The following is a 69,632-nucleotide window of genomic DNA, read 5'->3' on the forward strand; positions in this document are numbered from 1 at the left end:
CACGTCAGCCACAGCTGATCTAATTTGACAACAAAGCTTACAGTGTGAACTTGTTTGTTATAGTGGTACTTGTACCATTCTCTGGCAGCCGGCTCAAGCTTTACTCCGTACAGCATTGCCTGTGTCGTGACGCACTTTTGTGAAAGTAGCTTTTCTGCTACTTCCTCCGGAGGTCTCCTCGCTCGAAGTATTTTGTGCGCAGTCATTGAGGTTATATACGACAAGACCTGCGAAAGAAAGCCAGTAGCTGAATTATGCATCTTACAAAGGTAAAACAATATCTTGTTTCTAGCTGTGACAACTAAAGAAAGTGCTTTGACTAATAGATGAGATAAAAGGTGCCTACCTTGCAGCATGCCACTCTTTCGTTCTTTGTGCTGTGCACTGAACCGGGCTGCATACATTACTCTTGTAAAAATAGTCAACTGGGCCGCTAAGGTGGCTGCTGTGGCTGAATTCACAATAGAGCAGAGAATCTTTGGCCCAAGTGTATTCTTTGGAGGGAGTCTGAGAAAAGAATAAAAAGGTATTTTTGTCCCGCCAAGCTGCACTTGACTTTCTCGCCAAAACCTACCTCCTGTGTCTCAACACTTGTTTCGCCCCTCTCCTCTCGCCTTCTTTTTGCAGCAAGCATGGTCACCATTGGGCAGTTTATGAAGCCATACTTATCTAGCACATATATGGGATCAACACTACCCTGGGCTGAAGCATCTGAAAAATATTTAAATTTGTATTAAAACAGCATTTAATGGCAGGTGAAGTTCAACGTTCTTTTTTTTTCTCATGCACTGGGACAGGCATCATACATTTTGCGATACATTTTTCCATTTTAGAGCCACATTTTGCAAATATATTTAAATACCATATATCGCATTTACTTGGGAAGTGCTGACTGAATAAAATACAAGGTCTTTTTTTTCTGCAATAAAAATGGTAGGAACGTGCACGTAGCCCCTCAAAGCTCATGTTCTCGAAGAAGTAATATGAGCAGCAAAAATTTCAAAATTTTGCATCAAAATCGCGACGCGACTGCATCATTTCGGGTGTTGTGTTGATGGACGCTCGAGGCTGCGTACGGATACCGCGCAGCCTCTCTCTCGCCACGATATCTGAACGAGTACAAGGGGCTTTGCGACGCTCTCAAAATTAAGCGAGAAGTGCCTACACATCCGATCAAAGATAGTGTACAGTGTTGAGTGAACTCTCTGTCAAGACAGAAGAAATTAAAAAAAATGCGCCGTGTAAACGTATAGCTGAATGTAAACAACAAAATAAACTTGAATTTTTAAACTCTTCGCAAGCAAGCAAATAATCTTTTCACATTATTAAGTTTGACGCCGCGTTCTTCTAATTCAGCCATAAAGTATTGCCTGTGCGCATGAGGCAATTGTTTACTGTCGAGTGGTTCTCATTCTGGAAGTCCGTTCCAGTAGTTGTGCTCACTTAGTGTTACCGTATCGTAAGTAATGAGGTTACGTACCATCGTCCCGCGGACTCAGCCTTTTTCCTTTGGGATAAATCTTCTTTGAAGGCACCCCCCAACTTCGACTGCCGCTTGTGCATGATGCTGTTACCTCCGCGTCCACAGTGAATGCGAGCGCCGCAGAATGCTCTCAGCGGCCGTCCACGCCGGCTTTGCAGGAACATTTTGCCCCAATGATGTTCCTTGACAAGTCCAACTGAATGCAGGCGACAATACGGCATGTAAAATTGGTTTTATGTACTACGACGGTTACCCAAAGAAATGAAGTCGCACTTACTTCTGTGTCCACATCGTAGCTCGGCGCACTGAGCTTCGTCTGAGGGATACATTAGCAGAATATGTGTGTACCCTCTGCTTGGCACTCCCGTATGTCGTATACGTGGCTAGCCTCGTAAAGGCGCTGCCCTTTGTCCAGGTTACCAGATCTGAAAAACTTTGTGCGGTTTTTTAGGCTTTAAAACCCACACCGGAGGACAACGAGTAGCGCCATTCCGCAAGCGCCAAACGCGACCCGCTCCGCAGACTCGGCGACTCGGCATTCCGCTGTTTTGCATTTTGCCACGGGCGGCGCTGTTCGCTGAGGAAACGGTGGCGCTATACAACGGGAGCCCGGTCCCTATGGCAGCCGTATATTCGAGCCAATGGTTTTTCCGCACCGTTTGTTCAGGATGACGTAAACATTTTGCCGTGATATTGCCGGCTCCTCAAAATATACCGAAGAATTGATTGCCTGAAAGTTTTACACTGTAGGTATTCTACGCCGTGGTACTAAGGGTCACCAATTCGCAACACTGAACACTATGACTTCCCTAATACGCAAGAAGGAAAATGGGAATGTAGAGAAGCGCATTTTGCATTCAGTTGAGTTCAGTTGTAAGCTAGAGGTGGGATTAGCCTTGCTTATTCTGCCAGCAATTGCTCCACTTATGTTTTTAAAAAAGCCTTAATATCTGTGAAATCTGTCCTACTACGGCGCACAGTCATACTCCAGTGTGCTACATTTAAAATTCAAAACTGTGTTGTTTTTTTTTCACTAGCTTTACACCACGGTAGTATTTCTCTTCATTATAATGTAGCCCGCTAAGGTGACGTCTGATATTCTTTTTTTTAGCTGAGTAGGGCCCTTAACAATTCCGGGTTAAATACTTTAGCTCGTATAAGATCTACTTTAAATCGGCTTACACTTGCTGTAAAAGCCTATAGCTAAAAAATTGTTTCCAGGCGGACCAATTAAACAAGTACAAGAAAATATGAATGACCTTTGCGACATGTTTGTTATTTCTGTTTTCGGCTTCACAGGCAACACACTGGCAGTACCCCACACGGAGGAGGAAACAGCTTACACTTATTTTTTTTTGCCTTTGATCGCTTATTACAGTGAGTCACGTAGAGGAATTCGTTTTGTTGGATTGCTCTGAGAAGCCGTTTTTCTACATTATACATCATATTTGCCAAAAACATGTGCGAAGACTTGACGGTGAGAAATATATTTGATGCATTCAAAAGATACTTGCTATTATGCTATGCTCGTATTCTCTGTTTCAGGATAATAAAGGGTGAGCGTTACTTGTACATATACTGCAGACGTGGATGTATTACCCGTTCCTGTGCTCTTCCGCAAAATTGCAAAAAATCTTTAAGTGCACACTAAGAGTAATGCAGCAGTGGAAAGAGGAAAGGTCATAATTTGAATGTCTTAAGTGATATTGTCACGTAGTGGTGACGAGGTCGACGACACAAATAAAGGGGTCGATGATTGCACTAAAGAAACTCTTTATTTTGGCTTACTTGCGCCCGCAAGAGAACTAAGCAACTCGGCGGCGGCGATAGAAACAAACGTACTCGTCGAGCGCGAACAAAGAATGCCCATCACACTCGTCAACGCCTAATTTAAAGGCTGCACAGAACAATCTAGATAACGCCGCGAACAGCTACCAGCATGGGCTGGAACGTTGTGGAAAGACATCCGAGTGGCCGGAACCTTCGGGACAAATCTCGGTGCATCTTGCGGTACAACGAAACTTATAAAGGTGTGACTCGCGACATCGAGCATTAAAAACAAAGATTACGGAACTGATGCGAGGTCCAGAATCAGAGTGAAAAGACTGTATGTCGGCGTCTGTTAAAAACAATAAATACAATTTTGAAGGTTTCGCGGCATTATGTATTTCATCTTCACTTTGATGCCGTTGGTAGTTTGCGCGGAATCATTATTGCGTTTTTGGGCCATTGCCTGGATTACTGATCGATGTGTGTTAACCGGAGATTTTAAGGTTGAGTGCTCAAACAAATGCTAGTGCTCGTTTTCTTGAAGGAGGAATTTCGAAATGATTCCTTTTATTTTTCTGCTGTCTTCACGCCAGAATAAAATAGGCGCAGAAATGAAGGATAAATCCGAGTGTTGTCTCTTGAGCTGGTCCCGCCAGAAAAATTGGCACAATGAGAACCCCAGCCACTTTTCTGAAAATATACTAATTAATACTAATTACAAGACGAAGTATTATTATTGTCATTACTATTATCAAAATGATAAATGGAGTAACAAGCGACAGTGCGCTATAAAGCATTATTTGCCAATAAGATGAAATTTCGAAGATCATTTTAGGCATTCACCGAAGAGCATACGTTGTTAGGCGAGGTGCTTTTGTTTTTGTAATTATTTATATTTACCAGAAAGAGCAGTGATGCACATCAAAACAGATGTAAATGTACCGTTTTTGCCAAAAGTAACAAGGCTGCATTTTTTGCAAGTTATGGTTGTCTGGGAATCCATGTTGGCTTTAGAATATAAGTGAGAAGCAAGCCATGCAGCCTGATTAGTTTTGGAAAAGGTGGTATGTTGTTTGTAAATCAAATAAATTAGTGTTGCCGAGACTGACTCTTTCCCTGCAACTAAAACAGAACGCTGAAAGCACTACAAATTGCAGCTTGGTTTTTCTGTCAACTGTGGCAGCAGTTCTCTTTGTGTGACCTAAATAATATGACACGGAGCAACATTGGGACATTTTATGAGAGATGCAAAATAATAGCCGCAATGTTTAGAAATATGAGACAGATGTTGCTCTATCACAGTACTGATAATATAAAATCTCCTTTATTGGGGCGTTCAGATCTCTGGTAATTGCCGTATGGACTGCGGGATGTCGGTTCCATTGATTTCAAAACTTTTGCAACAAATGCCGAGAAAGCACGTGTTCGGGGACACCTTTCCTCCATAGTTCGAAAAAGATGCTCATGACAGGCCTGCGCGCGCTCATCCTATTTGGTTTACCGCACCGACCTGTACCAAATCCAAAGAGCACGCACATTCATACAACCTGACAAGTATTAAGCGGTACAATATATCATGAATAGTAACAGGGTAGAAGTTGCCTTGTTAACGTACCCATAAATCATTCAAACTTCCGATCGATGTATATAATTTTTATGGAAGCAGGAAGCAAATATATACAGTACATATCCTGTTTTCCTAGTAAATATTTACGCGTATCAAACGTGCTCACAATTATGAAGAAACTAATAACCCTACGAAAAAAAACTGTAAAGGCTTATTCCGAAGTGTACCAATATTCAGTGTTTTGAATTCTGCGCAGCAGATATGTTGTTGCAGTAAGACAGCATGGGAGCTCAGCAGTTTGTTTTCATAAGTAATAAGCGGCAAATAGATTTTCTTCAACTAATGCTTCTCGTAGTATGGCGGAGCTTACAGCAATAACCACTTTAGAATTCGTGGTTATTTCGACGCCTTGTTTGCTTTTTTCTTGAGGCTACCAGCCGTTAAACAGAAAATAAGCCAGTTAAAATGTTATACATAGTTGACGGGCATTCTAGTAAAAATTCGAAATGCTTGTCATTGTGGTTTTAGGAAATTAGGCCCTCCTCATGTCGCGAAGGTCAGTAAGATGTCTGCTGATTGGTCTATGTTTATTTACTTTCAGAAAACGTAGTTACAAGAAAATGTCAACCCCTGCAAAATAATATTTACTGTTAAATATTTTTGTTTGGCACAAAATGCTTTAGTTCATATATTACAATAATAGTATTGTCCACGGTTGAAATTCTATCTTTATTTATGAGACAACTGTTGCGAGTAAGTTGAGCGTGAAAACGAAGGAAATTAAATTTGTTAAAATAATTTTAGTGACCTTCCAGCCCTATTGGTTAAAGAAGACTAAATAACTTTCCAAAAATTAAATTCTAAATCCCGGCGCCAATTTCATGAATGGCTCTGTCATTGTAATGAAAGCAGATTTAGGGCGACGACAACGCCAGCCTAAACATGCAGAAACATTATAGTATCCTAAATATACCTACGTATCAATCTGTCTAAAAAAACCAAATAAATTATGTAATTAGTACCATTAAGGAGGGGTGTGCATCAAGAAATTATGCTTTGTCCATTTCTTACAAGTTGCTATAATTCAAATGTTATCGTCGATGTAGCTGTAAAAACCATTATGTCTGCTAATTATTTATTCCACCTTGTTTCACAAGGCAATGCAAATAGCTAAATAATATCACAGTTTAAATACTTCATATTATGCATCAATAAAGACGTCCTGGCCCTGTAAAACCATGCTGTGTTGGAGCGAAGAAGTTATTTTTCCGTAAGAGATTACTTAGTCTAGGTTAAATGTCATGCTCAAATGTTTTCACGATTACCTTTACAATGAAATGGGCCAGTGCTTAGGTGCTTTTGTTTCATCACAGCTTTTATAGAGTGGAGTTATATTTGCATTTTTCCAGTCGGTGGGTAAGACTTCAAGTTAAACGAAAGTTTCACATAGCAGTACTAAAATCTAGCAATACCCAAAGCACACTATGTAGGGATGAAATTCCATATCATGTTTGCGCTAGACGTGGAGTTGACATTATGTTTGTTTAGTAAGCATATGTCAATAATCGACAAACTATACATGCTTCATATTTCAGAGGAGGAAAGAGCGTCGTGAAGGGTTGAAAGCGTTTACAGATTGTGATAAAGCGGACTATAAATACGCATGAAATTTTAAATGTAGCTTTCTCTCGGCATTATGGTTACCCGTTCGGCAGTAACCTAACCTGAATAGTTGATTTGGTATTTCTTTTCTTCCCGTATATTCTTATGAAGAATAAACAAAAAGGGGTGTTTATTTACAGTTGTGATGGAAACGGGACAAGGTGAGGCCTACGGTCATCAAAACAACACTGTCATTATCTTTCCTTCTGCCACCTAATACGTCGTCGTCAGTAGAGTCACGCTTTCTCCCTACTAAGCCGACGCCCTCTGATTGTATTCATGAGTAGCGCGAGGCTGATATTGCTTCAAACATGCAACTTGACACGATTCGGTCTCCGCAGACCGACATCCGGATGCGGTTAGGGTAAATTTTTCATAGGGTAAATCTCTGATTCGTTTTACCACCACATATGGGTCGTCATAGCCCTCATAGTGAGCTATGCATTTTGATGTACGCCGCGGCGCCTCATTTGATGACACAGCCGGACTAAATCATCTATAGGCTCACAAGCGTTGCTCGGCGGCCCTGCTGCTCCTGACGGGAAGCGCCATATACGGCAGAAAAATAGAGACTGGGAATTAGGGGCCGCGCGTTCTGCTTTCATTGCCACATTCCCGCTTCCTTGCGCGCATGTGCAGAGCTCTCGCGCTGCATCTGCAGCGCGTCGCAGTGTACCGTCAGAGGCGCGGATTCAAAAAACTCTGCTCGCCTGACTTTCATTGTCGGTAAATCGAACTTGAATAAGGTTTAAAAGTTTGTTGTAATCATGTTCTCCTTGATGCATACGGTGAACAATTTACGATACAAGAACAGATGCCATGCTCGCGCTTCGGAAGTCCGCGATCACATTTCATACACCGAATTCTTAGTATTAGTTAGACATTTTAAGCTATAGCTTATACAGCTCGCTAGCTCGAAAAGCCGCCGACGTAGTAACAGTAGCAGCGCTACCGACCTGTGTGTTGGAATTAACCGTGTGTTGCGTAAAGAAACGAATAACTTTGGGGGGCTGTAGCGATTGATTGATTGGGGTGTGAAACGGCAATGCTTGGTTATTCTAATTAACACAATTACAAGCTTGTAATTCATCAAGTCATTGCATCGAATGACAGGGAAAATGAAATATACTCGCAGAAGTGTCCTGCTGGCCACGTTGGAAAGCGCGGGATTATAAGCATATGTCTACACACACACACACACACACACACACATATATATATATATATATATATATATATATATATATATATATATATATATATATATATATATATATATATATATAAGCCGATCAATTAAGGGGAAATGAGGGTGCTCGTTATAATACATGAAGGAAAGAAGCCAACAGTCGGAGAGGCCAAGGAAAGTGTTGGGGATGGTCCTTTTATGTCTTTTTTTTTAATGTTTGCTTAGATAATCACAGAAATTACTAACGAATCTGTTAGGGGAAGATAATTAAACGCAAAGTAGAAGAAAAAACAACGTGCCGATGGTGGGAACCGAACCCACGACCTCCGAATATCGCGTCCGGTGCTCTTCCAACTGAGCTACATCGGCCGCTGTCCCCCCTGCTACTTGCTTGGGTATTTGTGTTGTCTGTATACGAACCTTGATAGTGTTCACCAGCGCCACCCCTAGCCATAGCGGCGGACGTAGAACGTCCTTTGTTACCGCCAGCGTCGGCGAGGCCAAGAAAAGCGTTGGGGATGGTCCTTTTATGTCTGGTGAACACTATCAAGGTTCGTATACAGACAACACAAATACCCAAGCAAGTAGCAGGGGGGACAGCGGCCGATGTAGCTCAGTTGGAAGAGCACCGGACGCGATATTCGGAGGTCGTTGGTTCGGTTCCCACCATCGGCACGTTGTTTTTTCTTCTACTTTGCGTTTAATTATCTTCCCCTAACAGATTCGTTAGTAATTTGTGTGATCATCTAAGCAAACATTAAAAAAAAGACATAAAAGGACCATCCCCAACGCTTTCCTTGGCCTCGCCGACTGTTGGCTTCTTTCCTTCATGTATTATAACGAGCACCCTCATTTCCCCTTAATTGATCGGCTTGTAGCTTACGGGGGTCTCGGTTCTGGCAGTCTTGAAGCCATAGGTAGCGTAAGAGGGGTCTAGCACAGCGTTCGCCCTCGCTCTTGATCACGTTCTACGTGACGCTGGCGGTAACAAAGGACGTTCTACGTCCGCCGCTATGGCTAGGGGTGGCGCTGGTGAACACTATCAAGGTTCGTATACAGACAACACAAATACCCAAGCAAGTAGCAGGGGGGACAGCGGCCGATGTAGCTCAGTTGGAAGAGCACCGGACGCGATATTCGGAGGTCCCGGGTTCGGTTCCCACCATCGGCACGTTGTTTTTTCTTCTACTTTGCGTATAATTATCTTCCCCTAACAGATTCGTTAGTAATTTCTGTGATTATCAAAGCAAACATTAAAAAAAAGACATAAAAGGACCATCCCCAACGCTTTCCTTGGCCTCGCCGACTGTTGGCTTCTTTCCTTCATGTATTATAACGAGCACCCTCATTTCCCCTTAATTGATCGGCTTGTAGCTTACGGGGGTCTCGGTTCTGGCAGTCTTGAAGCCATAGGTAGCGTAAGAGGGGTCTAGCACAGCGTTCGCCCTCGCTCTTGATCACGTTCTACGTGACGCTGGCAGTAACAAAGGACGTTCTACGTCCGCCGCTATGGCTAGGGGTGGCGCTGGTGAACACTATCAAGGTTCGTATACAGACAACACAAATACCCAAGCAAGTAGCAGGGGGGACAGCGGCCGATGTAGCTCAATTGGAAGAGCACCGGACGCGATATTCGGAGGTCGTGGGTTCGGTTCCCACCATCGGCACGTTGTTTTTTCTTCTACTTTGCGTTTAATTATCTTCCCCTAACAGATTCGTTAGTAATTTCTGTGATTATCTAAGCAAACATTAAAAAAAAGACATAAAAGGACCATCCCCAACGCTTTCCTTGGCCTCGCCGACTGTTGGCTTCTTTCCTTCATGTATTATAACGAGCACCCTCATTTCCCCTTAATTGATCGGCTTGTAGCTTACGGGGGTCTCGGTTCTGGCAGTCTTGAAGCCATAGGTAGCGTAAGAGGGGTCTAGCACAGCGTTCGCCCTCGCTCTTGATCACGTTCTACGTGACGCTGGCGGTAACAAAGGACGTTCTACGTCCGCCGCTATGGCTAGGGGTGGCGCTGGTGAACACTATCAAGGTTCGTATACAGACAACACAAATACCCAAGCAAGTAGCAGGGGGGACAGCGGCCGATGTAGCTCAGTTGGAAGAGCACCGGACGCGATATTCGGATGTCGTGGGTTCGGTTCCCACCATCGGCACGTTGTTTCTTCTTCTACTTTGCGTTTAATTATCTTCCCCTAACAGATTCATTAGTAATTTCTGTGATTATCTAAGCAAACATTAAAAAAAGACATAAAAGGACCATCCCCATCGCTTTCCTTGGCCTCGCCGACTGTTGGCTTCTTTCCTTCATGTATTATAACGAGCACCCTCATTTCCCCTTAATTGATCGGCTTGTAGCTTACGGGGGTCTCGGTTCTGGCAGTCTTGAAGCCATAGGTAGCGTAAGAGGGGTCTAGCATAGCGTTCGCCCTCGCTCTTGATCACGTTCTACGTGACGCTGGCGGTAACAAAGGACGTTCTACGTCCGCCGCTATGGCTAGGGGTGGCGCTGGTGAACACTATCAAGGTTCGTATACAGACAACACAAATACCCAAGCAAGTAGCAGGGGGGACAGCGGCCGATGTAGCTCAGTTGGAAGAGCACCGGACGCGATATTCGGAGGTGTGGGTTCGGTTCCCACCATCGGCACGTTGTTTTTTCTTCTACTTTGCGTTTAATTATCTTCCCCTAACAGATTCGTTAGTAATTTCTGTGATTATCTAAGCAAACATTAAAAAAAAGACATAAAAGGACCATCCCCAACGCTTTCCTTGGCCTCGCCGACTGTTGGCTTCTTTCCTTCATGTATTATAACGAGCACCCTCATTTCCCCTTAATTGATCGGCTTGTAGCTTACGGGGGTCTCGGTTCTGGCAGTCTTGAAGCCATAGGTAGCGTAAGAGGGGTCTAGCACAGCGTTCGCCCTCGCTCTTGATCACGTTCTACGTGACGCTGGCGGTAACAAAGGACGTTCTACGTCCGCCGCTATGGCTAGGGGTGGCGCTGGTGAACACTATCAAGGTTCGTATACAGACAACACAAATACCCAAGCAAGTAGCAGGGGGGACAGCGGCCGATGTAGCTCAGTTGGAAGAGCACCGGACGCGATATTCGGAGGTCGTGGGTTCGGTTCCCACCATCGGCACGTTGTTTTTTCTTCTACTTTGCGTTTAATTATCTGCCCCTAACAGATTCGTTAGTAATTTCTGTGATTATCTAAGCAAACATTAAAAAAAAGACGTAAAAGGACCATCCCCAACGCTTTCCTTGGCCTCGCCGACTGTTGGCTTCTTTCCTTCATGTATTATAACGAGCACACTCATTTCCCCTTAATTGATCGGCTTTTAGCTTACGGGGGTCTCGGTTCTGGCAGTCTTGAAGCCATAGGTAGCGTAAGAGGGGTCTAGCACAGCGTTCGCCCTCGCTCTTGATCACGTTCTACGTGACGCTGGCGGTAACAAAGGACTTTCTACGTCCGCCGCTATGGCTAGGGGTGGCGCTGGTGAACACTATCAAGGTTCGTATACAGACAACACAAATACCCAAGCAAGTAGCAGGGGGGACAGCGGCCGATGTAGCTCAGTTGGAAGAGCACCGGACGCGATATTCGGAGGTCGTGGGTTCGGTTCCCACCATCGGCACGTTGTTTTTCTTCTACTTTGCGTTTAATTATCTTCCCCTAACAGATTCGTTAGTAATTTATGTGATTATCTAAGCAAACATTTAAAAAAAAGACATAAAAGGACCATCCCCAACGCTTTCCTTGGCCTCGCCGACTGTTGGCTTCTTTCCTTCATATATATATATATATATATATATATATATGTGTGTCGCGGACAACAGGGCAAGACGTGAATGAGAGGGCTAAGCTGTAGAAGCAGGCAGCGTTCCGAGCACAGCGCGCGAGCCGACTTCAATGTCCTCTTCTTCCAGGCGCAACAAGAACATAGCAACACCAGGTGGAATTGTATCCCTCTTAAAGAAGAAATCAGAGACGGAGTGCGAGCGATGGGCAATGGAAGCGAAAACAAAGATCAGCACATGGACAGAATAGATAACGGAGGCGGGGTAAGGTGTCCTACGCGACAACAAAACAAGCGCATAGCACATTACCGCGTCAAATATGGCTGCATGCGGACAACGTGCACGATCTCGGAGCGTGGTTGCCGACGCGTGGGCTGCACAGTACCCGCTGGAAGAACTTCGTATGTCACTTCCGTGACATGGCGCAGAACTTCGTCAGATCCGAGTAACGGGAAATCAGTTTGTCACACAAGCCGGGCCGACGCACCGGGGTCCACACCCAAACTTTCTCTCCAGGATGGTATTTGACGCGTCGATGAGGGAGGCTGTAGCGGCGTGCATCCGTGCCCTGCTGTTGCTGAATGTGAAGGCGGGCAAGTTGACGCGCTTCCTGAGCGCGCTGAGCAAACTGCTCGGCGTTGCGTGAGTGGATGATCATCTGTCCAGCTCAGAAGCATGGGATCCAACATCATCTGAACGTCACGTCCGTAGACTAAACGAAATGGGGTAAAACGCATCGTCTCTTGGGTGGCCGTGTTGTCGGCATATGTGATGTAGGGAAGAATCCGATCCCTAGGTTTTGTGCTGCGAGTCTATGTACATTGCGATCATGTCGGCGATGGTTTTGTTGAGTCTCTCCGTGAGGCCATTCGTCTGCGGGTGATATGCAGTAGTTTTTCGGCAGCTGGTGTGAGTAAGCTCGAACACGTCGTGCATGAGCTGCGCCGTAAACGCGGTGCCTCGATCGGTTAGGTGATGACTAGGGATGGTGCGCCATGACGCAATACGATTTGGTGCATAAAGAACTGAGTGATCTCAATTGATGTGCGACGCTGCACTGTCTTGGTTTCCGCATACCGTGTGAGTTAGTCGGTCGCGACTATATACCATTTGTTATTTGTCGATGACAGCGGAAATGGGCCCTGAAGGTCCATGCCGACTTGGTCAAACGGCGTCCGAGGTGGATTAATAGGTCGGAGCAAAGTCGCGGGCAATGAAGGAGGCACCTTTTTACGTTGACACTCGCGGCAGCCTCTTAACTATCGATGGACGGCTTCAGAAAGTTTAGGCCAAAAATAGGCTTCACGAACTCGAGCGAGTGTACGTGCAAAGCCCAAGTGGCCGGAGGTGGGCTCATCGTGGCAAGCGAAAAGGATATCGGCGCTAAGGTCGGCCGGAACGACGAGGAAGCGTGCTCGGTCAACAGTGCTGGAGTTTTGCTTGAATAAAACGACATTCCGAAGACAGAATTCAGACAGGTTCCTTCCAAACTGGCGGAGGACGTCAGCAGCATGACCCTCCAGGTGGTCAATGACAGATCGAAGGCCTGGGTTTGCTCGTTGTCGGGTCATTGTGTCTAAGGAATTCACTAGTTCAAGAAAACCTCGGTTATTCGTGACGTTATCGACAAATCCGACGGGTGCCCGCGAGATTGCGTCAGCATCTTCGTGTTTCTTACCAGATTTGTACACAATGGAGTAATCAAATTCTTGGAGGTGAAGGCTCCACCATGCTTAGCGCCCCGATGGGTAGCGAAGATTGGCCGGCCAGCAAAAAAAAATTGTGGTCAGTAACGACTTTAAACGCGCGGCCATAGAGGTAAGGTCAAGATTTTATACTTGCCTACACAACCACGAGGCATTCCTTTTCCGTAGCGGAATAATTTGTTTCAGCGCGGGAGAGCGTGCGACTGCCATGCGCAATGACCCTTTCCATGTCAGCTTGGTGTTGAACGAGTACAGCGCCAAAGCCGATGTTGCTAGCGTCGGTGTGTATATTTGTGGCAGCGTCTTCATAAAAGTGCGCAAGAAGAGGGGTAGTTTGCAATTGTTTGCGCAGCTCCGCAAAAGCCTCCTGTTGCACGGCGGCCCACACGAACTGTGTATCATCTCGCGTGATGCGGGCCAGGGGTGCGGCTATCTTGGAAAAGTCGGCGATGAAGCGGTTTAGTACGCACACAAAACCAGGAAACAATCAAACTCTTCTTCGTGGCAGGAACGGGAAATTTGGCGACAGCAGCAAATTTGTCGGGGTCTGGCCTAACGCCTGCGGCACTCACAACATGACCGAGAAGCTTTAAATTTTTGTAGCCAAAGTGGCAATTCTCGGGCTTGAGCGTCACGTCAGAAAACAATACAACGTCTTCGAGGAAAACTACATAGATTTGCCATTTGAGGCCGGCAAGAATGGTATCCATGATGGGCTGAAAAGTAGCTGGCGCTGAACATAGGCCGAATGGCAGCGCTTTAAACTCGTACAGTCTGCCAGTACCCGCTCTTCAAGCCAATGGAGGAGAAGTACTGGGCGCGAGGAAGCTTGTCGAGCCAATCGTCGATACGGGGCAGCGGGCAGACGTCTTTTTTAGTGATGTCGGTGAACTTTCGATAATCAACATGGAAGTGTGCCATCCTTTTTCTTTACCAGTATGACATGGGACGACCACGGACTGTTGGAGGGTTGGATGACACCATCACAAAGCATCTCCTGAACCTGTGTCTGAATCGCTTCACGTTCCGTCGTTGAGATCAGGTACGGCTGGTGGCGTAGAGGGCGGGCAGCGTCGGGAGTAAATATGCGGTGCTTCACAAGAGACGTTTGCCGAATTTTCGACGAGGTCGCGAAACAAGCACTGCGTTCTAGGAGGAGAGAATGCAGTTCGCGCTGCTGTGTTTCCCAGATATCTGTACTAATATCAAGATTATCCAGGGATAGACGCTCATTTTAAACTTCTCCGAACGTAAAACATTCAGAAACGTCCGCTAAGTAGTCGGAGAATGCGATTGCGGTATGGCGGAAAAGATGACGGGGTTCGTTCGTAAAGTTAGGTCAGCCAATACGGAGGTGGATGAGGCTCCGCGCCGAGGTGATGCCGTAGGTGAGGGGTTTACCCAGTACCTACACCAAAATATGTCGTTGCAAAAGGGCAAGACGTGAACGACAGGGCTAAGCTGTAGCAGCAGGCAGCGTCCCGAATACGGCGCGCGAGGCGACTTCAGTGTCCTCTTCCGGGCACAGCAAGAACATAGTCACCAAGTGGCAGTATATATACTGCCTAGAAACCTTCAAAACTTTATTTGTTGTTTTTTAGCAGCCGCCGGCATAAGGCTTATCAATCTCATTCTGGATCGCGTATCAGTTCGTAATCTTTGTTTGTTAATGCTCGATGTCGCTAGTCACATCTTTATCAGTTTCGTTGTAGAGCAGGACGCAGCGATATCTATCTCGAAGATTCTGACCACTCATGTGTCTTTCCACAATGTTCCAGCCCATGCCAGTAGCTGTTTGCGACGTCGTCCAGATTGTTCTAAGCAGCCTTTAAATTGAGCATTGACGAGTGCGACGGGCATTCTTTGTTCGACGATCGACCAGCACCTTGGTTGCTATCGCAGCCGCCGAGTTGCTTAGTTCTTTTGCGGGCGCAAGGCAGCCCAATAAAGAGTCAATTTCAGTACCATGAAGCCTGTGACTTCTTTTGGTGTAAACGGCCTCGCCACCACTACGTGACATCTGGTGGAGGTGCTGCCTTTGATTCTTCAAGCGAAGATCGCAGCCTTGTTATCGTTACCCTCGAGGAACAGCCAACAGGCCACCCAACCAGACGCCGGCTTCAAGGGCTCCAACCTGAACACGGTTGCTGCCGGACCCCATTCGACCTCAGAAGGCATCGACGCTGACAATGGCCCAGCCTATATCACCGGTTGTATTCGTTCAACCCCGTGAGCCCCCCTGCTTCCATGTATGACCGGACGAAGATGCAGAAGACTGGATGGACCTTTTCGACCGTGTGGCAGAATTCAACGGCTTGAACGACGGCGCGAAACACAGGCAAGTCTACTTTGTTCTTCAAGCACATTCTCGAGTTTTGTTCGAAAATCATGAGGCAGCTATGAAGGATTGGGAGTTTTTCAAGGAAGCGTTTTTGACTGCCTTTTCAAGCGTCGCCCGAAAGAAAAGAGCCCAGGCCCTCCTTCAGTCAAGACTTAAACTTCCTAACGAGCCTGTCCTGGCGTACGTTGAGGAGATGAAGCGCCTCTTTCGCCGCGTCGACCCTAACATGACCGAAAGCGAGAGAGGCAAAGTTCAAAGCGAGGCGTTAAAGAATCGCTTTTTGCAAGTTTTGTCCGAAATCCGCCAAAAATTGTGGCGGAATTTGAAATGGAAGTGTCTGCCATCGAGAAGATGTTGGACACCCGGATGCGCCACTACGAGCGACCACTTCAGCCGGGCTACTCAAGCCACTACACCAGCGCATCTGCGAGCGGAGAGAACCTTCGGGATCTCATACGGGAGATCGTGCGAGAGGAGCTCCGCCGATTGATGCCTTCATCTACAACCCCAGGTGGCGACGCTCGCGGACGTCGTCCGTGAAGAAGTCCAGCAGGCGCTGGGCGTTCCTCAAGCGACGGCTGCGACTGTTCCAGCACAAGAGGCAACAGCGATGAACTACGCTGCTGCAATATGTCGCTCTGCGCCCCGACGTGATGACTTTCCGAGCCCTCGCCACTGCCATCCTGTTCCTGAAAACCGCCCTTTGGCCCCCACCCGCCAAGCCTACCAACTACCCCTAAGCCCCAGGAAGTGCGACGCCTGGAGGACAACCGGCCATTATGCTTCCACTGCGGTGAGGCCGGACACAGTCTGCGCCACTGCCCGTACCGACGAATCGGTCTCCGCGGATTTGCAGTCGACGCTCCACGACCACGCCCAGGTGAACGACCGCAAGAGATCAACAACTATTTGCGTAGCGGGGAGATTGCGCCACCAAGCCGTCGGTTCAGGTCTCCATCGCCGTACAGGGCCCGTTTTGCGTCGTCAGGCCGTAACTACGATGAAAGTGTGCGCGGAAAATCTCTAAGCCCGCGCATGGGAAACTAAATAGAGCAACCTTTGGAGAGGTGAGGTTGCTCAACAGCGAAAAGACGAACATCCTCCGTCGCCGACGACCACTAACGACGACACAGCCATTTCACCGCCGCTCCACACGACAACATCAACGGCAACACGACCAGAGTGCAAGCCGACACCGCCGCCCAGCGAACAACGGCATGCCCCGGCCATGATTTGAAGAAACGACGGAGCCGAGATGGAACACCAAGGCCCACGTGCAATGCGAGGACGCGAACAAGTGACCTTGAATTTGATGTCGACGGTCACAGAGTCACCTCCCTAGTAGACACCGGAGCTGACTATTCAGTCATCAGTGGACCGTTAGCCTATCAGCTTAGGAAAGTTACCAGCACTTGGTACGGCCCGCTGATTCGCACCGCTGGTGGCAACCTGATTACTTTATCGGGACGATGCACTGCAAGAATAACCGTAAATGGGCGTATTTACCCCACCAGCTTTGTGGTCTTGCAGCAGTGCTCCCGCGACGTGATTTTAGGCGTGGACTTCCTAAATAAACATAGGGGTATCATTGACCTGCGATCCAAGCTCATCAAGCTCTCTGCAGACAAAGCCATTCCTGCTACGACAACGACGTCGATGCAACACGTCGCTCTAAACGTCCTCGATGAAGAATTGACCGTCCCGTCCCGATCAACCAGCAAAGTCTGCGTAGGTTGCGCAAACATCGAAACCACTGATGGCATCGTCGAAGGAAATATCCAATCGCTCTTAGAACGAGGTGTCTGCATCGCAAGAGGCATCGCGAAATTCCGGAGAGGTCAAGCTCAGGCGCTGGTAACAAACTTCACCGAAGAATACCGGCACCTCAACAAGGGCACGACGATCGCTTTTCTCGAAGAATTAGCCGACCTCAAAGATGTATTCGCCCTCCACGACCAAACACTGGAAGACGCACCGGACCAATTCCGTCAGCACAAATTCGACATCAACCGGTCATTGACCTACAGCAGCAAAGACCAGATTCTCAGTCTTCTTCGAAGCTACGGGGAGTGCTTCTCGTCATCATCGAAGGTACGACAAACACCACTGGCCAAGCACCGCATTATAACGGACGAACACGCCCGACCTCTGCGACAAAGCCCTTATCGTGTATCGCCGCGAGAACGCCAGGCCATTCGCGATCAAGTTGAGGAAATGCTGCGTGATGACTTAATCCAGCCATCGAACAGCCCCTGGGCGGCACCAGTCGTTTTGGTGAAGAAGGAAGACTACACACTTCGCTTCTGCCTTGACTACCACCGCATGAATAGCATAACGAAGAAGGATGTCTACCCGCTTCCCCGCATCGACGACACTCTCGATCGGCTCTGCAATGCAAGGTACGTCTCATCGATAAACCTGAAGAGCGGATATTGGCAAATTGAGGTCGACGAAAGAGATCGCGAGAAGACCGCATTCATCACACCGAACGGTCTTTTTGAGTTCAAGGTGATGCCATTTGGCCTCTGCTCCGCACCAGCCACATTTCAAAGAGCAATGGACACAGTCCTGGCAGGCTTGAAGTGGCAAATTTGTTTGGTATATTTGGATGACGTTGTTGTCTTCTCGTCAAACTTTGAAGACCACCTAAAACGATTACAGACAGTGCTGGAAGCCATCAAGTCATCGGGACTAACGCTAAAAGCAGAGAAGTGTCACTTCGCCTACGAAGAACTCCGGTTCCTAGGTCACATCATTAGCAAGGACTGTATTCGTTCAGACCCGGAGAAAACAGCTGCAATCGCACAATTCCCACCACCTGCCGACAAAAAAGCTGTGCGCCGATTCTTTGGGCTGTGCGCTTATTATCGAAGATTTGTCAGAAACTTTTCGCGGATCGCCGAACCGTTGACGCAGCTTACAAAGGCTGACTTACCTTTTAAAAGGAAAGCGCCGCAAGGAGAAGCCTTTGACGAACTTGAGCGCTGCCTGCAATTACCGCCTATACTTGGCCACTTTGATGAAACCGCCGAGACCGAAATTCCCACCGACGCGAGCAGTGTGGGCCTAGGAGCCGTTCTTGTCCAGAAGAGGGCCGGAGAGGAGAAAGAAATCGCCTACGCTAGCAGGTCCCTCACAAAAGCCGAAGTCAATTACTCGACGACCGAGAAGGAGTGCCTTGCGATCATCTGGGCCAATTCTAAGTTTCGTCCATGCCTATACGGCCGACCATTCAAGGTGGTAAGCGACCATCACGTGCTCTGCTGGCTGGCTAATTTGAAAACATCCCTTCGGCCGCCTTGCCAGGTGGAGCCTACGACTTCAAGAATTTGACTTGACTGTAGTCTATAAGTCGGGCCAGAAGCATTCCGACGCAGACTGCTTGTCACGCGCTCCCGTCGACGCTCCCCCGAAGGTCGATGACGACGACGCCTTTTTGGGACCGGTAAGCGCAAGCAGTTTCGCAGACCAACTGCGATCAGACCCTGAGCTGAAAGCGCTAGCCGATTAATTAGAAGGAAAGACCACTTCCCCTCCCGGTGTGTTCAGGCGACATTTATCTTCGTTCGCGTTAAGCAATGGCCTCCTCGTGAAGAAGAACTTCGCACCCAACAGGACTGTGCAACTTCTTGTAGTGCCTAAAAACCTCCGGCAGGAAATTCTGCAGGCGTTGTATGATGAACCGTTGCGTCGAATCCAGGCAAAGTACTACTGGCCGCGACTGCCTGCAGAAGTTGCCCACTACGTGAAGACATGTCGTGAGTGCCAACGACGCAAGACGCCGCCTATCAGTCCAGCAGGACAACTAAATCCGATTCCGCCCCCTGACCTGCTCTTTCAACAAATTGGGATAGATCTCCTCGGCCCCTTTTCATCTTCATCTGCAGGTAACAAGTGGATCATCGCGGCCACTGACTACCTTACCCGTTACGCAAAAGCAAAAGCCCTTCCAGAGGGAACCGCGGCAGACGTCGCCATATTTTTTGTCGAACACATTCTCTTGCGACAAGGCGCCCCAGAAGTACTCAGCACGGACAGGGGAATGGCGTTTACGGCAGAGTTGACGCAAGTCCTCCTGGAATACAGTCATACAAGCCATTGACGAACAACCGCGTACCATCCCCAGACCAATGTCCTTACGGAGCGCCTGAACAAAACGATAGCGGTCATGATCGCCATGTACGTCGACGCTGAACACAAGACCTGGGACTCAATCTTGCCGTACGTGATCTTCGCGTATAACACGGCAGTCCAGGAGACGACCAGAGCGACACCGTTTAAGCTTGTGTACGGCAGGGAGCCCACGACGACGCTCGGCGCAATGCTGTCGCACGTAACCAACGAGGACGCCCTTGACGTCGCCGCCTACCTGCAGCGTGCAGAGGAAGCCCGACGACTCGCACAGCTTGGTATTAAAGACGAAAAGCGCACCGACAGCCGACGATACAACTTACGACGACGCGACGCAGAGTACAATCGAGGAGACCAAGTGTGGGTTTGGAGACCGGTTCGCCGGCGCTGATTAAGTGAAAAGTTGTTGCGTCGATACTTTGGGCCGTACAAAATCATTCGCCACGTCGGTCCACTGGACTATGGAGTCATTTCCGACGGAATGTCAGCATCTCAACGGCGAAGCGCACGCCCACAAATTGTACATGTTGTACGACTGAAGCCACATTACGCGCGTTAAATCATCTGTAGTGTTTAAACTTTGCAGTGTTTATGTTTAGGTTGCTTTGTTTTGGAACATCGAGGCGATGTTTTTTTTTTTGGGGGGGGGGGGGAGTAATGCCGCGAAACCTTCAAAACTGTATTTGTTGTTTTTTAACAGCCGCTGGCATAAAGGCTTATCACTCTGATTCTGGATCGCGTATCAGTTCCGTATTCTTTGTTAATGCTCGATATCGCTAGTCGCACCTTTATCAGTTTCGTTGTACACCTAGATCTGTCTCAAAGATTCCGGCCACTCGTGTGTCTTTCCACAATGTTCCATCCCGTGCTGGTAGCTGTTTGCGACGTCATCCAGCTTGTTCTGAGCAGCCTTTAAATTGAGCATTGACGAGTGCGACATGCATTCTTTGTTCGACGATCGACCAGCACGTTTGTTGCTATCGCTGCCGCCGAGTTGCTTAGTTCTTTTGCGGGCGCAAGTCAGCCCAATAGAGTTCATGTCAGTACCATCAAGCCTGTGTCTTCTTTTGGTGTCAACGGCCTTGTCACAACTACGTGGTGACAAGGCCAAGGTGGTGACAAGGGGGTATATATATATATATATATATATATATATATATATATATATATATATATATATATATATATATATATATATATATATATATATATATATATATATATAGCGAAACTTTAAAACTAAAGCGCAAGAATTCGTGAAGTGTGTGTTTCGGTGTGAAACTTTACCGCGTCATACCGTTAACGGCGTAGGTTAATTGTCCATCTTCTTTGGCATATGCTTCAAGTAAAATGCTCTATAAGCACTACGAATCGAAGCATTCAATTGCGGCCCAATCAATGTTCAGCGCAGTGATATAGGAAGAGCGCAACAGGATAGTTAAGCGGGCGAGTTGGTGATACATCATCCAAAAAAAACAGCGCAAACAAACGGGGACGACAGGAAGAAACAACAGGAACAGGCGCTGACTCTCAACTAAAATTTAATCGCAGAAAATTTTGGAGGAAGAGCGCGCTTCATTTGTTTGCAAATATAGCATCCTTGTATAAGCAATCGTGTTCTCTTAGGGATCAAAGTTTATGACGGGCAAGAAACATTGCTCTGTAGCAGGGGGATCTATCCAGTGAAAAGCCTCGGAAGGTGAGAAAGCTTAAAAGAAATTTTATTAATTCATTATTTTTTATCCGCTGCCGGAGATTGGAGCAGGTATGCAAACAAGGTTAGCATTTCATGAGGAAATTTTGAGGAGCTAACAGCTCCTTTAAGACAGTGGTGAAAATCATCGCGAGCTCACATTTGTTTATTAATCCTTAGTAAGTAGTAAACTCATGCACAAATGAGGCAATAGCCAATGTTTCGACCTCTTCGCCCGTGAGTTGGAAAAACATTTATGTTCTATAATGCAGTGCTTCGGTAAAGTCATTGTGTCAGCTGTGAACAACCGTGAAATGCGTTCCGGTGAGCAACTGTTCATGTTTAATTTATTGGGCAGGTTAAACTTCTGGATTTATCATTGAGGTACGCGGCAAAGAGAGCTAGGTGGCCACCAGTGCGATGAAAAGCATAGGTGGTGCTGTCAGTCGCAGGTGCGCATCAGAAGCGCGCGCGCCGCAGAGGAAACATTCGCGGCATCTGCTACTGCGGCTCGTATTCTGTGTTGATTCCGTCGCATCGCGTTGCTTCTCTGTCGTACGGCGATACTTTGTTGACGATTGATCAAGCAGGAAAATATGTGTCTGCAGAGTGCGCTACCACAGTTCAACTCCGTCTCGCTAGGGCTTTCATCCCCCCCCCCCCTTCCTGAACGCTGTCGTTTTCGTTTGTTTTTGCTTATCGTGCTCTCTTTCTGATGTGTTCCCCATTCGAGCCCTTCTCTTCTCGAGATACACTATCTCCGTGAGGTGGGAGAATCACGTTAACCGTATAAGCGAGGAACCCACCCTGCTTCTTTAAGACCAACTGATGAGCTTGACCGCTTGGTTCACAGATTCGAGGACGTCTAAGGTACATTGAATGCCCTTCCTCCAGATGATCATAAGCACGTCACTACACCACAGTTTAGCAGTCGTAGAGCTTGTATTGTGCACTATATGTGGATCGAAAGTTGATGCAGAAATAAAAATGCAGTATTTTGCGCATCTCATTTCGAGTAAATTTGCTCTGCACAAAAATAAGAAAATGAATTCATTTCAAACTTCGACCGTGGGGGTCTTCTTTATCCGTATGCGGTGCTTATGTGGCAAATACGCTGGAAGGGCCTTGAAGAATTTTTTGTCAGTTCAGTGAAAAGTAATACAAGCGGCATATGCGTGAACTTGCGATGTTTTTGCAAAGCGCAAATATGTCCAAGCGTGGATAGTCCTATCCATGACAGGGAATTAGACTTCTCAAAGCGAAGTTCTACGTCCTCATGCGATTCCGTTCCTGTGAGAGGTCACTAAACGGAGAGCAGAGCTCTAAAGCAGAATAGATAAAGCACCGGAAGCTGCGGAGTTGTAAATAATTGTCTTTCAGGGCTCTATTTAATATTTCTGTCTGTGTCTTGTGTGTTTTCAAATTTAGCAGCTTAATTCATTCACGTTCTTCTAGTTCTATGACATTTTCATATTGTTCTGCAGTGTTTTATATGTTGGTAGCATCCTTGATCCTTGATCTATGCTAGGTCGCGAATTGTTTATCTGCTGGTTTTGGAGGTCGTCCGCTATACAGTTTCATACATTTTATGAGCTCTTGCTGATTTATTTAGTTTATAACAGAATCGCCTGTTAATATCTAAACGCCCACACATTTAAATAAAATATTCAAGAGCGCCTGAAATAATTTCTATCTCCAAGCAATCTTCATTAACCCCTATTTATAGGTGGCGCAAGCAAGGTACGCTAGCATAGCCTAAAACAGCCTCCGTTGCGTTTCCAGTCCGAGCGAGCATCGATGAAGGACTTCAACTTAGCCCGCATAAAGTGACGCATCAGTTAATAACTATTTGCGGTCATAAATACACATTAAAAATTCGTTCTTGGTCTGCCGTTAAAGCGGTATTCACACGGGGGAGCCTTTCGGGGAGAGGGTGCGGGGGTAACGTCGGCCAGCTGAACGCCCTCCCTTGCTCCCGCATTCACACCGGCGACGAAGTACAAGAGGAGAGCGGTGTCTGCGCTACCTGCCTCGCTCCTTCGCCGCAGTAGGGTTCAATGTGCATTGCTGAAATTTTGAACTCTGGTAGTGTGGATGAGGCGGAGAATGCATAAGGCAGCCGTAGACAAGTTCATGATGAAATAGCGAGGATATTTTATATAAAATATCACATCAGTTCAAATTCAAAATAAGAGCATAGGGACAATGTAGGCATCAGATCGACGACAGGAATAGATGAGGACCCATACCCTCAGTATTTTTTTCTATTACTACTAGGTCCCTAGATGAGGAGTGCAGTTACTTGCAAAATTAATAGAAAACAAAGTATTGTATTTACTTTGCTCAATAATACAACGCACGACAAAGAATAAAAGGCTGCCAACAACAGCTTGGAAAACCCCCAGTACCTATTCTTCACACGGCGACCAGGCTTGAGCATCCGGGGAGGTAGTATGAGATTTCTAGTTTGTACACAAAAATCAATGTATTAGAACAAAATAATTACATATCGCATATGTTAGCATCATTTTACTAATCATAGGCGCTGAACTTGGCAGGAAAAAAATTGTTACATGAAACTTGTTGCAAAAAAACGTTGAGCGCGAAACAAAAGACGCAAAAGCACCAAGAAAAACGTTACACCAAAAGGTAAGGCATTAGACCAAATTATTTTGCATGCTTTTCTGTGGTCATGCCATGTTTCGAAAGACTGTTCAGTTGCTTCGGGAAGTTACAGCACAATGACAGCGTGTGATTAGTGGTGCGGCAGAGTGGAAAGGACCAAACGTTGCGGTCGTGCACTGGATAAGCAGGCTTGTACCAAATTAAATAGAGCACTTTAAGCATACAGTCAACGTTACCAGACAAGCAGTCATACAAGCGTAAAAGTATGAGAGTGAATAAAGTCACTGACTTGACAATGGTAAGTTATAAAGTACGTATGCATCTATGTGCACATGCGACGGCATGTTAGCAATAATTTGCGCTATGAGTTTTTGTGGTACAGATATTCTGACTATTATGTTTGATTATCGCACTACAGACGCGAAGGTGATAATTGGTTGAAGGGAAACACTGTAGATAAGAATTGTCACTGTTGTTGGAAGACTGCGGGGACTGGCATTGGATGCCAGCCATTTTATTTTATTTACTACGAACACTCTATACTAATTATTCGTCCTTCAAACAGAAAGAGTGGCGTACGACCGTCGACTTCGCTATGATCTTCCACACAAACATACTCGAGATTGCTTTATTGCACTCCGGATCGCGGCCGACATACCGACCGACATAGTGGGTACTCTTCAGCCAGTGAAAATGAAAAAGAATGTTTCTTGGTAGGTCACAATAACCTCTGTCACAGCAAAGGAGCACCCCACCACACCACAACCGGCTACAAAAATGCGCTTCCCGCCGAGCGCAACCCGCGAATTTGCCAGGAGAGCGAAGAAAAGGCCGCGGGCACCCCTCCTCCGGGGGGAGGTTTTGTGCTAGCCAATAAAAAGCCCCCCCATCCCCGAGGGGCCCCCGGGAAACCGGTTCAAGTGCCCAAAGGCGGCTCGCTTTCACAACATCGCCTTCCAGAGGGGTGGGTTTCTCCCCCGTGTGAATACCCCTTAACGTTCGAGAATATAAGTATAACAATACGTTCAGGAAATCGGTATTCTGTGTATAGATTGCATTGGATATGTCTTGCGGCTTATATACTTTTTCCCCGATGACGGCCGCTTTTATATGGAATTAGTTCTTTTATTCATGCACAGCACCGGTTTAATGAACATAGCAAGTGTGTGGGAGCTATAACGACACAATTTATTGTTGCGCGTCTTCGGGGTCCGATGAACTAGAGTTGACGAAGGCGGTTCACCTAGCTGTCTGCTCGGCGCTCATTGCGGTCCTCTTACACACAGCGCCCTTTCATGCCGCACGGAGCGATCATCGCTGAAACGACCAGCTCGCCAGAGGCAGACCGCACTCTTCGCAATTCTAGAACACTCATCCTTCGTAATAAGCAAGGAGACCAGCATTCTTGAGCGAAAACAAATCTTCAAATCTGTTCCTTTCCTTACAAAGGCATCAACTGAGAAAGCGCGTGCGCCGCTCTCTTCGGACTAAAGGCGCTTACGAGCGCGTCGTGCTGCTGATACCGCCGCTGTCAAGCCGGTAGCGCCAGCCGCACGATCCCCTGCCCAGTGGCCTCGACGGTTCGTCTCGAGAGGAGGCGCGGCGCTGGCGTCGCGCGTCGGAACTTGACTGCCATCGTATCATACTTTGAAGCGGTCCTGCGAAGCACCAGACTGTGAGCGGGCAATTCTACTAGCTTCTTCGACGAGACAGAGGATCTCAGCCAGGTAGGGTTCATCACAGTTTGACAAAGGCAGGGTAGTATCCAAGAAGTAACGTGCTGATCTGGTATACAGCAGGAAGAATGGGCCATACCCAGTCGTCTCACACGTGGCGCTATTAAACGAGTACGTTATCAAGGGTAGTATGGTGTCCTAGTTCTTATGCGCTGAATACATACATGGCTAGCATGTTGGTAAGCGTCCTGTTAACGCGCTCAGTCAAGCCATTTGTCTGGAGAGGGTATGGAATTGAGCGTCCGCAAGTTGCAGCGCACAAACGTATGAGCTATTCCACAACATCAGAGGTGAACTCACGGCCCCAATCAGTGATGCCAATTCGGGCCATCCCGTGTCGTCAGATTACTGAGTGCAGCAGGAAAAGCGACCCTTGATGCGCAGTAGCAGATGGAAAGAGGCGGTTTTACTGCAACATGTGCCTCTTTCTTCTGTTCTGCCATCCAATACGTTTCGTCGTCATTGTCGTCACAATATTTCCAGAATTCTCCCACGCTCGATTTAGGCCGATAGTATGAACTTGACACATGGGAGTTTTGTGCTTTTCCGCATCTTTCATTATTCGCGGCGTAGCTCTCACTTCTGAACGCAGCCGCGCATTAAAAAGCAAGCAGAATATTACAAACACCTATTCCTTTTGTATATCAGGAGATCAAGCTCTCGACATCATTGCATTATCACTACTGGGCTTGGCAGATATTCCACATCAAGGAATGAAGATGTGGGTTAACGATAACTTTTTTCCTTCTGGCGATTCCATAATTCACTATTCTCTACTGACGACTAAGGCTAGCATAAGATGCAGGAGGATAGGTCAAGAATGTGGTCATACATTACTTAAAAGGATACCATGCATGGTAGTGTAGTGCGGTGGCTTCAATTGAAAGTTTTTATTAAAACATTCAATAGGAAAGTTTCTTCTGAATAACGTTGTGGTTCCTGATCACGGGCAATGTATTTCTCCAAAAAGATTCCAGAATTTTGGATTTTGTTTGCTGCATGAATGATATCGCCATATTCACATGAAGCATTTCATTACCTTGGTCAGACCCGCCGCAGAGGTGCAGCGGTTAGGACGCTCGACATCTGTGCCCAAGTATTCGGAATCGAACCTCGGCCATAGCGCCCGCTTTTCTATGGTAGCGAAAAGCAAGGCGCCCGTGTGCTGTTCGATGTCAGTGCTCATTAAAGAACCCCAGGTGGTGGAAATTTCCGGAATCTTCCACTATGGCGTCTCTCATAGGCTGAGTTGATTTGGGACGTTAAACCCCACCAACCGAGATCAAAACCTCAGCTTGGTAGGCTAACAGTGCCTGTGATTTTGTTTAATATAGCTTCAAAGCAGAAAGTAAACCGGTGACAGTATTTGAAATGCTTTGCAGTTAAGAGAATGAAAAAAATAACCAGCATTCCGTGTAGGTGTTCTATCTTAAGTTGGGCGTTTAGTGCAGTTTTATATATTGCAGTAGCAATAGGGATAACTGGTCTGATAGCAATGCATTTATATCGAGTGATGAACAGTAGCCTGAGGATTTTGAAGAAAGCGGGCGGGCTTCTTCATGCAAACACACCGGTAACATCGTCGCCCCTAGAGGATGAAGAGCCGCAGACATCTGCACAAGCTGAGGGGAAATTCAGCATTGCAGCCGGGATGGGGCCAGATTCCTGTTATTCATGTCTACGTAAAGAGACTACCTTAATAGACAAATGGCTAGCTTCTGTCCTCAAGGGAGACGCGGAGATGCATCGTAACACATCCCTTGATCCATTATTTGCATTAATAAGCACCCACTAGCACCCAACACACAGCAGCCTTGAATCAGCTGATTTGGACCTAAATACGTTGAGGGCAACGCAGAGGGCTGTGGAACGAAAAATGGCAGGTTAATCATTAAGAGATGGGAAGCGCGCAGATTGGGTCAGAGAAATAACTCAAGTTACTGACATTCTAGCGGAAAGCAAGAAAAAGAAATGAGAATGGGCAGGACATGTAGTGTGAAGAGAGGATAACCGATGTTCGCTTAGGGTAGCAAACTAGATTTTAAGGGAAGGAAAGCATAGCAGGGGGCTGCAGAAAGTTAGGTGGGTGGATGAGGTTAAGAAGTTGGCAGGGGTCAAGTGGATGCACCTAGCACAAAACCGGGTTAATTGGAGAAATATGGGAGAGGCCTTAATTCGCACTGCAGTGGGCATAGTCAGGCTGCTGCTGCTGCTGCTGCTGCTGCTGCTGCTGCTGATGATGATGATGATGATGATGATGATGATGATGATAATGATTCACCTTGATCTACGACGACCCTCATCTTGGATACCATCAAGTGACCTAGGGTGGCCTGCCTGGGTGACCTGAGGACGACTGCATAAGCATTAAAAGGTTTTCGCCCTAAAATAGTGTCCATTACCTGTTCTTGGGATAATTTTGCAGTCGACTTTTTAGTCGACTTTGCCTGACAGATTCAGCACTACAGTATAAAAGAAAACAATGGAGTTGTACTTGATGTTGACAATATTTCCTATTGTGAACATTTAAAATACGCTCTCACTTTATTCAGAGTAACCAACCTCCACTTCTGTCCTTCAGAATCAGACTTTTTGTTTTAGTTATGTCCCTACCGCGCACCAATAACTCGTAACCAAGGCTCTGTAGCACATCCCTGCACTCTTCTTCAATCACGCCAATGGTCTTTCGCGAAAGTTTAGTTTTCCACTGATCAGGGACATTTTGAGCCTTTGTGGCCTTTGTGTGGTTAGCAACATACTGTGCTACGGAGGCCGTGTAATCGAGACCAAGACGGGCGTAGAGACGCTGAGTCTCGTTCATTGCGTCCCAGGCAAGATCTTCGAATCGAAGCCTTTGCATTCGAGTGGCTGGCAGGAATCCCGTGAGCTCTCCGAATGCCTCGATGTCCATACGCATTTGATTGCAGAGGGCGCTAGGTTTGTCACAGTCGATATTTCGTGTGCACCACCCTAAGCCACGGCGAGAACTGTAGATGGCGCGAGGGTCTCGCACGAGATGAAGCACTCGTACCGACCGAGCGATGTCTGGGTTCCGTTTCAGCCAAACCGCCACCTGCATAGTGAGTTATACCTAGCTTACTTGATTACGCGACGTTGGAAGTTCGAGCTTTGACTAGACATCTCAAAAGTTTTCGCATCCTGTACTGAGGTATCAGTATAGAAAACAGGACAGTCGAGCGCATTTGGCTCTAAACTTACAAAATATGTCGCACAAGCAACTTCCAGAATGAGAAGACATTTGGACGACTTCGCACCAATGTTTCTGTGCAGGGTTGAATGGCCTTGTTTATTGCATCGCCCTGCTATTAGTCAATTGAGGAAAATTATAAATATCTTCAGGCATCCTATTCACACTTGGGAAGGGTATAGCTCTGAATATATTGTGAACAGCGTATGGTGTTAAAACAACGCTGCAAATATCTTTTCCTGAGCTGTAATAGGACCTATACACATATTTAGGGGGTATATCCTTTTTTTATATTGCTTTTAAGTATATAAGAGTTCTCGAACCTGTGTTTCAGTCGGTGTTATCCGGTTTTATAGCCACGGGAAAAGTACTGCGTTTACTAAAGGAAAGGATTTTCCAGGTTTCATTAGCTCTTATAGCACAAAGGAGAACATATCTGCAGACATTGAAGCTATGAGGGTGCCTTCCTCGTGTTGGCTGTTTGCGAAAGATGACAAGTTCTGCTATATTGTCAGTTATTATAGGCGGAATTTATATATTTACAGCGAAACAAATTTAAACCGTTTCCAAATAGCATTCTAAACTCTTGAGTTTCTAAGGAATTCCGGTCACTCCGTTATTGTACGAATTTAGGAATCACAGGTAAGCAAAGTATCCACTCAACTATTCAGACAACATGCACAAGGAATGCATGAAACATAATCGTTTTTGGGGCTGAGAGAACCATCACAATTTGCAAAAATTTGGATTTTTTGCTGTAGCGATGAAGATCGCGACATTCAAAAACAGCGATCGTTTAAAATAATTTTTCTGGTAGTCATGAAGGTCAGAAATGTCTTGTACCCACACAAACAGCCACCGCAAATCGGTCATGCCCAAATGCTGGCAAAGTACATGTTCCTGTCGCATTATTGCATTGTTGAGCTCCAAAAGATTTCAGTCTCACAGCATCACCTCATTGACGTTGAAACTGTAAGTTTTCTTGCCGGAAACTAATTTTGAAAACATCTTTCTACAACAGAACACTAGATAGGTGATGCTGTGATTGCTATATGCATTTTTAAACTCATGTTGCTAAATAATCACACGCCATACATAATTTTCAACAGTACTATTGGCATCTATCTATTATATTACAAAATACTGCAATCAGAACGGTTAGAAAAATTGCTGTTTTAAGCACCAAAGCCAAAACTAAATTCATGCAAACTTTTATAGGGAATTTAAAGTTCTTCAATGAAGGCCAGTTTCAGTACATATTTCTGATCACTACCGTTTGAAGAAATTATTTGTATTTCTTAGCGTAGAGGGCCGTCATAAATTTCTAAAAACAATAACAAAACGGCTGCAAACAACAGCCGTTTGCCTTCTATGGGGGTTCTACTAAGGCCAAGAACGGATAAGGCTACCGTTTTTGGTAACTGTCCGCGCGCCACGAAAGTGCGCAGTTGTCTATTTTGTGTCACTGTTACCAGCGCTACTGCACAGGATAGTTGTTCTCACATCAAATCTTGAAAATCCTAGTTGAGATTTTTCTTATATTGATGATAAATTATAAAGCGCTTTTATTAAACACGTCAGAATTCCTAGGCTCAGGAGACACCATCTAATTGTGGTTGTTTCGGCCCTGTTTGTTTTGCTTGACCAGCCTGTGCCAGGGAAAAAGGAACAAGCGCTACTTCCTCGGCCGCTTCTTTTTAGACCGAATGGTAGGCTCACATGTAGCAATGTGATGGACTCACACGCTGATTACGCAGTCTCAATAAGCAAATTCTTAGTAATCAACGAACTGCACATTTGGTAATCAAGCTAAAGAGAGTCATTTGACCTGGCGATACCACTGAGCCCCCGTGTAATGCAGTGTTCCAAATGGTGGCATGGCACCGCAAAATTCGCGTGTAGACTATGAAGCCCACCCACAGCGTCAATCAAACAGCAGGATACGTTGTTGGGCGAGTTGGTTCATGACGACGGGAAGGTATGTGCGCAAAAAAGGACGATCACGAGAGAAGAGGCGACAGGAAGGGACGAGCGCGAACTTCAGATGATGTTTATTCGAAAAGGAGGCAGGCTTACACAGTTTGCCAGTAGAGGCTCCAAAGGGTATAAGAGCCTAGACCGTAATATACGACCATAATAATGGAGGAAGGGGGGGGGGGGGAGGGGAGTGACAAGTGATGGATAGTGGCTTCTAAGAAACGCTTTTCACTACCGTAAAGTTTGATGGACGTATCACTGATTTCCTATATGGATTTAATAGGCTTCAACAAGTTCGTGTGCTTTTTTATCGCTGCACTTCCGCAGAACCATCCTTTCTTTTAGTAACGGCTTGCTTTCCAGGCAATGTTTTATCAGGTGATATTAATCTAGTTCCCGAATTGACCCTTCATGTTCAGCTAAGCGAATTTGATGCAGTGGCCAGTCTGCCCGTATATCTTACAAAAATCTGATACACTACGCCCATTTGGCAGTTCTCATATGGGTTTTTGTGTTCTACGCTGCAACCATTGCGTTTCTTCTTGTTGGAAGTTCGGCCGATTCGGGCACAAAGGCGGCTGAGCCTACAAGGCGGTGAAAACGACAGCTAGACACCGTATTTATTCCCTACTTTCTTCAGGATGTGAGCAGTTTTGTGGACATAGGGAAAATCTGTAGCCAACTATGTAATCCCGCCTCCCTTTCGAATGAACATCAGTTCACGTTTGCGCTCCTCTCGTCCTGTCTACTCTTCTCTCGTGATCGTCCTTTTTTGCGCACATACCTTCAAATGGTGAAGAAGAGAGGTGTTGCCTGAAGCTCACTGCAGGCTTCTGCTTCAGTAAGCGTTTCATGCACGCTAGAAAAATTGACATTTTTAAAATTGCGTACTGTAATCATAAATGTGAATTTAGTTTTTTATCTTCGTTTACCGCACTCAAAACTTGCTCATATTGCAATAAAACATTCGCTCGGACTTAAATATTATAATCTAAAAATCGCATGTAAGCTCCCTTTAGGCATGAATACTCATATACATGCTCTGTTTGTGGTAACATATAATAATTATTTTCTTCAGAAGCCAATACCGAAGTGCTGAGTAAATAAATAGATGGTAATGGAACTCACCTGCCTCATGTATAGCCTGGTGAATTTAAAAACTTGAGTGCTGGCTCGTTTGCACAGTGCTGAAAGGTGACTCGGAGACGAGCACGACTGACCTCCTTCACAGATGTTGGCCAAGAAGTGGTTGAACTTGTAATAGCCATGATTCTCAAGCCACACCGTGTACAGCGGAACTGCCTCCAGCTGGCATCGGAGCAAGTGCTCGATGAGCTGAAAGGCGTGACGCTCCCTGCCACGCCGGATACGGCCGCTCACTGTGAACGGGATAAGCGGCTCGAAGTGAAAGAATGTTCTGGGTACCTGAGACAGCAGTTCGCCGAGGAAAGATGAACCAGCTCGGTAGTAGGTGACTACAAACACTATTTTAACATCGGCTTGAGACACGGTGGAGTAGTCTTTGAGAATGGCGCTGAACGCAGCTGGCAGCTGCCCTTCTAATGTAGAGTCGATGAATTCTGCGTCGGACAACTTGTAGATAGCGACGTTGGAGGCATTGACGAGTTCACCCCTCTCAGCCCTTCCACTGTCTCTTTGCTCTGTTCACGGAGCGGAAAATGAAAAAAAAAAAAATCAGCATATAAGAACCAATCTTAAACACGCCACTTGTCATACGTCCATTTTGTGGCAAAGGGTTCTTTTTATCCGACCCCGCCAAAACCGACTTGTTTCTAAGAAAAGCGGCGCCCCTTATCTCTGTTACGGCCGAGCAAGAAAATGGCCCCTGTAATGCGAGGATGTCAGCCGCCTTCACTTATGCAAATCATAAACCATTTGAGGGGCACCGGTAGGCTAAGCTCAGCAGCCATGTGATATCTTCTACGTGCGGTGCCTTTTACCCCTATCAGGTCCAAGCAAGAAAATGGGCACCTATAATTGGGGCACCAGTGGGCTAAGCCCAGCAGCCATGTGACATCTTCTACGTGCGGTGCCCTTTACCCCTATCAAGTCCAAGCAAGAAAAGGGACACCTATGATTCGAGATCTCTGTAGCTTTCATAATATGCAGCTTAAGGCACTCAAGAGACAGTGATAGACCACTGAAACCAAGCGGCTTCCTTTTATTTTTGTGCCGAACGGGAACAAATACACTAGCTGCGCGAGCCGCCCACACTTTAAAACAATCATTGCCTGGTCGAGGCCGATCCCCCTTGTGGGTATGCGCCATCTTTATGAGGATCACAACGACAAAAATAAGTTGTTTAAAGCTTGAGGAGTGCCAAATGCTTGGCATTTTCGTGACACCTCTGCCCCCCGAAATAGAACTCAAAGTGTTCAAGTATGCACTCTTAATCTGGTTCCACATACGTTCCGCTTATAAGTGGAACTTTTAAAAAAGTTCCACTTATTAGGCGGAACTTTTTTTGAAGTTCCACTTGTAACTGGAACCTATGTAAAACGAGATTAAGAGTGTAGTTTAGGATTTTAGGCTAGATACTTGTTTCGCACAATATCCAACATGTTGACAGTGCACATGCAAGGAAGGCTATGAAGGCCTGTAGTATGTTCGAAAATGCATGGCCGAATACCTCGTGCGACATCAAAATTGTGTTTTGTGGATTGTAGGCACGATCGATGATATAATGTAGGACACAATGATGCAACGCTATAAACTCCTTTCCGCGACTGTGCGCTCTTATGTTCCATCATCACAGGGTTACTCTAACACATAAACGGCCACACAGGAGCACAGGCAAATGCGTTCGCGCTGCTCGTCCATATTTACACGAAGGGCACCTACTCTGTATAGAATGGTTTTGCGCAATATGAAGACCGACATCTAATCTGCGTGCCAATGAAAATATCGAGATCTATCGCATTACAAACGACCTCTTCTAAAGTATATTCTCCGCCTGGTAGTCCCTTCAATATAAGTACATTTTTTACCACTCGCTATGCTATGCGCAGTCGTCAGAGTTCAGAACAACCGGTAAACAAAACGCCATTCAATGATTGCTGTAAAGACTAAGCTATTTCATGCCTTCTGCGCACATGCCGACGTTATAAACTCACCGGTCAATCGTTATTTGAACTAAAATTGCTTGCAGCGAAAGCTACACTAGGTTAGTCAGTGATGCATATCGGGTACGTGTTGCTAGTTGCTAGTTGCATTACGTCGCAATATACGAGTGATATGGCAACTGAGAGCACACATCAGATGGGAACGTTCAGTACCCATCACAAAAAGGCAAAAGAAAAACGCCCGCTTAGACCTAAGAAGTTTGCGGGTGGACCTCAAGCAAACTACTGTATATTAGTGTACAGTGTATTTATTTATTTTAATTTTTACTTGCCCTGCCCTTTCTCCCTATCACTCACCTCTTTAATTTACTCTACCCCTTCGTCGCTTTCCCTTTATTTCTGCCGCTAAAGTTCAGGTGCTTCAGATATCAGATAGCAGATACCGGGGCAGACAAACATCTTTTCCTTCCTTCTGTATATATAATAAATAACCACTACTACTACAACTACTACGCTCGCTTCAAGGCGTTAGCAAAGTAAAAATATGTAGTCCTCGAAATTGGGCAAACAATTGAGGTTGACTTGACAAAGGGGAGGAGGGTTAAAAGCAGTTTCTGCGGTAGAATTCATCGTTATAACCTGTAATATGAGCGCTACAAGATTCACCTTGCCAGAGGGACCTGCCTTGCGTTATCCTTTCCTGGGTACCTGCAGGTAATCCATGCTTCTATTCTCCTGTAGCAAGTATATTTTATACCATCTGCCTGCCGTCGGTATAGGCGTGCTGTCTTTAAATGCAGTACATTCTACTGAGAGACCAGTAGTTACTGTTTTGGACGGCAATAAATTACTCTTCCTATGCGTATTTATTCTTATTGGTTTCGATTTACGAATAGTTGGCATGCGATTACGGCACAAAATACCGCACCCCTACTCTCTATATTTAACGTCGCCTTCATCCCTCTCCGTGGCATCGCTGGCTGTAATTCTTTAAGCTTATTCCTGGGTCTTTTGATTTCCCTTAAATTTTGGGTTCCACATGTGAGTAAATTAGGGGTGCAATTTTTCTATATGACATTTATATATCCAACGAGGTAGTGATCACACATTTCTAGTTGCCGCTTTCGATCCTTTGGATAACATCTCTTGTTTACATCGCGGCATCTATTCAGTTAAATTTCATTTATGAGAGACGTGATCATATGATCTGCGCAGAAAGGGTCGACCTTGTGGCACCTGGGAAAAAACAATGTCCATTAGGAATCGAGCCACTATCCTTTCGACCCCCAACCGATCGCGATAACCGTTGCTCCAGGGCGGACTTTATTTATTGCCAGGCTTTATCGCACATCAAAATGCATTGGAGAGAAAAAAAATAAACCAAACCAATGCCTACGAGTATGGTTTTGACATACTAAAATTATCTAGACGCAACTAAGGGCTCTAAGATTAATAACCAGTCCGGGACACATGTTTGAGATTTAATGGCTCCAATAAACTTGTGAATACTTCCACGAAAGTACATGCGTTCCAGCCGGTCATCGCAGTTATACCCGGCCACAGTTATACCCGGCCATATCACAGTTATACCCGGCCATTCCTGGGCGCTGTATACAATGGAGGCCGACGAGCAAACCTAACTCAAAAGAACAACCATATCTTCATTATCTGTAGGCCAATATCTAATTCCATACAAAGGCAGCGGTAATTCTTTATTATTGCTTTCTAGCACGTCCAAGAAATAAACCCCTTTCTTCAGCCTGGACTTGTGGTAAACAAATCCTGTCTCCTTGTCTAGCGTGCCGTCTCCGCGGCAACATATGGGGTGGTACTGGTAGCGCCGCCTTTTAGCTCCTCCGCCGGCAGTTCCAGCAGATGCGTGCCAGCAACTATTTGTTCGCTTCCATCCGAGCACAATTTTAGACCGCTAACCCGTTTAATGAGTGCACCCGCCTCTTCCGAGTTTGAATTGTTTTGCTGGAACAGCTTTTCCCTTGTACAAAATTCAGCCAAAAGAGCCTCCTCACTAATGTAGTACCCGCTGTAATAAATTAGACTAGCTTTTTCTGGGTCAATGTTGTGCTGCCTCAGGCAGCGTCAAGTTCGCACTCTATGTAGTGGAATATGTTTTACAGGATGTTAAGGAAATCTGTTCCCACCTTTTGGGTATTTGATTGACGCCCAATGCAAGCGCTCTAAATTAACTGATACGTTGTAATTTTATTAATTTGTAGTTAGCTTAAAACATTTTAAATAATAATTGTGTTAACTGTATATTTGCCTGTATATGCTGATATTATTTCCGTAAGCAACTTCGGTCTCTCCATAGCAGAGAGTAACAATCAAAATGAGTACGTATAATCTGCCCATTTAAAAGGCGCTTAATGCAACAAAAAAAAAAGAGCGCCAGAGAAATGTCAGAGCCTATTAGAGGAAAATATATTCTTAAATTGCAGTTTTCTTCGTATATATTGTTTTGAAAAATGCAATTGTGTTATCAAAACTGCTCACACAGTTTCCTTCAGTAGATCAACAAATACATCCGCTCACCGTGCTTAGGCTTGTTGTTGAAAACCGTTGTGCAAATGAGATAAAACAGGACCAGGCCGACCACAACTAAAATGAAGCGCCTCCGGGTCAGCGTAGGATGACTGAAAAGCAGAAGACGTGTAACAGGAACAGCTGTGCAATCTGTGCAACCTTGCAAGCTGTGCAAAAGTAGCAACCAACAAACTTTAGGAAGTGATCGGAGTGTTGCTAAATTTCTACGCGAGCAGACGACACTGGCTGAAACGGTCGAACATACAACGCCTTCTTGTTCTTTTTTTCAGGTATACAACGCTGAACGTGGGCACAATAATGCACACAGATTATGCTGACCTGTTTTACAATTTTATTAGTGCTCAAAATGCGATTGATAAGTTGAATTAAAGCTGGACAGTGCCGCCTTTCAAGCACTGCCCCATAGACTTGCTCGTCGCCGAGCGAACCGGACGTCGGAGTACCAAGCATGCTTTGCGCTTCGTTAACTTTGACCACTGCCTGTTATCGGATTCATTTACAATGCACCGTGACTAGTGTCCAAGGACCCACAAAGTGAAGTCGCGGAAGGCGTACTTCGGGCCAGGTACTTGCCCCTCTTTTCATTATCTTAATTATCGTGCCTGCTCACGTGCTACACCGAGCCAAGTTAGTGAAAGCATCATTACTTTGTCTTTACGATCATGTTTTGAACACATTTGACATTTTTCTCTCGCCATGCTACCATTAAGGCCTCGATTTTTTTGCGATTGATGATAGACGAAAAAATGTTGGCTGCTGTAGTGAAGTCTAGAAGTGAACGATGATGCGATCCGTGCGTACAAGTGGCATATGACGACGTATTATGGGGGAGAGGCCAGCTGCCGCCAGGTGCCGGATCCTCATCGGCTTCAGCGCTGGACATTCCCAAGGCAGGTGGCGGATACCGGCTTCTGGATCTCATGTCTTGAAGCCAGGGCAACCAGGGTGGCGATACAAATCTCGAAATTGAGGCCACTCTTGAGTCACTGCAGGTGTCAGGATAACCCCACCTCGAATCTCCTAAAGCACCACCTCCTCTGTATAGGTTAAACCTCCGGGAAGGTTTACCGTACATGGAGGCATGGCAGCACGTGTAATGCGTCGAAGGTGCTCCTTTCTTGTTAAAAGAATGGTAGCATTATCCAATTTTAAGAGGCTTGGCGATGACGAGATTGATGTGTTAAGGCGGGCCGCAGAGTCTGCACGGCTTTGCGAAGTTACAAGATAACTCGGAATATATGTTAGGGTTGTTAATTTTTACCCAGTTTTTGCACAACAAACATTTTTTTTAAATCGAGTTAAGTTCGATTTTTTCATGTTTCTGGAACAAATGTGCCTAAGTAACGCGTTGAAAGCCTGTATGAAAGCACCAAAGCAAAAGCTATTCGAGCGATATATCGCTCTAATAGCTTCTGCTTTGGTGCTTTATAAGAAAGTATACTCTGTTATAAAGAGGTTCTTTACGAGGAAACAGTCTTAATGAGAGAGGCACTCGAGGTAGGTTCAGATATCCAGAAAACGCTTGAAAGCGGAAAACTTCTGATGCTAGGCTTCGATCCCCTCGTAAGTGTCAAGCTGTCAAGGAGCTTTGCACGGTGATAAATAAAATCACTCGAGCAAAAGGCGTTTTGTCTTTGTCACCTAAGAGCAGTGCCACATTAGTAAAAACTTGTTGTGAAGAGGTTTGCGCGAAAATCTCCAGAATATGGGTCCGAACTCTGAAACATAACTTCTCAGAGAAAGAAAGAAAACCAGGTGACAATGTGGAAACTGGTTTGAAACTGAATGAGTCGTTTGATGACAACCGACCTCTTTTTATTCCGTGACATGAGATATAGACTCGCTTCGAAAGGAGTTTAACCAGTACTTGGTGGAAGCAAGCCCCACAAATGAAAGAAAGTGTTGAACTGATGGACCACTCGTACGACACAACTGTGCGTTATTATCGGCTAGAACATGCATTGCTGACATCGTTGTGTCCAGCTAATGGCAGCTGTGACGTAGAGCGAAAGTTTTCTCAGCTGAGGTACCTCCAGAGCCCAGACAGGTCTCGGATGGAACCTGAACCTTTGCGCATGCTAATGATTATGTATGCTAATTAGGGCGTCGAAAACATTCATGACCAGCTGAAGTGAATAAAATGTTTCTTGCCTAAAAACTGACAGCTGCACATCGCTGAGAGTAATTAATTTGACAGAAACGCCGACTTATGAAACACTTTCTTGACAATAAGCGAAAACAACCATAATCGTTACGTACTGATTAGGAGAACTCGAATAAATGAAGAAATTATTAGTTTGAAAATTGAACCCGATAAAACCCGAATTTCGGACTGCTTCCATGAAAAACCCGATTTCTTTTCTATTATCAAGTCGAAAAATAATGCCCAATGATTACCATCCCGAATTTGAAAAAAAAAAATATAAAACCCGAAAACAAATAACACTAAATATATTCAATCCGAATTGGCTGCGGTACGCCTGCCGCTAGACTGTGTATATCTTTGAAGATTTGTGGGCTGCTACTGACGCGTATAAGCAGCTTTGTCAACTGGAGGGAATCAGTGCGTATAACAATAGGGGTCGCGGGAACCATCGGAATAGAGGTCACAGTGCGAAGCGCCTCTTGCAAAGTAAGCAGATTCCCACAAAATGAAGATGGAGGTTCCGGTAATTGAAACGTTGATGTCTTGTTTAGGCCAGGCATGCAAGGACAGTAAACTGCGGATGTCACTTCGCAGGGTGTCCCCGTAAATTACAATGGCACCTTGTGGCACGCAGGTGTCTTTATCTATAATTCGGTCGCGAAGTGACGAAGCTGAGTCCTGTGTTCTTTGTCATCGTAAATTCGTTGGTTTGTTATCACTAAGCTCTACAAAACGCCAAGAAGGAAGACTTGGAACTGGCGGTGGTACAATTGAATGCGATGGAGCATAAGCCCTGAGAGCGCACGTTGCGTGAGAGAAGGTGGCCTTAATCCTGCGAGCATCAGGCATTTGCTGCACCAGTTCATCTATTGTGTTCAGCTGTGCGTTTTATCGGAGTGCCAAGAATGGTGTTATGCAAGGAACTCAGGTGATAACCCTTATTGCCTCTCGATTTATATCTTCAAGCAGATCCCATTGTGCCCTTGTCAAATGTTTAAATGTGGCTTGATAAGTAAGGCGCGGTTGCACAACTGCCCGGACCAACTGTCGTGCAACATTTGAGTGGGAGCCGGCCGTTTTTGGAGCGGTGCGTCTGATCAGGCCCAGTGTCTGTAACGCCTGTTCTCTTAGCGCGAGACAGCCATGTAGTTATAACTCCTGACTCATGAATTGTTAAAGCCAATATTTTACTTTTGTACTTTTCTGAAGTGGGAATCCGGACTGAGATAGATATATAGATGTTACAGCCAGTATACGGCGAAGCGCCGCTCGCAACTGACATGACCGTAGGTTTACTGGCGGAAATTTTAATAGTCCCAATGAAAGAAACATATATGGAGGTAATATCTAAAGCTGAATGCAAGGAAGCGGATTTAGTCAGTAGGTCGTTGTGTGGGCTCCACACCGTGAAGCCATCGGCGTATATTGAAAATTTAATGTCAGAATCTTCATGCAACCACCATTTAAAGGAGATAAATGCCCTATTAAATAATGTTGGTAACAATATTGATCGCTGGGTTAAGGTACGAGGAGGAACGAACGATCCTATGGCATCGCGGCTGAGGCATATTGGAAATTTTCAGCCTTCAAGGAACGATTTTACAAAATATGTACTCTAAGTGGCAAATTAAACATGACTTTCTCACTAAAAAAAGCGTATATTGACAGTGAGAGTTAAATGGCATCATCGAGGCATTGCAGCTGAATCTGTGTGATTATCGAAACGTAGTTAGCGACCAAACACCTTGGCGTGATATGGTTTATAGATTCACAAAGAACCAGACACAACTGAACGAAAGAAGTAAACTGACTGATAAATATAGCTAATCAAACTGGCGCCGCACGAAACGATACATTTCAAGACAACCCTGGAGAATCATGATGCCCTAGGGTAGCAAAGCGGTTGCTTTTACTGGGTAACCTCCCTTCCTTTCCTCATCTTCCTCCTCCTTCTTGTGTAAGCGATGAGAACGTTAACGTTCGTGCCTGTTCAGGTGTTATTCTCTACTCAGTGTTCATCTCCTCCATGCGTTATCATTTCTGCTTTTTTATTTTGGCGTTTCATCTTTTCGTTTCCCTATCTCTGCCTTACATAATCATTTTATTTTTGGCAAAGCACACCTCTAACCACATCTGTGCAACCCCATTATCGGCCGAAGCTCATGCGTTGGTATTTGACATGAGTTTAAACGACAGTAATAAGAACAACAACGTATTCCATGTGTACCGCGACTAAAAACATGGGTCACTGTGGACCAAAGATAGAGATTAACGGGACAGATTGCTCATTTCAGAAATGAAAAAGATCAGATTCTCCCAGTAAACGCAATAAACGAGTAGATTGATTGATTAATTAATTCATTGACTTACTGATTGAAACACGTCTTGTATTTGAAGCTCTTAGTACGCACTTTTGCTTTAAGTATCTCTGCGTGCACCTGTAACTACCACAATCCCGGCGACCGAGACAGGAGCTGGTTCATATGAGGTAGACTGCCGTAGGCCTGGCTTTTGTGCCTGCATTGACAAACTCCTCCAGCTTTTCCCATAACCTAGTGACGGCCGCTCCATCGAATGACAGTGGGAGTACTTAGACGATGTAGTCGGCCAGAGGGATGGCAACGATTATTTCTGCGAGAGACCTTTATCGAATATCAGAATAATATTGACATTAGTATACGACATGGGTAGCAATCGCTGTGATCCGGCGCATCTCTTCGTCGCGGTCTTTGATGAATGACTTGTGTCCTAATAAAAACAAGATATTGATGCAGTGTTGATCGTGAGCCGGCGGGTTTACCTCTATGGGGCCTTTATAGCTGCTCTGGCATAGGGCGAAAAGGGCGTACCTATTCTTCGGCTCGGTGCGTTTCACTCTTCCAGTGCGGAGGTTCTTAAGTGCTTAGCGGTGTCGCTACCTCGTGATTTCTTTGAAGGCGGAGGGAACCAACAAGAAGGTTTTGTTAACCGAAATGGTGCAAGGTTTGTTCGGTGCGGCTGGTGTTTTGCGTGCAGCTGTTCGAGTCTCAACGTTGGCCGATTTGTTGCTTTCAATGCTTGCGTGCGCAGGTGCCCAGGAAATGGTGGCTGTCATGTTAAGCTTAAGAATGAGGTCTGAAAATGTTCCTGATAGATCGTTGATTATTTTCGGGTATGTTGAAGGACTCGAATTCACTCGACTGCGCACTTCACACGCGAGAAATGAATCTCCGCAAGGTATAGTGCGTGCCTGGAGCCATATTCAGGAATTGTTTGCAGACCCACCCTGCTGGTTTTAAAGGGGCTGTTTCACTTCCACAGTATCGATGTCGTCGACGATGGGCAGTATGGCCGCATTCACCACGCGTTGGGTGCCATCAAACATCAAATAGAAACAGGCTACAAATGGCGTGACGATAGCTTTCTTGAAGATAAAAACAGGCATTTGGCATCCTTTGTCTTCTGCTACCGATATGCTTTGAACAGGCTAACTCATGACTGAAGTAACCAAAAGCAACTGTCATGTACGACTCAAGATGCCACCAATATGGAGATTTAATGACGGGTTTTTGTTTTGTTCAATGTCGTTGAGACAAAACTTTCAGAGCATCGCATTTTAGTCCAAGAATACTGCAGCCCACTCCCCCAAAATATGTACTGCAGTACAAACACTGAATCAAGATCATTGGTCGTCTTCTGTCACAGCGACTGCTTTACATCATCTTGAATGCTCCTCCAAATAATTATTGCCGAAAATCGCATTGCACACGATGAACATGAGCGATCGCTTCGCAAAATCCCAAAGTGTGTGTTGTCTCGATAACGGCAAACAGGTTGCCATGCGGTGATGTCATCCTATGCGGTGACGATGCGGTGACGTAATCCAATTTTCATAAACCACTTTTACGGCGGTGGATCATTTTGGTTATAAAAAAGCGGGATATTGGCGAAGTTTGTTGATTGTAGTGTTTAGAATCCAAGGTAGAACGATTAATGGTAATGCCTGCACCATATAAAATAGAATTGAACAAGGGTAGAGGGAGCCTCGGTTTGCAAGCCCAGCCAAAGTTTCGACAAGTGGACATGTCTTTGTCTGGGTCCAGATGAAGACAAGTCCACTTGTCGAAACGTTGGCTGCGCTTGGAAACTGAGGCTTCCCTTCTATCCGTCGCCGTAACTAAGAATTAAGATATTGCCTAAACAAACCCACGGAAAAATTTTAGGGTGGCGCCATTCGGCGGCCATCGGAATTACATAGACACCTGATATGTTGTTGCCGTGACAGGTGACGCCTCCGGGCTCTACGTTTAAAAGTGGCGTGGACCGTCTTCGACGATGTTTCCATACCGATGAAGCTCAGAGAACTCCAAAACCTCTATTTCGCCATAGCGTCGAGATGGTGTTGAAGTGTCCCAATAATTTTGACCTGCGCAAACCTCTCACGAATGGCTGGTGAAATTTTACGCCAACAAAGGCTACGACGGGCAATCCTGGATTAAGCGCCTAAACATTACGGCGATATAAAATGAGTACAGAAATACTCGTACGTGAATCACCATCCACTATGACACCCGGCAGACGGGATCTATTAAGGTTGTCCCATCCAACTCTGAAAGTCTGTGCTTCAATGTCTCCTACCCCGAATTTTGTTTCCATCATTCAATTATACTTATTTTGGAGGAACTATTGGCGACATCCCTCTGCGGTGCTTGCTCTGCTTGAAACCCCTTGCATGCATCCTTATGATTTTGTGCAGTGAGAGGCGACCACATTTGTTCGGAAAGATTTGGCTACGCACGACTGTCTCTACAATGCTGAAAAGCGTCAGCAGTTCTTCGTCGTGCGATATCTCGACGTTATCCGTCAGCCTTAAACCAAGCACGGACGCAAGTGGCGGTTCCTCAGAATATGGACGGCTCTTGTCATGTTTTGCCGCTATCTCAACTTTCGCCATCTCGCAGTACGTCTTTATCTGCAAACAACTCTAGAGACTAAGTGGAGAGTCGACTAAGCGGCTCTGCACAGCTTTTATATATCGTGAAAATACACTTGGCTCAAAGCGGCGCATAAATGTTCATGACTAGAAAAAAAAAGGTTAAAAGGACCATTCAATTTATTCGCTGTTGATTATTTCTTGTTTAGAAGAGATACTGAGAGTGATGTGTTAAAGAGAGCTACCTTTTCGAGCCTGGAATTCACCAGGCTTATCCAGAAACATGACCGAAGCAGCGCACGCCTCAGCGCAGGACGGCGCTTTTAGTCTTCTCTTTGCTTATTTCAAGAATGAGTTCTCATGTATGCAACGTTTTTTCAGTGTGTGAGCGCCACTTTCTCTTATTATACACTGGTAGAATGCCAAAGCTTTACTGATAGCAAAATGGTCTCTGAGCAATTTAAGTGCTCTTGAGCGTGATATTTTATAAAGATGTGACGGTGATGCTTAAAAGATGTCCCAATATCAGTGTCCGCATACAAAAATAATGGTGATATCTGCCTCGATCATTTTTAATGGGGCAGCGTGAGAGGCGCCTTTGTTTTAGAAATCACTCTTTCGTCCACGTAAGGATTGTTAACGGAACATTAAGAGTACCAATCTCGCAAGTGTTACTTGGCCAATGTTAAGGCCGCACAGTGTCGGCACAAGGCAATTTACGACGTCAAGAGACCGCGTAAGATTGCTGTAACAGCCAACTCACTTGACTCAATTCAGATCTGGCATAAACCTGCCAAGCGTTATCATCAAGAATCAATAGTGCTACTTCTAGGTCAAGCAGGCTGTTTGTTCAGCTTAGATAAAGCAGAAATTTATTCATATGTCGCGCGTTATCCTTTACCCTTTTCTCAGAGACTACCCCGCAGCGCCCCAACACGTTACAGGATGGAGGTTTGCAGCATAGAAAAAAGGACACCTTCATTCACACAGCAGACTTGCATTTCAGTTAAGCGATTCCACTCTCTAATAGATGCAACAAAAATACATTTGCGCAAGTACCAGTCAGGGATTAATATTCTCAAATTTGATAAGTGTGATCTACGCGCCTGGTGACATAGTGTGGCCCTATAAAACAGATCTCTTCCTTAATGTCGATGTTATTGTTGTAAATCATACACAACGGTTTAAGCCTTAATGTTCTTCCGGAGGCAAGCAGGTCTCATCTGAGCTCATTCTTGATGGCACTTACTCTGTCCTTTCTTCCTAATCATCCCAAGACGAATCTGACTGCGCGGTTTGGAATTTCTTCAATGTGCTCAATGAGCGCCTTCTTCGAAGGGTCCCAAATTGCACAAGCGTACTCCAAAATAGGCTTTATGCAACTCATATATGCCTTATTTCTTAAATTGGTATGAGAAAATCTCAAATTCCTTTGAATAAAATTTGGTGCCCTAATAGCCCTATGTACAGAGTGGTGAACATGTGCTTTCCATGAACAATCCGATGAGAGCGTTACTCCTAAATACTAATATGCAGCTTCCTTACGCATTAGATCATCATTCGCCACATACCAGAAGTCAGTAAGCGTTTTTTTCTTTTTGGTAAAACTGACATGAACGCACTTTTTGGCATTTAAATTTATATTCCAAGTGGAACACCAGGACTGCATTCGTGGTAAATCTGGTTGTAAATTTACAACATTATTGGCTCATGATAATTGTTCGATACACAACACAGTCGCTGGCAAATAACTGAACTGAGGATGCAATGCATTGAGAGATATTGTTTATATAAGCCAAGAACATGAGTGGCCCCAAAACCGAGCCTTGCGCTACGCCTGAAGAAACATTGATGTACCCTGTGCTTTTCACAATTATTGCAACGCACTATCGCCGCTGAAACAAGCAATTTTCTATCCTTTTTATAGAGAAGTGAATGTTTATTTCTTGGACCTTGTTGAAAATGAGCGAGTGTGAAACTGTATCAAAAGGTTTTTGAAAATCCAAAAAAGTGCAGTCAATTTGCTCTTCTTCATCGACACCGGATGCCAAGTCGTGAAAGAATTCGACCAGTTGGGTGGTGCAAAATAAGCTCCTTGCGGAATCCGTGCTGTTTTAAAATTAGCAAATTATTCTCGGTAATGTATCTCAAATCGCTGTATGCAAAAAATGTTCAAGGATTTGACATGCAATTTGTGTTACTAATATAACTCTATATTACTGGCATCTTTTTGGGACCTCCCTTGTGAATAGCAGTTACATGTGCAATTTTCCAGTCATCTGGTAAACTGTCATCTGCTAAATGTGTACTATAAATAAAATATAGATAACGAGAAATTGGTACCAGACATCTTTTTAAAATATGTAGTGAAAGACCGTCTGGCCCAATGGCTTTAATTTCATTGACGTTTTCCAGCTGTCCACTAAATACCGCCTCCACTAATATATACTGGCTGTATAGTAGGGGAATTGCTGAATGATGGTACAGAGTTCAAGTCGGGTTAGGTGAATAGACAAAGTGAAAGTAGTTATTTAGATGCGTTAGTTTACGCTCATCATCGTTGAGAACCTAACCTCTGTGAACTAATTCATAGATTCCTAACGATTCAGATCCGTGCCCTCTAATATATTTCAAAAATAATTTGGTGTTTTCTTTCCTGTTAGCATTTAGCCGGCAAAAGTATTCATCTTTCGCCGCTTCTAGGCTCCCTTTGTATTCATTTGCAATCTTAAAAAGTACTGAAAGGTGGAGAACTGATTTTATTTTCTTGAATGCTGGGAGTGCATGCCTTCTCTTTTGAATAAGCTTTAGGATTCGTGCGGTCAACATGGGTGTGGATTTATCTTTCCTTAATTTGAGGATTTCATGTTTGCGCAAACATATATCTGTGAGCTCGAGTAATGTTTTTTTTTTTTTTTTTTTTTTTTTTTTTTAACATAAGCCATAACTCGTGCGCATCATTTTCCTCAGAAAGGAATGCAAGTGAACGAGCTCTTCAGACATACTAACATAATCACCTCTTTCGAAAAGATGGAAGAAAGCGCACACGCTTTCTGGCGGTGCGCTTCAGAATTGATATTTGCGGCGACAGCAAGGTGGTCACTTATGCCCGGAATAACGTCCACAGAGCAACAATATTAATTGCAGAACATAAGATCTAGGATACGGTTATCATGGGTATTTTCATCTACATACTGCAGCAGTCCCAACGTACCATTTATTATTTTCATATCAGAGATAACACGCCCCCAGCTCCATTAACGCATCAGCCATCGTGCCAAAGCAAATCGGGAAGATTAAAATCACTCCCAAGTAGCAACGTGTGAGCAGATTCCTCGAAAAGTATGTCGCACAAGAACTTTGAACTCTCAAGTCAGAATTTGGTGGGTGATAAAATGGCCTCGTAGTGCAGCGGTGGCGTAGCGGTAGAACATCCGCCTCGCATGCAAGAGGACCGGGGTTCAAATCCCGGTGCCGCGAAATTCTCCACCGGATGAAAGAAAAAAAAATCCGCGTGTTGATGGAATTGCATAAACAGGTTTGGGGTGCGACCTGATGCCGGTGAACACCTCCAGCAACGCACTCCCTCACCAGAACAGGAGTTGGCCACCCTGGTGCAGTAATTGGCCGCAACCTCCTATGATAAGCTCCATGAAACCCCGGCCCTCAGTCACCAGCGGCTGCGGAACAACTGACCACGGCGGCGGTCAGACCTGTGACGCAGCAGGGGGTGCTAAGAAAGTCTGGCTCCGCTGGACAGGCCGCCATTGGAAACTGACCCTGGCAACGTTTAATGCTAGAACCCTAGCTAGTGAAGCTAGCTTAGCAGTGCTGTTAGAGGAACTAGAGGGCATGAAATGGGATGTCATAGGGCTTAGTGAGGTTAGAAGGCCGAATGAGGCATATACTCTACTGAAAGATGGGCATGTACTGTGTTACCGAGGCTTACCAGAGAGGCGACAACTAGGAGTAGGCTTCCTTGTCAATAAGTATATAGCGGGTAATATAGATGAATTCTATAGTATTAATGAGAGGGTTGCAGGCATCGTAATTCGGCTTAATAAGCGGTACACACTGAAGGTTATACAGGGCTATGCACCTACATGTAGTTATGATGACCAGGCAGTTGAAAGCTTCTACGAAGATGTAGAATCGGCAATTCGAAAAGTAAAGACGCAGTATACTGTACTAATGGGCGATTTCAATGCCAAGGTAGGGAAAAACAGGCAGGAGACAAGGTAGTAGGTGACTATGGCATTGGTTCTAGGAATAGCAGGGGGGAGTTACTAGTTGAGTTTGCAGAGCGCAATAACTTACGAATCATGAATACCTTCTTCAGCAAACGGAAGAACCGGAAATGGACATGGAAAAGTCCTAATGGAGAGACTAAAAATGAAATCGACTTCATAATGTGTTCAACTCCCGCCATTATGCAAGATGTAGAGGTAATCGGGAAAGTGCGATGCAGTGACCACAGGATGGTGAGGTCCCGAATTAGCCTAAATCTGAAGAAGGAACGCAACAGATTAGTAAGAAAGAAACCCATCAACGAATTAGAGGTGAGGGGGAGGGCACAAGAGTTCAGGATCTCGCTACAGAATAAGTTTTCTGCTCTAACTGAGGATGGCGACATTACCCTAGAGGCAAGGAACAATAATTTCAGAGATATCATTACTGAGTGCGCGGTAGAAGTAGGCGGTAGGATAGTTAGAGAGGATACCGGTAAGCTGTCTAAGGAGACGAAAGATTTGATTAAGAAACGCCAGATTATGAAAGCTTCCAATCCAACAGACCAGATCGAATTGGCCGAGATATCAAAGCTAATCAATAAGCGCAAGGTGGCCGATATTAGGAAGTATAACATGGAGAAAATTGAGCATGCTGTAAAGAACGGGGGAAGCCTTAAAGCGGTAAAGAAGAAATTGGGCATAGGCAAAAACCAGATGTATGCGATAAGGGATAAGGCGGGCAACGTCATCACTAATATGAAAAAGATAGTCAAAGCAGCCGAGGAGTTCTATACAGATCTCTACAGTAGCCAAAGTAGTCAGGACCGTAATGAGATTGGCGGTAAGGAAAAACAGTAAGACGTTCCACCAGTGACGAAGGACGAGGTTAAGAAAGCACTAGAAACTATGAAAAGGGGGAAATCAGCTGGAGAGGATCAGATAACTACAGATTTGCTGAAGGACGGGGGGGATATCGTGCTAGAAAACCTGGCCACCCTGTATACGCAGTGCCTGGTGTCATTGACGGTACCGGAACCATGGAAGAATGCAAACATTATCCTCATTCACAAGAAAGGGGACTCTAAGGACCTTAAAAATTACAGACCAATCAGCTTACTGTCTGTTACGTATAAGGTATTTACTAAGGTAATCGCTAATAGAATCAGGACAACCTTAGACTGCAATCAAGCAAAGGATCAAGCAGGGTTTCGGAAACGGTACTCTACTATCGATCATATCCATACCATAAATCAGGTGATAGAAAAATGCTCGGAATATAACCAGCCCTTATGCATAGCATTCATTGATTACGAAAAAAACATTTGACTCAGTTGAAACCTCGGCGGTGATGCAGGCATTGCGAAATCAGGGGGTAGACGAGCCATACGTGAAAGTGCTGGAAGATATATATAGCGGCTGCACAGCAACCATAGTTCTGCATAAAGAAAGTAACAAAATTCCCATAAAGAGAGGTGTTAGGCAAGGAGACACAATCTCCCCAGTACTATTCACAGCTTGTTTAGACGAAGTGTTCAGAGACTTGGAATGGGAGCAGTTAGGGATAAGGGTAGATGGAGAATACCTCAGTAATCTGCGATTTGCTGATGACATTGCCTTGCTAAGCAACTCGGGGGATGAACTGCAAATAATGATTGATGACCTAGACAGGAAAAGTAGAAAGGTAGGCTTGAAAATCAATATGCAGAAGACTAAGGTAATGTTCAATCGCCTCGGGAAGGAACAGCAATTTACATTAGGTAGCGAAGTACTGGAAGTAGTAGGCGAATATGTCTACTTAGGACAGGTAGTAACCGCAGACCCGGACCACGAAAAGGAAATAACAAGAAGAATACGATTGGGATGGAGCGCATTTGGCAAACACTCGCAGATTATGACTAGCAGCTTACCGGTATCGCTCAAGAGGAAAGTATACAACAGTTGCATCTTGCCTGTACTCACCTATGGGGCTGAAACGTGGAGGCTAACCAAGAGAGTTCTACTTAAGTTGAGGACAATCCAGAGGGCTATGGAACGAAAAATGGTAGGGGTAACATTAAGAGATAGAAAGCGTGCAGAGTGGGTCAGAGAAATAACTCAAGTTACCGACATTCTAGTAGAAATTAAGAAGAAGAAATGGACATGGGCAGGACATGTAGTGCGAAGAGAGGATAACCGATGGTCGCTGAGGGTAACAAATTGGATTCCAAGGGAAGGAAAGCGTAGCAGGGGGCGGCAGAAAGTTAGGTGGGCGGATGAGATTAAGAAGTTCGCAGGGGTCAAGTGGATGCAGCTAGCACAGAACCGGGTTAAGTGGAGAAATATGGGAGAGGCCTTCGCCCTGCAGGGGGTATAATCAGGCTGATGATGATGATGATGATGAAAATGGCCTCACAGGATGTGGTCGAATCAGGCAAGACCTCCCTAAAACAAAGATATTCAATATAGTTGTGGCCAAAATTTGATGCTGAAGATGACAAAGCGGTATGTACGAGCAGGAAACCGCCTCCGCCTAGTCGTCGTCTATATTTGCGGTTTGGTATTTCTCATGGTATGGTGTCTTAAGGTTGTGTACTAATGAGATGGTTTAGATATAGTTGCTGGAGTCAAGGATTAGTAATGAAGCCGGTAGAACACTGGATGCAAGCAAACATGATTGGCAAGGGTAGCCGCGGCACAAAGAAACGATGATGTGTTATACCCTTGATAACAGACGTTAAGCGTCTTTCATTTATTGTTTCAATTTTTTTCTATATTGTGTCCAGGTTCCATTTATTCGCAAGAGTGAGCGCCTTTAATTAGGAAAGCAGCGTGTTACTGGCGGTACTTCTCAGTACCTAACAAAACGGCTAGGAGGGGAATGTTTGTGGCCTTTGTGTGTCTACTATTAGCTATTAAATGTTTGCAGTTGTAGGTATTTCCATTTCCTCAGCTACACCAAGCAATACCCGGAACTCGAAGCTTAAGCACCCGCAGGAATAGTGCCTAAACAGAATGTCATGCAGAGCTGTGTATAACAATGACATTGGGGGGGAATAAGCTAAACCCGGCAACAGCAAACGTTATATATAAAATAGTTTATACAATCACCTAGCAATAAGATATTACTGCATTTTCTCCACACAGGAGCCTCCCCGAATCCGTGATAATGTGTGAATATGTAGGTAATGCACGACGTCCTAAGTGTGTGAACGATTTTGCGCACACGCAACGGAATATTTAGGAGTTTTCATCGCATTAATCACTTTGTCACCCACATGTGCTGGAAAAAGTCATATTTGAATTATAAAATGATTTATGTGACTCAGCGGAAACCATCCCGAAACTGAAATTTATATTCAGTCAAGTTTTAAATCTTAGGGGATAGAGATAATTTTTAACTTTAGCTTTCCAGCTGACGAGAAAAGCTTAAGCTTTTTTCTCTTTTCTATCTAAAGTTTATTAAACGCATTTTCGTTACGTTCTGTTCCAAAAAGCGGATGGGCAGACAGCCACGGTTTGCACTAAAAATGCTGTAGGTTTCACGGCTTAAATTTTGTCCCGACGTGCAACTTTTTATTTAGTCATACTGCAGGCCAATACGTTGGCTCAAGCAGGAGGGGGTCTTCACAAACAAAAAGAAGGCAAAAAAAAAACCTTTTAAATTGTAACATGAAATGAACATAAAGCACAAAAAGAAGGACAAATGAAATGTTAACATCGCGAACTTGAACAAAAAGGTTTTTGCAATTCAACCATGAAATCGTTGGACAGAAATACACCAATGGGAAGTGAGTTCCACTCGTTCGCCGTTCGAGGGAAAAACCTGCACTTGTAAGCGATTGTTTTAGCGAAGATCTGTGCAAGCAAATACTCATGACTGTGTCATTTTGTCCTCGTAGAAGGCCGACATACGGATGCTGGTAGCTTCATGTTATTTTTTCCAGAAGGAGTAGTATGGGGGGGCGGGGGGGTAGCAGTACAAGACGATTATTTTTTCTGCGTAGTTCCAGTGTCTGTATCCTATTTTGTAACGTTATTGAGGCCGGCGAATCCTTCCTGGCATATTTCCCATATATAAATCGCAATGACTTTGAAGCCTATCAAGCCATTGTCTATCAAGCTATTGTATTGCAGTTTCATAATTAGTAATAAAAGTAATAATTACATTAGGACCTTGTGTGTCAAGGTAACGTAAGTTATATAAGCAATTCACGACAGTGTGCACGCTCGCTTGAAGAGCGTAATGTCGAATCACTACTGCAGTATTGGTGACTTTTTGACACGGCCTGATCAGTTTCTCGTCATCTTAAAAGCGTAAACTTATCTTCCTCGGAACATTTATCTTCGCGAAGGTGCAGACCTTTTGCCAGTATACAGCCATGGTTAAGAGTATCCTTCGCCTCTTTCAGCTTCCTATTTAATGTGGTAATTTGCGGGCTTTGTGTACACTTCTGCCATTAAGAAACCCAGAATCATCACCAGCATCCCGACTAAAGCCATCGCTTAACTTCTCAATAAACAGGTTCCCTAAAGACGCGTTTTTTTTATGAAGTTTCTTTTTGGCGGCGGTTATGGAGGAAAATAGATTTCTCACGTACCGGGGGGGGGGGGGGGGGGGGCATCTGATTCAGTCACACTTTTCCAAGCGAAAATTTATTATGTTGTCGTTCAGAAATCACTGCTTTGAGTAATATGTAGCTTATTGTATGTAACCTTCTTCGTTCATTGACGGCGCTAACCAGTCTCAAATTGTCACATGAAGTACTTTCATACGCCAGATTGTCGCATGCTTTACAAATACGGAAAGCGATGAGACTGCAGAGATTTATCAATGCCATCGAGGCGCACGTTTTCGGTTTTCCGATTTCTAAAATTTTGTAAAGCACGAACCTTGGCTATTTAAATATCCAGAATAATTTTTTTTCCATTTTCGATCTGCTTAGCGTAGAAAGTCGAAATTAGCCAATATTGTTATATACCCTCATGGTAAAGTTGCACTTTGCTATTCTGCCTCCCAAAATCTAAGTGATCCCGTCTTTCCTACGGTACCTTTTCATGGTATTCCTGAGCTGTGCATTTGTGTGCATTTATTGCAGAATAAGGCACCCGTAGGTATGCCAGAGTAGAATGTGCAGGGCTGGCGCTAACGAAACCTAACTCGCTGTATGCATAATTGCCTCTGGCTAGTCTCAGAGGCTGTCAGGCCAGAACGTCGAAAGCATGCGGTACAGGTTTAAGCCAGATACCGTTATTACTGTCGTGAACCTGACAGCTTTTCTCCGCTTTCTCGTGCGAAGAGCATCCCACTTGGAAGCCTCACAATATTATCAGTGTCAACTTGATGAAGTCGGTGACATTCGTAGCAGAAAACAGACACCTTTCTTTGGCACCAAAACAGCATATTCGAAAGAATCTGCTAAACCATTATCCCGCTAGTTCTCCGTCTAACCGGTTGAACACCTGATCTTTCACGCGCCTATATTGCGTTTCTTTTTTTTCACTTAGTGCACTCTGTTATTTTTAAGAGCCACATGCCCGCTTTTTACACATAAGGTGCTTTTCGCATGCCCCACGTGAATTATCTATGGTTGATTGCCAGTCCAACAAGGTCAATGCGTTTACTCAACTGCTGTTTGCCCGTCGTCTTTCCACAGCATACGTTTCTATTATCAATTTAATTCAGTTACCCTACGAGTTTCTGTTGCGTAGAATTTTTTTAACTGCTGCATAGTACTGGTGTTATCTCAACTATAACCTACATAGTTTTGTACAACGCATTTTCTGCACTGCAATTTTCCCTTTCTCTCGTTGTTTTAATCAATGTCGTTGTTGAAAATCACCACGCCTTCTACGGAATCATTTCCGTTCGTTCTGGAGATGTTCATTCAAAATAGTAAATTCCTATTTGCGATATCAGTCATGACCTCAGAGTGCCTGACAAATCCGCTGAAATTTTTCATCCTCATTGCATAATTTTGCGACCCCACCGATGGCGGTAGCTTCGAACAGATCGCTGGAGATCTCGAATATTTTTTGTTCCCCTTTTATTTCTTTACATTCGACGAATCATACTCCGAGTGAAGAATAGCCAAGAATGCAACGCCTTCAAATTTAAGCACGCTTGGTATCAAGAAAATCATATTAGTATCGAGGGACGTATTTAAAGGAATGAACAATGTGCACGGGAGCCCGTGGCAAGTACACATCAGGGTTTTTTTTCCCTTCTTTTTAAAATCAAAATTCTCAATGACTAGGCAGCAGCCGTTTCGAAACTATCATTCTATTAAGATAACAGTAAGTTAATCACTGATTGCGAGGACTTTAGTGTAAGAAAGTCCGCAAAGCAGAAAGCTTACAGAGAATCACATCCTTACCTGGCGTTCCTCGAAAACGCATGACTGCCAATGTGGTGCATTTATCCGGTGCTTCCCTCACTCGTAACATACGATGCTTGTGTGAGCTACATCCCTGAAACGCACATACTAAATGCTAGACTGCTCGTCGAGTGGCCTTCTTGTTGCATTGTCGGACAGCGATAATATTGCTACGACACACAGACCCAGTGTGTTCCGAGGAGTCTGAGGAGTAGACGGGGGCAGTATGATGCATTCCGTTATCTTGCGCTCGAGATAAAAAGGAGAAAAGCACCGTACGGAACATGCACGCCGTGACTGAGCACTCAACGGAAGTGCAACTCATATTTTGTCAGTTTATGAATTATACCCTTGTTTAGGCTCAAAAAGCTCCACTTGGCGCTCCTTACAACAGCAGTGTATTTGAAACTCTATATACCATCACTCAACACTATTCAATGTTATCATTATTTGTAGCTGTCCGTGGTGCTTAAGAAACCGAACTGCAACAGTACGTCATCTATTGCTCTTGAGCGCGTTAGGGTATATTTTAGTGGACAGCACTACGTATTTCAAGCAAGACCAGCAAATGAGATATACTAGGTGACACTTTGGCTCCGCCATTGGGTGTATGGCCCAACAGCGGGCGGTAAAGCATCAAGTTCGCACTTCCTTTGCGTAATCTCGTTAGAATGTATGCACTCTACACGTCGCCTTGTAAGTAATCCCCAAATATTTGCCTTTATCATCTCATTCATCTTATTGTGACGTAGAGTCCTAAGCTACCGCATTATTTTAAAGACAATCCGACATAGATAAAAGCCCAGCTTAAAAAATCTGTACCAAAACGTCTCCAATCCAAGGGTCTCGGAGGGTCGCACAGCGTGCTCTATATCCAAGCCCTGACAGGCGCTGAGAACGAAAAGGCCAGACACCGAGTTCCAAACCACGGTCGCAGAAAGAATAGCACTCCGTCGGTGCGTCCGTGCTGCGGTGATATAGCGAACACTGGTGTGTGCCACTAAAGACAGCACGTTGCTTAGCGGCCGGTACTATCCTCCCATTCTCCTGGCGTTTCTACGGACAAACGGCACGCGTGCTATAATCACGAGACGTGCGTAAGCAATAATATACTGCAACACTGATATAGTCCTCTTTTGTTGAAAGTATAATTCGAAGCAAGTAGGATTGTCGTGCCTAAACAGACACATGTCTTCTTGAACAGCCTTGCAGAAGTCCCGCAAGAGACTTCAGTGCTCGGTTAGGTCATGTGTTTAGTAGCCATACGTTCAGAAGGGACAGTTGGTTTTGTAATCACCAACTCAGCCTAAAGGGGTACTTTGATGTACCGGTCCGACCCGCTCATTCTCTTGAACTTCAAGTGCGTTAAGCTGTTTGATCCCCGTTATGAATATTTTGTGCCATGGGCTACTGCAAAAAGAGCATAATAATGGATTCACAGGGAAGAAGTGCTTTCTACGCTGTTTCCATCTCAGCTATGTGCTAGGCAAGGGGAAGGTATTGTTTTTTTCTTTTTGATGTTGCAGAGAGACTTTGAAGCACAGGGCTATAAACAAACGTGCCTCCGGCCTAAAAATAGTAGTTCAAAACACTCGAACATAGCACTGGCGGTTGCATCTGATGTGAGCCAACGGTTAAAACTAAATATTTGAGGTTGGCCATTAAAATAAGTTGCATAAAACTGTCAGCATTCCTGCACACTGCAAGAAAGTTTTCTGCAAAAAATTATTAGGTAATAACGTTCTCTTTTCTTAATTACTAAATGTTCACTTTAAGCAATAAATGTGATTTTCAAACTCGGAGAGTACTTCCAGAAAAGCCCATTTTATTATTTGTGAAGAAAAAGCCTCACGTGTAGATATGTTCTCCGGCCTCAAAAGCTTCGCGAACTGCAAATACGATCACATGAAAGATGAATTACTGGTACAGTAGTTTCGCCACAAGAAAAGGACAACAGAGCGCTCCGAAGGCCTATCAGAGTAGTAGAAACAGAGAAGCAGATTAAAGATCAATGTGAAAGTATCCGACTTGCCCTAAAGATAACTCTGAAGGTGTTTGCCAATCAGGCGGCACTCCTCTTTTTTTTTTTTAAATCATGCGCAGTCTTCCACCCTACTGCCTACAAAAGACATGGTAGATAATTCAGAGTTAGCAATTTCATTTATTATATTGCAGATTATTTCTGACATAGAAGATTCGAGCGAAACAACAGCGCCAGGATATGACGAGATCCCATACGAAAAGCTTAAAAACATAGCCGAACATCTTGTTGCCATTTTGGCTGTCATAAACGACATATGAAAAGAACGGAGCAATTTGAAAAGAATGGAAACGTTCGGTCCTCGCTGTGATTAAAAAGGCCGGAAATCCTCCAACCAGCATACAGTCATTGCGCCCTATATATTTAACTCCAACAATGTGTAAAAATTAGAAGAGATGGTTGATGGCTAAAGTGTTCTCCACGGTAAATTGGACTAAATCAAACCTTGACACAAAAATCTGGTTGTCAGTACAAGCTGAAGAGGGTCTACAGATGTCACCTCAAAGCCACCTTCTACGCAGGGTGGTGGCTACAGATGTTAAAATGCACATGACAATGTGTCGTACTCTAAGAGAACTAAGGAGATGGAAAATTTGGGATTTCGTTTGCACATTACAAACGTTGTATGTAACTTGCTTCAAGACCGGACATTCTCCGTTAGGCACAATGGAGAACAAGTCGCTAATTACACATCAAATGGCGTAGTTCCAAAAAGCCGAGTGTTTGCCGCTTTATTGGTTAATTTAGACTTTATACCACTGGCTTGTGAACTAGGTGAAAAACTAAATATAGAGGTCTTATTTTATGCTGATTACGTTACACCGAACCTACGTTACCGATCGGGACGATTGCTCGGTGTCCCCGGGAAATGTTTCGAAGATCGGCAGAGGCGGGAGAGAAGCCCTTGTGCTTTAGGGCAGACATTAAATCATCATTCACCATATTGCCATGTTGCGCCGTCTTCTCGTTTTTCTGCGCTTATCGTTTTGCTGGGAGGTGCTGTTGTATGTCATCCACATCCTCACCTTGAAGCTTCGACGCTATCCGTACGCAGGAGCCATCGACAAAGAGACCGCAGATGACGCCACGCAGCTCAGCTCCAGCACTTCCTGCTCAGAACTAACCAGCTTCAACCACCAATGTTCCGCCTCCAGCCCTTATCTCAAGGCAAGTGGCACAGACCAAACCACCAGAGACAAGACCGGATCAGATACCCGAAGGAACCGAAGAACAGAAACACGCAACCTCTTTCCAAGCCGCCCGACGCGACATCAAGCCATCGCCCCCGCGGTTGCTTTGCTGGGGGATGGATGAAAAGCTGCAGGAGAGGGGGATCATCCAAGCATCAGATATCGCGATGGCAACCAAATCATACTGTTCTGTCTTTCCTTGAACATCCTCGCCGTCACCTCATTGGCTTCAACAAACCGATCCGGACGACCGCTTTGTGGCCGCGGAGATTGTTGGAAGAAGATCGGCAGTGGCGCAAGGAGCCCTCATGCTATAGGTTAGCCAATAAATCATCACCGCGTAACCATGTTGTGCCTTCTGCTCGCTTGTCGCCTCATATCAATATGGTCAACTCATGAACATCTAGAAACAGAACGTTCATTCAAAAGACGGCTTTAAAGACTTTGGATGGGTACGTACGAGAAGCAGACCAGGAAATATCCCGCCAAAAGTTCAGGTACATCTAGTGGGAAACCAGAAGAGGAGAAAGAAATTTCAAGATAATAACTTGACATTGAATATTCGTAACTACACTATATAGGAAATGAACCGGATGAGGGTCCTTGGGCTAAACACATATAAGTCTGGCAAAGGAACTACAAAACATAGCACAGAGTAAATATCACGTAGTACAGTGGAACATAGTACGAAAAAGGCAGCAGGAACTAAGTTACATTTGGTCAAAGGAATCTTTTTCTAGAGGAGAGGAGGTCAAAACAGATACAGCTAGATAACTTGCATGTTCAGCACTTGAACCTAGGATAGTGCACCAAGTTCAGTTTCATACAAGGACTAATCAAGAGTGCGCGGAGCTAGAAACAATAAAAAAAACATATTGTGCACTAACACGGGTTTCCCAAAATATACACCCATTTTTATACTTCAGGAATATGCATAGTTGAATCTTCTGACGGAAATTATTCAACAGGGATAAGAAAAAAGAAATTTAAAGTAAAATATGTTGCGCCTGTTGCAGCCATATACAGGGATGTGACAGCGCAGACAGCGAAAATAAATAGTGGACCTACAAAACATGACGAACAACATTACTAAGCTCCATCCTAAAGCTCAAGCGACAACACGTGCGGTGGTTGATATAAGTCCTGGAATATCTATAGCTTATGCAGATGCATCAGTTATTCAAAGTGGTGGAAGAACGGCATAACCCCACACATGATGAGTTATTCACACATCAGTAGTACCTAACGGACCACCAGGCTCACTTGGAATGGAGCTGTATGCTATAGGTGATGCAATGAAGGCTATAAATTTCATACCGCTTATAAGCCAAGCTCACATTTACACCGACTCTGTAAAGCTGTTAAATAACACGACAGTTACAAAATGCCTAAGAATCCCTCAGAAGATACATGGTATAAATAAGAAAAACTACACGCATTTAGGTACATTGGATACAAGATGACACTAAGAACATTGATTATAAAATACAGACAATCTTAAAACACCAAGCTCCTAACATAGGTTCTGCACCCACAAGGCTCCCCACTTAATCCCCAATTCCCTATCGGCATCTCTTGTAAAGAAAAATGCGCGCGCCTTGATTCTCCCATACCCCTCCCTCATAAGCTAACGAGCATTGAGGATGAGCCCCTTACAAGGATTAGGGCTTTGGTGGCCCTTACCCCATCAGCGACGTATCGATGGGATTCTGAAGAAGACGCAGTGCCGAGCACATGTGTTATGTGTTCAAGGCCGGCCGCCGAGGTGGAGCTTCGCCACATGTTATGGACATGCCCAGGAATGCAGCCGTCAAGAACAAGGCGACTATATGAACTCGGATTCTCGGCTACAAGGGAGCAAGACCTTCACTTGTGGCTAATGGACAGCATTAAGAGCTGGAGCTTGCTCTGGTTTATCAATGACAATAAAATATACGACTTATGTTAAGTAAAAAGCCCCAGTCATGCCACGTAGAAGGTCCATCAAATAAAAAATAAAAAAAGCTATTGCTCCTCCACCATCCAGAGTGCCAGTCACGCTTTACGCCGCGATCCCAAAGTTCACTGAAGAAGTGAGCCTCAGCATTGCCGCCTACTCAAGCTTAGACCAGGAGCCAGACGGCTTGCCTGCCTACTATTAAGGATTAAGAATGCATTGGCCATGAAAAGGTAATCTACTGCGTCGCGACCGACAGAGTAAGCCAGCTGGCATAGTCAGGTTAAGACAACAATCTGCCGCCGAAATATTCCAGAAACCTGACGCAGCGTCATGCAAACTTGCAAAAACTTCATCAAATGAACGAACTAGACAGTACAATCTTTTCACATGAGCCACTCGTATCGAATAAGTTCAACGCTCTTCATAAGGTGGGCATGTGGCGCCACTGAAACCGCAATAAGCGTGGTGTCGTTTTGTGAGGGTGCATATCCTCTGCCTTGGTAACTGTTTGTGATGCATGCTAATGAATTTCTGGCTGGTGTATACTGTGGCTATATGTTCTTTAATTATGAAGCATACCTTGGATTCTTATTTACGAACAGAAATTTTGCACAAGCAAGTGCAACCTTACTCTGTCTGCTTTTAAAGCACTCGGCAAGCGCAATAGTCAATGGGCTGTTCGCGACCGATGGGGTAAAATTAACATAAAAGTTATTGCGCTGGCAGCTGCTACTGCTTTATTCGAGAATGGTTTAGGTTAATTATGAGTCTCATGAAAGAAGTTAAATGACAAAATTAAACGAGAGCTATGCCGACTACTATAAACCATTCTTGACTTCGTACAGGACATGCCCCACCGCTAATGCTTTGCATTGGATCGGTATATATTTATTACAATCATGTAGTTACGCACTATTTTGTAATCTTTTAAAATGCAAAAGACGGTGGTAAGGTTTCGGGGAAAAGCCCACAATTGCGTAACTTCACATGCACCACCTTCCATAAACGATGACAGCAGTGAACATAAGATATCAGAGCAGCATGTAGCGACAATTAAAATACTATTCAAGTAGTATCAGAAAAGCATACACACAAAATCTACACACAAGAAACATCAGACGCTGTCATATAAAGTTATATTACTGACCAAATATTTTTTGCAGTACAGGTATACATATTCCAGTGAGCCACAGTTAATTTAGAATTTACAGGATATTGAAGCTGATCCTCTGATCCGCTTGCTGACCTCAATTTCGTTTAGAACCGTTCTGCCGCCTTCCTCTTGAAGCTGCCGTTTACATTCCTATGTCACCATTCCCACCCGCCCCAGATGGCTGCTATCTCGCATATCCAGTTACTGATGTCATCCTGCAGCGCCATGTCAACCTGCTTCATCAAACTGTGCAGATCTCTCAGAATCGGACCACTCACCCTGGCTGAGGGCATTTCACAACCTTCGCTGCCCCCGCTGACCTATTTTGTCATTTCAGCTCTGACTACAGATCACTCAACTGCCGTCCCTGCAGCCCGTCCCTCATCCACCACATCGCGTCCGCATCCTGCAAACAGCATGAATCAGCTGATCTTCAACCTCAATTCGCCATGGAGTTACATAAGCTATTGCTCATCTATAGTGACCTTTTTGATTTCGGTACCCGCCCACGCAGTCACACTACAGTTGTTACTCACTTCATTGACACCACTGACGCCAGTCTCATTCACAGGTGGCCCTATCGTTTTAAGCTCATTAAAATAGATGTCGAGAAACTTTTAACATAATTAAGCCTTCCAGTAGCCCCTGGGCATCCACTGTCGTTTTGGTCAGGATTGGTTGGTTGGTTGGTTGGTTCACAGGCAGGGAAAGGCGCAGTATCTGTCACACTTGCTCTGTGGACACCTGGGCCGCGCCGTAAGGGAAGAGAGGAAGGTGGGAGTGAAAGTGGAAAGAGAGAAAAGGGAGCCATAGAGAGGGCTACGGAGTAATTTCGACCACCTGGGGATCTTTAACGTGCGCTGACATCGCACAGCACACGGACGTCACTTCGTTTCGCTTCCATCGAAACGTAGCCGCCGAGGTCGGGTTCGAACCCGGGTACTCCGGCACAATAGTCGGGCGTCTTACCACTGCGCCACCCCGGCGAGGATTTTGGTCAGGAAGAAAGATAACAGTTGGGGATTATGGGCTGACTACCGCTGTTTGAATACGATAACCAAAAAAGATCTGTATTCTCTTCCGTGTATCCACGACGTGCGATGGATTTCACGAAGCCAGCTACATCTCATCCACCGACCTTCATTCCGGCTATTGGTAGATCTCTGTTGACGAAAGGGACCACGGAAAAATAGCGCTCATAACACCTGACGGCCGCTACCAATTTAATGTCACACCTTTTGGCCTTTTGCAAGGCAATAGCAAACTTCGAATGCATAACGGGCTCTTCGATCCGAGGCTTCAAGTGCACCGCTTGCTTGTGGTATGTTCAGGACGTAACTGTTTTATCCTCTGCATTTAACTGCCACCATCATCTCCATTCTGCAATTATCGATCTTTTTAGTCGAGCCTGACTTTAACTAAACTCCAAGAAGTGCAGCTTCGGTGGCAGAGAAATCAATGACCTTGGTCACTTCGTTTATGCTGTCGGCCTTCAGCGTGACAGTGACAAGATTCACGCTGTCAGAGATTTTCTGACTCTGCGTTCATCCAGCAATATCTGAAGCTTTATATGCTATGTTCCTATTTCCGACGATTCCTACTGAACTTCGCAGGCCTTGCTTGTCCTATAACTCACCTCCTGAAGAAAGACGTTTCATCTTCTTCGGACCGGAACAAGTTGCAGCTTTCTCGGAGCTTACTGCAGCTCTCACTAATCCACCCGTATTGGACTATTTCAACCCATATGCCGCTACTGAACTACGCAGCGAAGCAAGTGGCTATATATATATATATATATATATATATATATATATATATATACGCTCAGCGACATCACGGTTGCACAAGAGTGATTGCGTATGCCAGCCGCCTCCTATCTACCCCGAACAAAATTATTCCATCACAGAACGAGAGTGTCTGGCCGCCTCTTTACTGTTGTAACAGACCATCATGCATTGTGTGGGCTTTCCTTCCTCAAACATCCTACTGGCCGTTTTAGACGCTGGGCGCTCCGATTGCAGACAAAATACATTTTTGTCATCTACAAGTCCAGTCGGCTTCATCAAGATGCACACTGCTTATCCCGTCATCCCGTCGACTCTCCTAGCCCTTCCGACTTCGACTATGACGCCTGTGTCTTGCCTGTATCGGCCTTTTCTAGTAATGTTGACGAACAGCGCCTGTATTCGTCGCTACACTCCCTTATCCTCTGGCTTACCTCCGACCGCCGTGATCCATCCGTCGCCTTATTTGTACTCCATGGGAACACCTTATACCGATGGTAATATGCGACCAGATGGCGCAGAGCTTTTGCTTGTCGCTCCCTAAGATCTCCGTTCTATCATCCTGGAACAGTTCCATGATACTCCTATGCCTGGATACCTGCATGTCTCCCTCACATACGACATCCTGCGCCAACGTTTCTACTGACCAGGGCTCTACCGCTCCGTCCATCACTACGCTGCCACATGTGAGCTGTGTCAGCATCGGAAGAAACCTACAATTTTGCCTTCAGATCACTTGCAACCGATCCCCATACCGACTGACTCGTTTTTCGTGGTGGTATTGACATTCTTCGGCACTTTGCAGTGCCCACCTCTGGGAACAAATGGATCGCCGTCGCCCCCAATTACGCTACGCACTACGCTATTACCCGAGCCATCCCAACCAGCTGCGCAAGACCTTGCTGCCTAGCTTCTAGAAAACGTGATTCGCCCCTTGTAAACAACTAACTGCCCTGGGTCGCTGCTTCCTGTAACGAGTAGTCGATTAAATTCTTCGTTCGTGCTCCATTCCCCATAACTTTACTACCGCTTATCACCTCCAGGCCAATGGCCTCACGGAACGTCTAAATCCTATACTTAGAGACATGCTGTTCATGTATGTCTCTGACGACCACCAAGATTGGGACGTACATCTACCCTTTCTGACGTTCGCCTACAACTCGTCTCTCCATTCTACTGCTGGATACTTTCCATTTTACCTGCTATTCGTTCGACACCCGTTACCGCTCTTCGATACCGCACTGCCTGTGGCAGACGCCACCAGTACTTACGCCAGCGATACCGTCATCCGCGCTCATGATGCCCGCCGTATTGCTCATGCCAGGCTCTCTGAATCCCGAGACTTTCAGAAATGGTAGTACAACAGTGACCACAGTGATGTGTACTTTACTCCTGCACTCCCGTCTTGCTGTGGCTCCCGTGCCGTCCAGAGGGGTTATGCGAAAAACTTTTGCCCCGTTACTTTTGCATTTCAAACACCTTTGTACTGTGTTTGCGCCCTGTAACCGACGTCAGATACGAAGTTGAACCTGTGCATCCGAAGTCCTCGTCCGTAGTGCCATCCTCCGAAACTGTGCATGTGTCCCGTATCAAGCCCTACAATTCACGTTCTATGTCACTAATATAGAATTAAAGAACCGGGAATGTGCTTTTCCCGAGGGGGTTAGTTCTACTAGTGGCGTTAGCTGGTCATGCTCCAGAGTATGGTGAAGTGCCACAGCTGCCTAATGATGACAGAGCTGAGAGTGAACAGATCTGCGCTCCCATCTATGCTAATATGGTACCAACTGATATTGCCTGTGGATCTTTCCGATAAAAATATAATCAAAGATCTCGCACACAAGTGGATAGCAGGAAACGTCCGGAGTAAGTATGCAGATATCATGTATAAGCATGTTTGTCTGCCCCTCGACACTATTATTTCCGTATAGTTGTTCCCCGAAAACTGCAGCAACGGAAGAGGCGGGTGCGTCACTCAAAAATAAAACACAACCTTACGTTTTGCTGGAGCATGAAGCGCAGTACGGAAACTGATATGAATTATTAATAAAATGACTTTATGGATTAAAATTACTTACTGGAAAGAGCGTATTACATCGGTGGCGTCCGTAACGCCATCTTTGCGACATTCAATAAGCCAGCCTGAAAACTCGCCGCGGCGTAAATCCGTTAGAAAACGTTTATAGCATTTTAAAAGGCGATTGTTGCTGAGAGCTGTCTCTGAAAGCAACCTATAGGTAACACACACTCATTGGAAAGAGGAAGTGATTACTGTGACGGTGATTGTCTAGTGTAAGCGTCTTCATACCGTCACACCCTGACTGCGTTCGTGGCGTGTTTTGGTGCTGTTAAGAATAAAAAGCCTTTTATTATGCAACCTAAAAAAGAATATGCCACAAAAAATATGGTCTCAATTTGTTGGAATTTTGTGAATAAAAAAAGAACAAATTGGACCTACAGGAATCAAACACATGTCTTACAATCAAGTACGTGGTCTGAATCCATTTTTAAAGGCGTATAATAAATACAATGCTGGAAAAAAAAATCCATTGTGCCACAGAAGCGACGGGTAGTCCAGTCTTACTCATTCCTTCATAAACCTTTATTCATAAGGATGACCTAAGGCCTAGAGGGGAAGGGGTGGGTTAGGTGAATTTGAGGGCGCCAGACTCCGACATGAAGTCTAGCAGGGCACTAAGCTTGCGCTTGGCGTTGATATTGGGGCTGTCCATTCTTAGTAAGTCTTATGTGGTGAGCAGATCTGTAGCGTGCGCGGAGGATCGTGCGGTCTTTATTCATCATTCGTAAACCTTTATTCATGAGGATGACCTGAGGCCTAGAGGGGAAGGGGGTGGGTTAGGTGAGGTTGAGGGCGCCAGACTCCGACATGAAGTCTAGCAGGGCACTAAGCTTGCGCTTGGCGTTGGTATTGGGGGCTATCCAGTCTTCGTAACTCTGAATGTGGTGAGCAGATGTGCAGCGTGCGCGGAGGTCAGCCGCTCCAGGACAGGTCCAGACCAAGTGCTGCAGGTCAACGGAGTCAGCAGGGCAGTTGGGGCAGCTGATCTTGGTTCGGCGCCATTGATCAGGATGTCCGGTGTGTACGCTGCACCGGCTCGCGCCTTGTGAGTTAGAACTTGGGCTGGACGAGAGAGGCCGGAAGGGATGGGAGGAGTAATACCGGGGACAAGGTCCCGCAACAAACCCCTCCTCTCATATTTAAGCCGCGTGATGACAGAGTCCGGTATGATGAAGGAGACGGGAGAACAGTAAGGGTGGTCCGAGTTGGACGGGCCCACATCAAGGCTATGCCGGCGGTCTTCCTCTAGCTGCGCGCCAGCGGCCTCGTGGGCCAATCTGTTCCCAGTTCCTTGTGCGTGATGTCCAGGTGTCCAATGAATTCGTACCGAGACTTGTGAGGTCTCTCGCAGGTATCGGCAGCGCTCTTTGATGCTGTGTTGTACTGAGGCCTTGTAAGAACGGGCTTGCAGGGTTTTTATAGCCTCTTGACTGTCGGTGTAGATGTGGATGAAACGATCTGTTCCTTTGGTGCAGTGTTTAAGGGCCTCGTCGATGGCTGTTATTTCGAGTTCAGTTGCGGACCAGTACCTGCGACCACTGTGGCTAGTAGCGTGCAGCTTATGTATTTTGATTCAACGCTCTAAAGATGGCGCAAGTGGCGCAACTTGCATGATCAGAGGATTACTACAAGCAATTCTCATCCAGCAAACAATTTTATTGCGTATGCATTTTAGTTAACGCAGTCCAATGTATACTAAAAAAACGCATAGCTTTTTTTACTTCCTTTTTCTTGCGTTTTAATTTTTAGTGACAACACTCATTGCTGCAGCTTCGTTGCCAGGAACTACCGGGTAACTGTGGAGCCACCCAACTGCCGCAACAGGGATGAGCGTCTACGCGATTTCATAGAGATTCTTCAAAATTACAGGCTAAGCACGAGACTGGTGCCACCACCGGATAAAAGTTTAAACACCAGGGAGGCTGTCGCAAGCTGGGAACTTTGTAAACCCGGTCTGGGCATATTATGTCCAGATGAACGATAGAAAAAACGATAAATGCAAGCACTGTGGGGAGAGAGGGACCTTGACCATATAATCTGCGCATGTGCTAGCTCCCCAGGGATAAACCAAATATAAATTGTAGAGAAGCCTGGGAAGCCCTGCTACGGAGCGAGGTCCCTGCTCAACAGCAACCAGCCATCCGCCTGGCGGAAGAAGCCGCGAAGAGCCAAGATAAATGTTTTTTACTACTACTACTACTACTACTACTACTACTACTACTACTACTACTACTGCTACCTCTTTGCCAGCTTCTGATCGCGGAGGTCTGGGCCTGCGTGCCTGGGCTGGGATTGGGGGCCTCCTTATCTGGTAGGAAAATGAAGTTGTTATCACATATCCGTTGGTGCAGTTTTCAGGGAATAGTAATACGCCTCCTGGACTCCAAAATAGGGGCTTTGACGAAAGTGCCGAAGAGCGCTCTTTTTCTAGAATAGACAATATTTCTCTTTCCACTTTCACTCCCACCTTCCTCCCTTCCCTTACGGCACGGTTCACGTATCCACAGAGCAAGTGTGACCGATACTGCGCCTTTCCCTTCCTGTGAACCAATTTCTAGAAACACGAAATATCAAGAAAGAATTGGAGCCTTCGTAGATATGCCCCGGCAAAGCGGAACAATCGTGATTCCTTCCCGAAGAGGGATAACCATGACAACACGGCGGGGCGTTACTACTATTGCTCTTTGTGGCGTCTGCGTTTGTCATATTTGCGCAGTTTGTAATGAACGGTGTCACTGAACATGCACTGCATAGCCATAGGCACCGCAGTTACGATGTCACGCTCACTGCTGATGTTCTTCCAGGCGCTGCTGCTTTCGTTCTTGGTGTCGTAGTGGTGCCTGTCACCTGGCACCACTACGACTGGTCAAGCCACAACCCTTCTGGTGACCTGATGCATCAAGGAATTGTGCGACCGAATCGTCTGTCAAGTGCACCGCATCATCGCCTCCTTTACTGCCGCCGCCATGTCTGGACGCTACGGCGTTTGAAGTCCGGCAACCTGGAACGGCGTCAGCTGACCAAACAGCTGAAAAACGCGCACATTTCTCGGATGCCACGACACCGCAGTTACGATGCCACGCTCCCCGCTGATGTTCTCCCAGGTTAGTACAAAACATACCGTTGCCGTAGCGATGCTGTTTGTCTTTTTGCCGTGTCGTGGCCACCCAATTGTTTCAAAAGTGCTCGTGCTGCATTGATGTACCTTTGGCGCCTCTTACTTATTGGTGGCGACGTTGACCCAAAACTGGGCCCATGAATAAAGCACAAGAGGAAAAGTTTAACAACGTTGCTCTTGCGATCCAACGTATGCAAACTAACCATACTACCATCTTGGAATCTTTAAATAAAGTCCTTAACATTCACATCAGCCTGAAGAATGACTTGGATGCACTAAAAAAGCGTGTGGTTGATTTGGAATACAAAATCGAACTGGTACCGTCTGCACTGTCCTCGTTAGCCCCTAAAAAATATCTAGAATGCAAGACAAAATTTATGACTTCGAAAACCGATCTTGGCGGTGAAATGTTCTTTTTTACGGCATCGAAGATACGATGAAAGGAGGGCCACTTCGGAGCAACTCATAGGTGAATTCTGCTCGATTAAGCTTGGTGTGGTGCCAACTCTTATGGTGAGAGCACGTCGTTTAGGTCGTTTTTCGACACAAAAGACGCGACCTATCATTGCTAACTTGTATAACGATAAAGACGTAGAATTGGTGCTGAGCAACAGTTCCAAGTTGAAGGACACTGATTACAGCATCTCTCGTGATTACTCTGAGGCCGTCCGACAAAAGCGCCGTAATCTCTGACAGTACGCCAAATCTGTAAAAAAGAAAAGTGACCGCATTCGTCTCGCTTTTAATAAGCTGCACCTCAGTAATGGCGTCTATGTGTGGGACACTCAGGCTGCCAGCGTAGTCTGCGTTTTTCGCCAATCCACGGAAGAGTGACGTTTTTCTGTTATCCCATATAAAGCACCAGCTTCCCATTCTTCACAGAGCTCATCATGTAATAACAATGAAACCATTTCTTTTTTTACCCTAACATCACAAGTGTTCTATCGCGGGTTTTTGAAATATCTTCGCTGATCTACTCATGCTCCGCATCAGTAATAGCACTAACTGAAATATGGCTCACTGACTTAGTTCCTGATAACAGCATTTTTGTCACCGAAACACGTTTAAGTATTTTTCGAAATGACAGATAAAATCGTAGAGGAGGTGGTGTACTCTTGGCGGTAAAAGACGATTTGTTGGTTGTACCTGTGATGGTTAGTTCTTTTTTTGAACGTGTATGTGTATCTTTGCTTAAAGTGCTTTTCAATTGATATAATAATTGGTGCTATCTACCGCCCTCCGAATATGACTGTTTGATTTTCTGCTGAATATAATCGAATCCTGTGGGAAATTTGTACGCGTTTTCCTAACTCTACACTGCTCATATTTGGAGACTTCACCTTCAATAGCATAAACTGGTTTACACAATCCGTCACAGCGAGTGAAACCGAAGCTCATATGTTTCTTTAATCACGTTTTGATTTTTCGCTGTCGCAACTTATCACCAATCCCACACGTCGCACATCGAGCACCACCAACATTCTTGATTTATTACTAACAAATAATCCTGATATTTGTTCAGACATAATTTATTTAACGGCATTACCGGTTCCTTTAACGAAAAGAGAACTACTGTTAAACAAATCAGATGTTACAGCAGAGCTATAATTATGAAAGAATTAACACTGAATTAGATTATTTCGTTGTCCAGTTCAAAAATCAACATTTATTGCGCACTGTTGAGCAAAATTGGGATTTATTCAAAACTACCCTAAGTAACGTTATCGACAACCTTGTGTCTCTTACGTCCATTAGATGTAGCAGCAATACACCATGGTTTAATCACAAGCTGCGGCGTATGAATAACAAAAAAAGCGACTTTACCGGCAGGCCAAAAAATTGTAGTTTAGGCACGTGGCAAAAGTATAAGAAATGCGACCGAGAATACCAGTAAGTAATAAAATCCACTCGACAGCAAATTTTCAATCATGATTTGTCCTGTCTGTTAACCAATAACCCTCGTAAATTTTGGCGCATCATAAATCCTACCTTTCATCCTGACATTTTACTTTCCGACAGTAGCGGCGTCATAATCAATGCATTCGATTGTGCTTCCCATCAGTTTTTACCAACGAAGACATTAGCTCATCTCCAATCTTAAATACATTTCATGACATCTGCATGCCTGACATAGTTATTAAC

At 45.2% G+C, this 69,632-nt stretch overlaps 1 protein-coding gene across 1 annotated transcript; it reads right to left on the bottom strand.

Moving 5' to 3' along the window:
• Nucleotides 1-28,258: 28,258 nt before the first annotated feature.
• Nucleotides 28,259-60,735, bottom strand: LOC146199938 (carbohydrate sulfotransferase 5-like). Its single transcript, XM_084592235.1, has 4 exons — nucleotides 60,677-60,735; nucleotides 36,534-36,634; nucleotides 32,029-32,561; nucleotides 28,259-28,788 (listed from the first exon to the last, which is right to left on the bottom strand). The coding sequence occupies exons 1-4, from the start codon at nucleotides 60,733-60,735 to the stop codon at nucleotides 28,264-28,266; spliced, it is 1,218 nt and encodes a 405-aa protein (XP_084448361.1). The 3' UTR covers nucleotides 28,259-28,263.
• Between the last annotated feature and the right edge of the window lie 8,897 nt (nucleotides 60,736-69,632).

This window comes from Amblyomma maculatum, chromosome 2, assembly GCF_055883805.1.
Source record: "Amblyomma maculatum isolate TAMU_Amacu chromosome 2, ASM5588380v1, whole genome shotgun sequence".
Taxonomy (NCBI): domain Eukaryota; kingdom Metazoa; phylum Arthropoda; class Arachnida; order Ixodida; family Ixodidae; genus Amblyomma; species Amblyomma maculatum.

Coding starts and splice junctions, on each gene's coding strand:
- LOC146199938 (XM_084592235.1), bottom strand. CDS start 60,735: ATGGCGCTGCAGGATGACATCAGTAACTGGATATGCGAGATAGCAGCC. Junction 36,635..60,676: donor ATAGCAGCCATCTGGGGCGG/GTGGGAATGGTG, acceptor TCTGCTTTTCAG/TCATCCTACGCTGACCCGGA. Junction 32,562..36,533: donor CAACAACAAGCCTAAGCACG/GTGAGCGGATGT, acceptor CTCCGTGAACAG/AGCAAAGAGACAGTGGAAGG.